The sequence below is a fragment of the Dermacentor variabilis genome, chromosome 6 (assembly GCF_050947875.1).
Source record: "Dermacentor variabilis isolate Ectoservices chromosome 6, ASM5094787v1, whole genome shotgun sequence".
NCBI lineage: Eukaryota > Metazoa > Arthropoda > Arachnida > Ixodida > Ixodidae > Dermacentor > Dermacentor variabilis.
This window is the reverse complement of record NC_134573.1, coordinates 70,615,327-70,680,245: the sequence shown is the minus strand read 5'-3', so window position 1 is coordinate 70,680,245 and position 64,919 is coordinate 70,615,327. Positions and strand designations below refer to the sequence as shown.

The 64,919-nt window shown below is 46.7% G+C and overlaps 1 protein-coding gene across 3 annotated transcripts; it reads left to right on the top strand.

The window, feature by feature from the left end:
* The first annotated feature begins 8,711 nt into the window (after positions 1-8,711).
* On the top strand, positions 8,712-60,297 carry LOC142584846 (uncharacterized). 3 transcript variants are annotated; one of them, XM_075695147.1, is made up of 10 exons: positions 8,712-8,812; positions 13,785-13,835; positions 21,202-21,231; positions 24,116-24,253; positions 27,844-28,079; positions 39,471-39,577; positions 42,077-42,164; positions 47,313-47,444; positions 56,152-56,262; positions 59,845-60,297. In XM_075695147.1, the coding sequence occupies exons 1-10, from the start codon at positions 8,725-8,727 to the stop codon at positions 59,968-59,970; spliced, it is 1,107 nt and encodes a 368-aa protein (XP_075551262.1). In that variant the 5' UTR covers positions 8,712-8,724; the 3' UTR covers positions 59,971-60,297. The 3 variants fall into 3 exon arrangements, with proteins under 3 accessions (XP_075551262.1, XP_075551264.1, XP_075551265.1); XM_075695149.1 differs by lacking the exon at positions 13,785-13,835; XM_075695150.1 differs by lacking the exons at positions 13,785-13,835; positions 21,202-21,231.
* The last annotated feature ends 4,622 nt before the right edge of the window (positions 60,298-64,919 follow it).

The window sequence follows — 64,919 nt, the reverse complement described above, 5'->3', positions numbered from 1 at the left end:
AGGTTATAAGGGTTATATATATTATCGAGAAGCTGCATATCGACAGACATTCCAAGCCACCTCGCTCGACAAGGTCTGTCTCTTTGAGAGCAGGATGCTCAAATGCGTATACAATGTGGTTGGAACCTTTGATCCCGTTCCTGAGTGGATTTCGTATCTGCACGTTTGTGGTTGTTTCCGCGATTTTAAGGCGAAAGCCATAAATCTATATTTGTCAAGGTCCCGTCGTGAAGTACAGAAAATGGGTGCGCTCGTGCCGCAGCTCTCACGTTCGTCGTCGGCTTCTTCCACATTGCTGCCACATCAATGCGGCCAACCAAGCCAAACAAGGCACAGTTAATTATTACAGAGTTAATAAATGAATTGGTACCCGCTATCAATGGTGCGAGTCATACCCTTGACAGTTGGTATTAATTAGGGCGAAGTTTATTAACGGACAGTTAATTAAAGTAGCTTTAAATAAGGCACTCAAAGGCACAATCATTTGCGTGAGAAAACAAGTAATAATAGCAATAATAAGTAACAACGCATTCGAATGAGAATTTCAAGTAATTTAATGGATGCCCCTTGAGTGCGCAGGCCATCGCCTCTACCCTTTTTGGCGTATGTTAAGGTGACTATAAATTTTCGAGCTTTCGTTGGGCTGGTCGCCATGTGCACATTTGTTTTTCATGTGTGTCTAAATGTAATGTAACTAATTTTCGCATGAAACTACTCATAACACCAAGCAATATTAAAAAAAAGCAGCCATACCAAGGTAGGGTGGTCGGAGTATCTGGCTTGCGACCGTGAGGACGTGAGTTCGAGTCCTGCTCTGGGGCACACTTCTTTTTCTTTTTTCTTGCACCTCAATAGAATTTTTTAAACAGCGTATGAATGGCTAATTTCGGTAATCCCGTTTTTGAGGTGCGTCGGAAAGAATGACCGTTAATCCCCTGAAGAGCATCGGAAAAGAGCAACTGTTAGTCCTTGACGGAGTAACCGCACGGGGAGTGACCGTTCATCGCCTCGCAGTTATTAAAAAAAAATTGCTAACAGGGCGAATGGCTGTGGCAGGCAAATTATTCCCCAAAAAGTTATTCCCCAAACAGTTCACGAAGCCGATCACGGCCCAACGCTCCCCAGTCGTCCCAAGGCATCGAGGGAGGCAAGCAACAGCCGCAGCAGCAGCGGCACCAGAAGAAGCAGAAGCCCGACAACAACAATAACAACGGCAAGGTGAGCTGGGATGCAGGCCCTCCCAAATCGCTTGTTCCGCACTCGGATAACAATAGTCGAAATAACGTCAGTACACACGAGACTCAGTTAGAAAAAGAAAATAAGGTTCTCAGACAGAAGGTAGAGGAGCAGGATAAAAATATTGAAGAGCTAATGACAGCAGTTAGGGACCTCCAATCGGGAGCCCCTCACAGGGCATCACATCCACAAGAACAGGCATCAGAAGCACCCGAATACTTTGTCGAGTTCATGGCAGAGATGAGACAGAAATTCAACATAATAGAGCAACGAATAGAGATGCAAAACACAGACATACGCAACATGCGTAAACAAGAAAGAACACAAGGGGTCAAAGACAAATTTGACCAGCGACGTCCAACATTAGGCCTGTAATCAGATAACTAATCATGGCCAGACCCAATAAAGGGAAAAGGGGAAAGGCAAGAACGAAAAACTTGAAATCAGGCAGTGGAATTGCAGAGGCTACCGAAGAAATCAAGGACAATTACGACAGTACATCAACAAGCAGCTAATTCCGCCCGATGTCATTGCACTGCAAGAGACCTGGGGCTTCACGCCAAAATTACAGGGGCATACATGCCAAGCAAACGAGGTCACTGGTCGAACAGCCATTCTGATCAGCAACACCCTTGCCGCCATAGCACACGACAAGATTGCTAACACAGACATAGATCATGAGATTACCGAAATTAAACCGAAAAAGAAGAACGGGGGAAGTACTTTTATTGTAAACGTATACAGTCCTCCAAAGCAGAAGAAGGGCAAATTCACGCACCTCTTCCACGGTGTGAGCAGGTTGGCTAAAAACAACACGCTCGTTATCGTTGGAGACTTCAATGACAAGGATCCTAGCTGGGGATACAAGACCACCGATAAAAAGGGTACGACAGTCAAGGAGGCGGCTGACAACATAAACTGCCAACTCCTAACGGACCCAGAGGTCCCCACCAGGATGGGAAACAGCGTCCAGGAGGACACCAGCCCTGACCTCACCTTCGTAAGAAGAGCGAGACAGGCGGTCTGGGAAAATATGCTGGAAAGCCTGGGTAGTGATCATTACATCATCAAGACGCAAATCGGAATGGCTCACGTAAAGCGTCGGATAGATGCAGCAAAATAACGGATTGGGATGCCTTTCGAGAAGCCTGTGATGGATATCCGCTGGGCGCGATGCTGTCAATCGAGGAATGGGGGAATATGCTGAAGGAAAGGCAAAGCGAGTACACCAAGGAGATTGACCGCACAGAGCAAATACCGGAGGTTGACACTAGACTGCTTCGGCTATGGGAGGCAAGACAGAGCCTGACCAAAAGGTGGAGGAGACAGAAGTTTCATAGGAAACTAAAGCTGAAGATTGTGGAAATGACGCAAAAGACAGAAGAGTATGCGGAACAATTGACGAGAGCAAATTGGCAGCAATGTAGCAATTCCTTAAGCGGAACCCTGAGTACTGCCCGAACGTGGAGCATACTCAAAGCACTCCTGGACCCGACTAAAGACAAGTCGGAGAACAACCAGGCCATACATAGGCTGGTTCACCAGTTTCAGGGCTCAGAGTATGAGCTCATAGAAAGAGTAAGGCACAAGTGCTTCAGGGACGGTGACCTAGCAGCCTACACGGAGTGCTACAAGGGGAAAGAAAATTCTGATCTGGACAGGCCTATAACCAAAGAGGAAGTATACGCAGCAATAAGAAATACCACTAGGAATACGGCTGCAGGCGCAGACAAGATAAAGAACGCGCTGATTCGCAACCTCAATGATAAGCTGGTAGTCGAACTTACTGACTATCTCAACAAGCACTGGGCGGAGGAGACAGTACCCGAGGAGTGGAAGCATTCGGAGGTAGTGATGATTCCAAAACCTGGCAAAAAACTGCAAGTAGAAAATCTTAGACCAATCTCTCTCACGTCATGCTTAGGCAAGCTGTACGAGCGGGTGGTTACAATGAGGCTACAAATTTATATGTAGGACAACGAGCTGTACCCCCCCCCCCCAGCATGTTTGGATTCCGCGCTAAATTATCGACGCAAGACGTGCTCCTCCAGCTCAAGGAGGAGGTGCTCAGCAACGTCCCACGGAACAGCGAACACGTCATCATGGCACTGGACATTAAAGGAGCCTTCGACAATATCAGCCACGAAGCCATCCTCACAGGAATGGATAGCCTGAACTGTGGCGAAAGAATTCATGGCTACGTCAAGGCCTTCCTCTCTAACCGGACAGCAACAATCGGCCTGGGAGCAGTCAGATCAGAGAAGTTTCGCACCCCAAACAAGGGAACTCCTCAAGGGTCGGTCATCTCCCCCATCCTCTTCAACGTCGCAATGATCGGGCTAGCAAGACAACTCGAACAACTTGAAGGCATAGGGCACGCCATGTACGCTGACGACATCACGGTATGCGTGAACCGGGGATCGCTCAGCGAAAAAGAAGAGTGCCTGCAAAAAGCGGCCACCTGCGCAGAAACCTACGTTAGGGCTAAGGGCCTCGCCTGCTCGACGGAGAAGTCCGAGCTCCCAAGGGTGTGGCGAGGCAAACAAAATCGAACGGTCCCTACAGGCGATGAGCTCAGCCTCAACGTATACCTCGCGGGACAACGCATTCCGGAGAAGACCACCATTCGGATCCTGGGGATGTGGCTTCAGTCCAACCAACGGTGCGATCATACTCTGACACTGCTGAAGACTGCCACCATGCAGGTAGCCCGTATGATCAACAGAGTATCTAGCAAGAGACACGGTATGAAGGAGAGCGACACACTCAGGCTAGTCAGGAGCCTCGTGGTTAGCAGAGTGGTGTATAGCCTTCCCTACCAGAAATGCATCAAGCAAGAAGAAGAACAAGCGGACGCCATACTGCGAAAGGCGTACAAAACTGCGCTTCACCTGCCGCAGTGCACATCGACCGAGAAACTGCTGGCCCTGGGACTGCACAATACCTTCAGTGAACTAAGAGAAGCACTACTATGCTCTCAGGCACGTAGGTTGATGGAGACCCCCACGGGAAAGGTGCTCCTGCGAAGATACGGCGGCGGCAACATGATCCAAGAGATCGAACGTACCGAGGCCATTCCGGACAAGTATCGCAGTACACTGCGAGTCGCACCGATACCCAAGAATATGGACCGGAACCTGCACAAGGCGCGTAGAGAAGCAAGAGCGGAGTACGTGCAAAGAACCTTGGCGAACAAGCACAACACAAGGTATACGGACGCGGCAACATTCGTCAAAGACGGAAGACAGAACAGCAGAGCAGTGGCGACGGTGGTTAATTCGGACCTCAAGGAGATCATCAGCACATCACTACAGGACTGCACTGTAGTCGAGGCCGAAGAGGCAGCTGTGGCTCTGGCAGCACTGGAGGGCTATCGATCTGGCAGGTCCCTAACAATAATAACAGACTCTCAAGCAGCATGCCGTGATTATACAAACGGCAGAATTGGGCGCAGAGCACGCCACAAACTCTGCTCATGCGACCCGGGAAACAAAGTTCAGCATACCATAATCTGGGTACCAGGGCACACTGGCATAACAGAGAACCAAGAGGCGGATAGGATAGCTCGAGAGCATACCAACCGGGCGTCCGACACATCCGGCCTTGAGGAACCCGAGTCAGTACCCATGGGCTACTCATATATCCTAAATTATTATAAAGGGGTCAGACTGAAGTACCCACCCCCAGATAAGGATCTAAGCAGAGAGGATGCTGTTGCATGGTGACAACTGCAGACGGGTACTTTCCCGAATCTAAACCTTCTCAATAAAACTTTCCCTACACAGTATAAGGCTATGTGCCCATGGTGCGGAGAGAAACCAGATCTATACCACATATCATGGGCCTGTCAAAATATTGAGTCCCCAACTATCTATAAAATTAAAAACCCGAGTGCGGAACAGTGGGAGAGTATGCTTTCCAGCGGAAGCTTGAACGGCCAGAAGCGCCTAGTAGAGCGAGCTCGCGGGTTGGCCATACTCAATGGAGCCTTGGACTAGGGCACCAACCCTGTGATTGCAGACAGAAGAATCCATCAGAAGATGGAAGAGGCCGTCTGAAGACGCGAAGATCTATTTTCTAGAGCCCAATAAAAGTTTTCCGATCCGATCCGAACCTCGATACCCTATTTCGTCCTTCTTCAAGAGTGCGCGCACAAAGGAAGAAGAACAAGAAGTTACCAGCAACAGCCCGCGCATGCACGCGCGCACGAGTCAAGAAGAGCGAACGCGTTCCGCGGCAGACGTCTCCTCGAGAAGTCCGACGGCTACCGCAAGAGTCACCCGACGCACAACGCGAGGGGCGGCATCAGTAACTCCGAGAAGCACCCGCTACCGACCGACCTGACGCAGCTCCTGGCTCTGCCCGACAAACCGTGAGTCTCGAGCTTTTGCCCAGTCCACAATTTGCCGACAGCCCGACGTCGTAGCGCTGACATTTCCTTTATCCATGGTTTCTGGAGTGAACGCGCAGTTGTAGGCGTTTCGGAAGTGTGGTTTCCGAAGTGTGACGGATCCTTTAGAAAACGATACTTCAGAAACCTCCCACCCCCCCCACCCGGCCTTCTTATTTTTATATTCGCGGCTTTTGCTAAGCCTTTCTGTTCGCTTGTCAACTGGAACCATCTGCTTCATTCGTTTGACGTGCCTGAAATAGCGTAGACATGTTCCATTGCGTATTATCGCGTTGTTTACTGTGTAAAGATGAAAGCGGAATAATAAAATATTAAAAATACCACAACAACCTTTTACAACACCTTCGTAGAAAATTTACTTGCCGGTGATGTGATTTCGGCGCACAAGCGTCTACTTCAATCGTGTACGCTGAAAATTATAACATAAGACCTCGCAGACGCGAGACACGTACCCCCAGGCGTGTAGGATTAGCCCCATGTGGTTGGGCCTTTAAGAAAAAGGGTCAGTGAAATTTCGTCCTTCAGCTATGCGTAACTTCTCCAGTTGCTGCGATTATCCTGACTATAACTTTGCCCACCACTGGCGCGTTTTTCTTAGTTCCCATTCTATCTATGACCTCATGCATCACCTTCCCGTTCACTCATATTCCTTCACCTTTTTTTTTTCTTCCAGTCTCGAGATGATTTATACTTCGTGACCAGTCAATGTGTTCCATGCCTATATCTCCCTCCCAGCCGCATTCGGTTGAAAGTGTAGAGGAACTCATGCAATTCGCTAGCGTAATGCCAAGTTAGTGTTTGAAATGTGTTAAAGGTTTGGATAACTGGTCTCCAAAGGGTGCAATGACTAATCACACATGCTTGAACCGTTCGGTTTTTCCGTCTCGGTAGATTCGAATTACCTGGAAATCGCTGTATCCCGGAAACATTATTCATAGCGTGTGGCTCCCGTATTTTTGTTGTTCGTTAGTTCTTGCTTTTTTTTCGCACTTTGAATGAGCAGTGAGGTAGTGTCATACCTCTTCTTGCTATTCTTTATCATTTCACAGCTTCAGAGACCAGAGCCGAGCACCAGGCCGCCAAGATGGAGCAACAACGCTCGATGATGTTGTCGCGCGCGATGTCGCAGCGCTCCGTCGTCATCCGGCCGGCGTAAGTCGCTTGAAGCCCTTCCAATTGCGCGTCGGTTCGCAGAGCCAGAAAGCTTGCTGTACACAGCGACAATCTGAAGCCGCTGCGAACAAAATATCGCGCGAGAAAGCTCGAGCCAGCTGCACATGGAGGAAGGTGGAACAAAGCGCGACGCTTCTGCTGGTACATTGTGAAATGATCTACGACTTCAACAGTGAATGAGGTTGTAAATCTGTATAAACCTCACACCCATACGCCCAAAAAGGGTTTAAGAGCGTGAGTTAGACAGGTTCAAACCCTTGTTCCCTTTTGAGGTTGTAAGTAATTTTGCATGCAGCGTTATAGTGGCGCTCTCACGCAGTTCCACGTTTCGGAATCGCATGTCTGACAGTGGGACATGCGCTTAGGAAGGCGAAACACATTCACACGCCAGACGAAGGTAGATTGAGAAGGGTAATTTTGTGTCGCGCTGCCCGTGTAGACATTGCCGCATTACAACAAGGGGGAGGGAAAAGGCAACACGGTTCTGGCGGGGCAGAAACGCGCCCTCTGGGAGCAGGTTTCGACACTGCGGAGCGATGGATGGCGCACCACGGGCAAACGGTGACCAGTAGTACAGCACTTTGGCGCGTCGGAAAAAATGGGACGCCAATGTGACATTCCCGTAGACGCGGCTTTAGAAATAAAGCGAGCATTTCGTAATGTGGCAGCCTTTATTCTGCAATGCTGATGCGTCGAAAAATATTGTAACTTGCCAAAAGTGTCGCCCTGTACAATGTCTCATCTTAGACGAGTGTTGCGCATAAGGCATACTGCAGGCCTCGGCAAGGTAAAATATATATATATATATATATATATATTCTTTATCGCCTTTCGCGAGGTTGAAAACAACCGAAAGGTCACGAAAATGCGCGCGAGACTCAAGCCGAAACACGGTAGCCAAAGCGGTGAGTCACGGAGCTGATCACGTGGGTTTTGTGTGCCAACTGACAGCAGTGGACAAGAAAGTGTCGCGTGTGACCAACAGTCCGTCACTTCTCCCGAATCAGCGGAGAAATCGGATATGCATTTTTTTACTCTAAAATATTCACGTAATTTGTCACCGCCCAGCTTTGCGTAGACATTTTATACGTTGTGTGCTCGTTGGCGCAGCGGCGAAGGACGGCTCGAAATTTTGTTCCAAGTTTGTCACAGCAACAGTTGGGATTGATTTACTCGCACATTGGTGTCGATCCTCGCCTTCCGCTGATAAAACCGACCAGCGGTCTGCGTTTAGCTGCGAATTGCGTCACGATTCAGTTACTCCAGGAGGGAGGAGCGCGGACTCATGAACGAACGTCTCTGCCTCTCCAGGCGTTGGTTCAGAGCGGAGCGCCTTAATAACCGCCATAATTCAGGAAGTCATCCCGCTCCTGGTAGTCCAGTGGCAAAGGCGTTGCGGTGCAGAGCTCCACGGGTTCCAACCCGACTGCAGCGGTCGCATTCCGGAGAGAGCGGAACGCCAAAAAAAAAAAAAAGAAAAAAAGCTCGTGCACCTAGTATGAAATACACGCGAAAGAACCACAGGTTGTCAAAATTAATTCCGAACCCCTCAGTATGGCGCGCCTCATAATGAGGTCGTAGATTTAATACGTAAATCCCCAGGTTTCTTTTTATTTCAGCAAGTCGTATGAATATCGCACTATCGCGGGCGATGTGAGAACATCGCAAAGGAGCCGTGTTGTGCTTGACGATGCGGTCGATCTTTATCCGGATGCGAGGCGCGTGCACAGCTTTGTTATAGCGCGACGTGGCAGAACAGAAAGTGGGGCCAACACTGCGCATGCGCATCGTGTCGTCGTCATATTTGACATTCGTGTGCGCGCACTATTTGGGAGTTGCGGCGCCACACGCGCGCACAAACGTATAACTCCGTGTGCAACCGCAGGACCCAGGAGACTGGCGGAATGATGCAGTACCTGCTGACTATCGTCTTCCTCATCTGCACCTTGTGGGTCGTCGTCGGCGTCCTCTACTTCATCTACGGCAAGCGGGGTGAGTCACTGCAGCATATGCGCTGTTAGCCCTTGCTTTCTTCGTCGCGGTGAAAGTGGTTGACGCGGCTTCGTCCTGCGAGACTTCTTTTAGCGCATATGAAGCAATGTAGGCTTTGCTTGGAGAACGCGAACGCGTGTCTCAGCGCTTTTAGCTGAAACTCCAGAGCCATCTGTGTCTATTTTCTGGCGGTTTGTCTTTGTCTTTAATGCGCTGTGATTTACTTAGCTTTAAGCGAGCGGATTACCAAGTAAACCGCCATAAGAAAAAGAAGTAGAAAACTTACCGATTGGACGAGGGCAAACACCCGAGAAGTATATAGTTACTGCCACATCCTTACGCGAAATTACGTACGGTACCAATGCGGTATTAGATACGGTATAGATTACATAGTGCCATTACGGTATAACATACGGCACATTACGTGCCGTACCATTACCGTGTTACCCGCAAGCGCTAGAAAAACAACAAATGAACGAAAAACCTTAGCACGCAAACGTATACATGGTTTTGAAAGGCAGATTCTCACTCTATTCAATAAGAAGGCTGGGCTGGCTGCGCAGGGAATAGTTGAACAGCAAGTCCACGCACTCTGGGGGAGAGAGTTTTGTCGTACAGGTACACGTGACAAGCACATACTTTGAACAAAAAGTTGTTAAATACCCTTTCTGATTTCAAGTTTATGGTACGCTGTGGTATGTTACAGTGTATTCTAAGTACACTGCAAATAGTATTTGCCTCTGTTTCTGCACACGTAAGAAGGTTTGTAACAGAAACTTGAAGGCACCCGTATTGTATGAAAGCTTCATTTATTTGATACTTCCAGATCGCTTTCTCTGCGGATATATTCATAATGAAAATTGACGCTGAGGGTGCTAATTTTGCAGTCACATACGGGAGTCTCGATACTAACCGCCCCCCCCCCCTCCTTTCTGTGTTCTAAAGCGTACCTCCACTCAAGAAAGGTGACGGCAGGGCAGCCCGTCGACAGAAACGTGCCCGCGCTTTATTGGAAGAATGGAGATTATTATTAAGAATACTCTTAATTATTTATTAAGAACAAGTGTAGCGTCTACTTCAGTCGAGGCGTGGTGCTTTAGTAACCCAAGTGCAGTGCAGGAAGAACTTACTAGTGGAGTACGGTTTGACAATATGGAGGTAAGACTCCCAGGAGACTTCGGTGATTTCTCACCGCACACCTGGCGGAGCTGATGAAAGCAGAACTCCTCCTCTCTGCCGGCGAAAGCAAGAACTCCCCTGTTCCACGCACTCAGCTGCACCATTGTCCCCGCCTGTGCGCTGCTGAGCCACAAGGTCGCGGGTTCGGTCTCGACTGCGGCGATCGCGTTTCGATGGGGGCGGAAAGCGAAAATTCTCGTGCACGGTGCATTCGGTGCATGTTCGAGAAGCCCAGGTGGTCGAAATAAATCCGGGGCCCTCCCACTACCGATAATTGCGGTTATGGCACGTAAAAGCTCGCCACTTATTAAATTTTTGTCGGCGCTTCTGAACACGAGATTAGCTTAGTCAATGTCGAATATGACTCAGTTACGTCAGATTCCTTGAGGCAGCATATCTGGCGACCTCGTTCCAAGAAGCAACTCCATCTAAATGCTGCGGAGAAAAAGCCAAAAGGGGTCGCCATAGGGTACCGAGAGCTGTACTGTTTGCCAATTATTGTCACTATACAATTTAATGAATTGCTCTACGTTGTTGCTCTTTCAGTTTACTCGATGTTAGGCTCAACTGCAATAGTGTCGCGAATGTGGCGCATATGATTGTTTCTTACGATGTGTCAGATAAGACAACACTTGAATATACCTAACGGTATATTTTCCGTAGGACGCCAGTGATTGTCAATTATTTAAATCTTTTTCTCAATTATAAATCAAATTAAGATATGCACACAGTTTCGCAGAATTCGCGTCTTACTCCAGTTATTGCTTACCTCAATAATAAAAATTTCTGCAGAACCCATCTCAGTATGACTGCCGACACTAATGTCATTAGCATTCTAACAAGCTAGCGACACACCGTGTCGTTGAAGAAACCTTCATTTACAATCTGTAGTTTTCATTCTGAAACTTTCATTGCTTAGGTTTAGAGCGGGCGCCTTAACTAAAGCATCACTACGCGCGGCCTTGCAACTGCAGCCGGTTTTGTCCCGTCGGTGCTGTGGAAGTGGGGTCCAGCATATGCGACTTCGAATGAACTATGGCGCAAAATTGCATATAGCGTATTTCTTTGAAGCGTAAAACTTGAATTTTCACTGTTAGAAGAGCGCGCGTTCTCGCGCTAACGAGTAAATGGTGGCCGCGCGACGCGACTCATGTGCCAAGCGTCTGTAGAAGCGCTGGCTCATCACGATTGAACTATTTAAAAGTGTTACGTGGTATTTCTCGACGTACATGTATGCTCTAAATGAGAGTAAAGACGAGGGGTGAAGTATATGATGTAATGGGTAGAGCATCGGGGATCTTCTGCGCATGAGGGAGCCGCATTTCGAAACCCAGGGTTCGTGCGGTTCCTTGAAACCCTTGAAAACCCTTGAATTTGAAAAGATCGTTTTCAAGGCCTTGAAAGTCCTGGAATTTTCGCAATTCCTCGAAAATCCTTGAATTTCCTAAATTTTTATTTTAATAATCTTCCAGTGATTGTATTCGAGAAAATTTGAACCCTCCTGAATTCTCGCTGCAATTTTGTTTTAAAAAAAACGGGAATTCTCAGGCATCTTGAATTGTCTGGTAAAACTCAGGGAAAACTCATGGAATTTGTGCTTCAATCAGGGAAAATTTGCTGTCATTTTACTGAAAGGGAACGTCGCCCTACTGCTGGCTCGAGTAAAAGAGAGCACTCATAACGTATTGTTTTCGACGCGGTGTCGTTAGCTGGAGGAGTTACGTGTGTACAGTCAACGACCAATTTGCGGCTCCACCATGCACCCCATAGTCAATGTATAAGAACGTCTGTAATTTCAGACGCAAGAACCCTTTGCTGTCCAATTTTCCGGATTTCTTGCCGCTACCGCAGGTCCCAAATCATCATCATCATCAGCCTGTTTACGCCCACTGCAGGGCAAAGGCCTCTCCCATACTTCTCCAACAACCCCGGTCTGGTAATAATTGTGGCCATGTCGTCCCTGCAAATTTCTTAATCTCAAATCTCATCCGCCCACCTAACTTTCTGCCGCCCCCTGCTACTCTTCCCTTCTCTTGGAATCCCGTCCGTAACCCTTAATGACCATCGGTTATCTTCCCTCCTCATTACATGTCCTGCCCATGCGCATTTCTTTTTCTTGATTTCAACTAAGATGTCATTAACTCGCGTTTGTTCCCTCACCCAATCTGCTCTTTTCTTATCCCTTAACGTTACACCCATCATTCTTCTTTCCATAGCTCGTTGCGTAGTCCTCAATTTAGGTATAACCATTTTCGCAAGCCTCCAGGTTTCTGGCCCGTGCGACAGTACTGGTAAGACACAGCTATTATACACTTTTCTCTTGAGGGATAGTGGCAACCTGCTGTTCATGATTTGAGAATGCCTGCCAAACGCAGCCCAGCCCATTCTTATTCTTCTAGTTATTTCAGTCTCATGATCCGGATCCGTGGTCACTACCTGCCCTAAGTAGATGTATTCCCTTACCACTTCCAGTGCATCACTACCTATCGTAAGCTGCTGTTCTCTTCCGAGACTGTTAAACATTACTTTAGTTTTCTGCAGATTAATTTTCAGACCCACCCTTCTGCTTTGCCTCTCCAGGTCAGTGAGCATGCATTCCAATTGGTCCCCTGAGTTACTAAGCAAGGCAATATCATCAGGGAATCGCAAGTTACTAAGGTATTCTCCATTAACTTTTGTGCCCAATTCTTCCCAATCCAGGTCTCTGAATACCTCCTGTAAACACGCTGTGAATAGCATTGGAGATCGTACCTCCCTGCCTGACGCCTTTCTTTGTTGGGATTTTGTTGCTTTCTTTATGGAGGACTAGGGTGGCTGTGGAGCCGCTATAGATACATTTCAGTATTTTTACATACGGCTCGTCTACACCCTGATTCCGTAATGCCTCCATGACTGCTGAGGTTTCGACAGAATCAAACGCTTTCTCGAATCAAGGTTCCAAATGACATCAATCAAAGCCGACACCGCCGTTTTGATTACCTCGCCGCCGCGAACCAGCGCTCTCGCACGCCGATCCGCTGGCAGCCGTAGCTACCACCGCGGCAACACTAGGCTTCGCTGCTTCTACGTTCCCTATTAATGTTCTTGTCGTTTGGTGCCGTGTTTTTCATTGAAAGAATTCACCGCTGTCAGTAATTGCACCAACTCCGCCTCTGTAATCCTCGCGTATGGCTTCGAAGCTTAGAAAGCATGGCGCGTTGCATAATGCTGGTTTCCGAAAGGCAGCTGCGCCTCAGCACAGCGATGTTACGAGGTGAAGCGTACATTAAGTGTTGCGGTGAAGCTTAACAAGCGTGACAAGGGGCAATTGTCAAGGGACACAGTACGTATTCCATAATTATACACGCGTGCACCCTCCTTGGAAAGGAGGGTGCGCGCATGTATAATTATGGCGCTGTGGGGTTCCTTGAAAATCCACACACAGGACCTTGAAAGTCCTTAAAAACCCTTTAATTTTTGTCATATACACCAGCATGAACTGAACCCTGGAAACCATCCGTCACGCATAAAAATTTCCTCTTTGTGTGTGTGTCTGTGTGCGTGTGTGTTTCACGAGTGATAGCGACGTTTTAGGGCTAGTAAGCATATACTGTAGCAGTACTCCAAAGTCGGAGAAGTAGGCTTAGTATGCTAATTAAGCTAAAAAAAATAAATAAAGCTTGCGAGTATTTTTTTTTTCTTTTCTTTTTTCGAACTGTAAGTCCACCACGAGGACAACCGCTCGAGTCCTCCTGCAGCCTTCGTCACTTGTAGGGGTGCTCTTTTTCTTTCTCCCTCTCTCTCTTCTGAACAGGAGCAGGGAAGACGACCCCTGACGACGAAAGTGGTGTCGCCGTCCCATCCTGTAAGCATGCCTACAAAAGCAGATGTACCGGCCGCAGTAGTCCAGCGGCTAGCGTTGCGCTGCTCCACTCGAGGTCGCGGTTAGGATCCCGGCCGCGGCGGCCACTTCCCAATGGGGGCGCAATGCAAGGAACGCTTGTGCGCTTCGATTTAGGTGCGTTTCCATAGCTACGGGGCGGGGGAGGGGGCGGGGAGAGTCAACATTAATCTGGAGTCCTCCATTAGGGCGTGCGTTATGATTGCATCCTGGTTTTGGCACATAAAACCTCAGAATTAGTTTTTTTTTATTTTACAAAGCAGTTGTTCCCGATTCCATCGCCAAGTACTAAGTCACGACTTGGCAGGCTTAATCAAGTATTGTAGTATTTACCATGTTCGCTTATTTCTATTTTCATTTTATGCATTCAATACTGCCAGCCGCCATTTGGTAGCCAAGGCAGGAGTGTTACAGCCCCTTGGTGGGTATCAAGATGCAGCGAAGCAAGCATGATAGCAAACATTAATACAGTAATTTATTGTTTCTGTTAGAGTGTTTGCACCTTACTCTTTTTTTTATTTATTTTTCTTTCATAAATAAGGTATTCTTTACTTTGTTTACTGTTTTATTTACTAAGTACTTGTTAGTTATTATTCTTGTTCTTCCGTTCATTACCTGTTGTCGACGTTTACTTCATCTCTCGCCTAGCTTTATGCGGTGTAGCGTGCAAGGCCTTTTTCTGGACTAACACCTCTAGCTCTTATTAAACTTTTAAACATTAAACTTTTCTCATTAAAGTATCTTGATGGGTCGAAGTGGTTACACGGTCTGCAGATTTGTTTGTGGCGATCGCTATCTGGTGTACTTCTCATGCTTTCAGGTGACATCGAGTCTAATCCCGGTCCCATGACGATGGCTGAAGCTGAGTCAGTTGCCGTTGCCTTAGAAAGATTGCAGAAATTATATGACGCGTATGCATCCGTGCTCGAAACAACTCGAAAGCCGGAAGACGGCCGAGATATTTTGTTAGGGGGGGCTCAACTGTTCCAAAGAGAGGGAGGCTGCAGCTGAGAAAGCAATTAAGCACTTAACTAAAAGAGTGGCCGCAATGGAGAGGCGCAAGACTGAGGAGGCCGAAGGTAAAACTGCGAAAGAACAGGAGGCGGTTTCACCGAGTGAGGTAAACCGTTCGCACGAAAGGGTAGCGACGCTAGAAACATCAATCGCCAATCAACGTTCTGATGAGGTCGGCACACGTGCTCTTCGTTCTGTCTCGCAGCAACTTTCATTAATAACACCCAGGTGCGATAACGCAGATAATCCCTTGCGACGACGCAATCTTCTTTGGAATGGTGGACGATCGTAACGAAGACTGGGCAGCATGTGAGCAAAAAAATCACCCAATTTCGATCAGAAAATCTCGGCATAAACACAACAAGCACACAGTTTGAGCGAGTACCCAGACTAGGGTAGTACTATGACAAGAAACGTAGACCAATTATAGCGAAATTAACGTACTCCAAGGACAAAGTCCATATTCTTTCATGTGCACGTAAACTGAAGGGTACTTCCATCCTTCTCCACGGGGGAAGATTTCTCGCTCGAAACTCGAAGAATAAGAAAATAACTTTACGCATTTGCGAAGGCGCAAAACAAGCCTTTCAGGTTGTCTTTTAAGCAGATAGCAAGGCCACAGTAAATGTGCAAATGATCCCCACGAGTCGAGTGCACGTATCAATTATTATTCACTGTCATTGTCATATGCAAACATTCGCAACCTCGTGCCAAACGCCATTTGTTCTCTTTGTTCGTAGAAGACAGTGAATCGCACATCGTCATTCTTACAGAAACATGGTTGAATCCTAACATTACAGACGATGAAATTCTTCCCGGTGCGCATTATTTATATAACATATACATGCGTGATCGTACTGATAAAAGAGGCGGTGGCGTACTTCTAGGAATCAAGAGGGCAATAACTTGTTACTCAGTTAACACCGATTCAAATGTCGAAGTTGTCTGGGCAGCCTGCTTAATATCTTCCGTTAAGTTATTGATAGGCGCTTGTTACCGTCCGCGAGATTCTGGTCATTCGTTCGTTAATGAGCTGCGCATCAGTATTACTAAGGCAACTGAGCTATGTCCTACTGATAGCATCTATCTCGTCGGGGATTTTAATTACCCCTTAATCAAGTGGGCTCATCACCATCTTGTCATATTTCAACAGGATTTGATCTGTAACTTGACACTCGATTACAACCTCACTCAAGTCATTAACCAACCTACCCCTGAGACCAACATATCAGATCTAATTAATATACTTACAACAGCATCAGAAACGATAAAAGAGATAACACACTTGGATGGATTCAGTGATCGTCATTTAGACATTCCAGTTCCGTTTATGGGCTATGGGACGAAGACAATTTACAATTACAATAAAGCTAATTTCACAGATATCAACACAGAACTTGAAACCTTCTTTTAGCATGAATTTCTACCTTCATTTAACAGTCGAGGCATTGATGAAAACTAGACACTCTATAGAGATAGGGTTTCCTCTTTGGTCAGCCAGTACGTCCCTCTAATCACAATAAATAAATATACATCTCACCCTCGGTTCACTAGGAAGCTTAAGCAACTAAGGAACAACAAAACCGGTTATACCAGACTGCCACGCGGGCGGGTACCCGTTCAGCTTGGGACACACACAATGTTTGTCTAAAATCCTATTGCTCTGCCTTATCCGCTGCGAAAGATAATGCTCTGCACATGATTTTGCCTCACTTATGAAAACTAATCCTAAAAAGTTTAGCAAGCGATCATGCCCCGATCGTTACACCTAGTTCCCTACAAAGTAAAAACACTCCCATACCAGACAATGAGTGCCCCGCAATACTGAACACCTTCTTCTCATCTGTTTTTACTTCAGAAGTTCACTTTAATCTTCCTACAGCTCCCGATCTCGATTACCACTACGTGACACCCATTGAAATAATTGAAGAAGACATCGAGTGCCTCATAAATAACCTTAAAGTATCTACTTAAGCCGGTCTTGATGGCAATAATTCCAAAATATTAAAATATACAATTTGAGTGTCTAGGAAATTTTTATTTCACATTTTTCAGCAATCCTTAACTACTGGAATACTACCCTCTGACTGGAAGACAGCTGAAGTAATACCTATGTTTGAAACAGGAAACAGAACCTCAGCTGAAAATTACCGTCCTATATCTCTTACGTGCATCTGCTGCAAAATGCTAAAACATATAATCGCACCTAATGTTTTCAGTCATCTCGAGGACAACAAATTTTTCACGCTAATCAGCATGGATTTAGAAAGAATCATTCCTGCGAAACACAGCTATTCGAACTAATGACTGACTTGGATTTTAATATGAACGATAACCTACAAACTGATTGCATATTTCTTGACTTCGCCAAAGCCTTAGACCGCGTTGCTCACTGCCGCATGATTTCAAAATTATCATCACTCCTTCTAGACTCGTTAACTTTATCATGGCTTCGTAACTTCCTTTCGCATCGCCACCAGTTCTTACTTGTTAATAATCTGTCGTCTAATCTTTCCCCAGTTACTTCCGGTGTGCCGCAGGGCAGCGTAGTTGGTTCATTATTATTTCTTATTTATATAAATGATTTACCTAATAACATTTCTTCATCTATGCTAATTTTCGAGGATGATTGCATCATCTACAACCCCCCCCCCCCCCCCTTAAATCTGCTAATCACCACCTGGAACTCCAATACTATCTTCATCTTAATAATAATAATATATGGGGTTTTACGTGCCAAAACCACTTTCTGATTATGAGGCACGCCGTAGTGGGGGACTCCGGAAATTTTGACCACCTGGGGTTCTTTAACGTGCACCTAAATCTAAGTACACGGGTGTTTTCGCATTTCGCCCCCATCGAAATGCGGCCGCCGTGGCCGGGATTCGATCCCGCGCCCTCGTGCTCAGCAGCCTAACACCATAGCCACTGAGCAACCACGGCGGGTGTATCTTCATCTTATCAAAGAGTGATGCAAAACACGGTTAATGACCCTTAACGTATCGAAATGTAAAGTCATTTCATTCAGCCGCAAACATAACAATTCTAGTTATACATACCGCATTCGAGATCACTTACTTTCTCATGTCTTCCATTACAAATGTTTCGGTGTTAACCTTTCATCAGATCTTTCACGGTCATTTCTTATCACGTCCATATGCGCCGTCGCCTAAGTCTGTAGGGTACCTACGCCGTAACCTCAGAAGTTCCCCTGCTAATATTCGCAAACTAGCCTACCTTACTTTTGTTCGCCCACAACTTGAGTTTGCTTCCTCCATTTGGTCTCCTTATCATAACAATGTAGTCACCACTTCAGAATCCATCCAAAATAGGGCCGCACGATTCATCTCAAGAAACTATACCTACCATTAAAGCGTCACTCAGATTAAAAGTGATCTTATCTCCGATCTTTAGGCACACGCCATGACGTCGCTCTACTAATAGTATTTCACAAGTGTGTACACTCCAATCAATCATGTTCCTTTCACCTCGATGTGCCATCTCGCACGTCCAAAAGATTGCACAATCATTTGAGTCTTACACGGATCTATGGTGACACTTTAGCTTTTATTTCCTCAACAGTACCACGAGCCATCAGATCATGGAATAATCTACCAGACAGCATCGCATCTCTGTCTAATCCCGATACATTACATCACCAACTTATTATTACACATTTCACTGAAACCGTCGTTTAGCATGTTTCATATTCATGTTTCAGTTCATATTTTGAAGTTAAGCATTTCGTTTTTTCCCATCACACGCTTGATGAATTGCGCACTTATTCATGCGCCATGCGCTTTTTATGTTATCGTGTGCTTTAAAGTATGTACAATATTTCTTCTCGTTATTTCCGCGTTTCTTAGCCCCCTTTACTTTAGTGCTATTATGTGAACAAATTTATTTACCATGTATTGTACTTTCTTTCTTTTTCATCTGGTTGTGTGTGCATGCACTCTTGGGATTATTCGCTCCCCCCCCCCCCTTACACAGTGTCCCACGGGTCTGTAAGGTACTTCAAATAAATAAACTCTTGGTCCCCTCACAGCATGATCGAGCTAGGCACACCTTCAGAAATGTGCGTATTTGCAAAAGACGCGGAATGATGATTCAGTTTAGAGTGCTCCAGCATACTCATCAGAACTCGCATTTTCGTTCATCAGGCGGGACAAGGTTGCCTTCTCACTGAAGGTCAAATGTGCAGTGCATAGCGATTGAAACACAGACACCCGGAGCGCTTGGTGCCGGCACTGTTCACGCTATTGGTGGGCACTGGGGGACGCCGAGCTCATCATGCATGTTTTACACGGCATCAAAGACATGAAAACTAGTGTCTATGGGATGCATTGCGACTTGATTTGGCCCCTTCAGCGATCACGCAGTGCTCACCGGTGGCGCACAAAGCGCCGGCTGCCTTTCCGTCCGAGCGTCGCGTTTCAATCGCTGAGCACTCTATACCTACCTTGCGTGTTGCGGCCGAAAAGCGTACACCGCCACTGCGTCGTTGTGACGTCAGATATTTCAAAGCACTTATATTTTCGTCCTTTCTTTTTTGGCTTAATAAATGTCACGGAAACTCGCAGCTCGGTTCACTCCGATGCTCTTTTAAAATGCGACGTAGGCCTTCTTTCTGCAGCAAAACTGATAGTTGGGCGAATTCGTACGAATTCATAGTGAAAGATTTAGTGTCCCCTTCACTGTGTCCTTGTCGATTGTGCGCGCTAAATATTTCACTACGAGGCCTTCTTTACTGATCAGCACTTAATTAGGCACGAGTATACGTTGTAAAACTTCGTGACGTCACCGCGTTCTGGTGCAGTTGGCGCGGCGTCACCACCCGTCTTTTGTTTCTACGTCTTTTCTGGATAACCGAGCGTCGCCCTAAAGTAGAGGGTGCTCGTGTTTGCTTTTGCGGAAGCATAATGCTGGAATGCAGCTTGAAGTTCCCGTATTTAGCTTGCCCTTACATTGCCCTGGCAACCTCAAATATTACGATGGAGCAATAGTAGTCTGACACTCTGACTGCTGGATAACGCAAATGCGGAATCACAGCATAAAGAATACGGATATAAGGAATTTCCTACACAACGAAGTGGCCTCATGTCACCAAATTCTTTTACGTGGCTGTGAACTAGTCAAGCTGTTCTAAGAAGCAGCTTAATTGGAAATACAATCCTCCTTTCTCTGTCTCAACTGCACAAAAATAAACTTTGATTTGACTAAGTCTTCAATGTCTCCCATATATGCCTATATATAAGTGTGTGGTGAATACATGCTGTTAACGAGTGTAAAGTATAATGTGGTTGTCATTGTGTCGGGTGAGACTTCATCATAAGGAGAGTTGGAATGTATGCTTAACCTTCCATTCAGCGGACCCACATTAGATTGGTGGCCTTGACTGCTGAATATTTTTTTATTCAGCCATCGGCTAATGTAGACCGCTTTGACACTTTCCTTCATTTAGAAAAAAAATGCAGGCAACGCAACGCAAACAACTTCAAAAAATATAAGCTCTGGAGTTTTACGTGCCACCCACGATTTGATCATGAGGCACGCCGTAGTGGGGGACACGGAATTTAATTTTGACGACCAAGGGTTATTCAACATGCGCCCGACGCACGGTGTTTTTTTGCATTTCGCCCCCATCGAAATGCGGCCACCACGGCCGAGAATTTATCCTGCGAACTCAGGCTTAGCAGCGCAACACCATAACTGCTACGCCAGCACCGCGGGTCAGGCTGTTTGCAAGCACATAGCAGGAAGGAGCTTTAAGGTACGCGTAATATTTTACACATTTTCCTGAGGGATTCGTATGGACATATAAAAAGAAATAAAGCAAACTGCAGTCAGTTCATGTAATTGTCTTGAGATACTGCGGTTCGTTAGAGCACATGTGATATATGCTCATCCAGCTGGTATCGCTCCAATAATTTTCAATTTTTAATAAACGGTTGAATTGGCTAGTGCAGCCGTGTAACTGCTTTTGGTGCTTTCCAGCACGGAGTATTTTTAACATGAACAATAGGCTGCCCAAACGTCTCGTCAGGGTAATAAAATTTACGCAACATACGCAATGTAGTCGTCCCTACTTTTTTAACATCGTTGAAAAATAATTAGTGTTTGGCTTTGTCCGTGAGATTCAAAATGTATTGAAATATGCTATTCCTTTATGTAAAGCGTTTGTTGTGAGTGATGTCGCACGGAATTGCTTTGCCTTTTAATATTGCATTTAAGCCATATTTGCATTCTGCGCGAAGTATGCCGTCAAGTCATTCGAGATCGATGCACGATGTCTTTTTTCTTATCTCGCATGTAGGCCCTGGTACAGCCGACGGCGGCAAACCGAGTGAGTGAATTGTTCTTTTTTTTTTGTCCGCTTGCATATCTGGTCTCCATTAACGCTTACTGGCGCAAATACTTGGGTGGCATAATGACATTGTTTGCCTCGTTTTACTTCCTTATACACGTCATCCAAAGTTTGGAGATAACGAATTCTCCACATAGAGCAAGCGAAACTTGCTGACCGATACTCACGTGAAGTAACTTCCCCATTTGACGAATTGGACATTAGATATGTCGAACTTGGCGGTGGTGACGATTTGCTGGCATCCCCTTCGAAACGGAGCAGTGACAAATGGTCACCTAGCCTGCGTGAGTTAATCAGGTGTGCTACACATGCTTTTTATTTTAGCATTTGCGTACACATATCCTTAATCTCATTTTTTTCTCTCTCTTCTGTTAAAACATCTACCTTGTACGTCTACCTATGCCTGGCTGTAACGGATCCAGTCGTATGAACCTTTTCCCTGTTTCACCAATACTCTAAACGCCTCCTTATCTCGACTGCTGACAGGATGATGCTTCCGTCCACTTTACGTACAAACGCTTTCACGTGGGACGCGCGCTGCCAGCGCCGTCAAGCAGATTCCATGGCCGGTGCTTCAGGACGCACTTTCCTTTCTGGATGCGCTGCGCCACTACTGCGACCTCGAAAAAATGATGCCCAACACTCACTTGCATCTCAACAAATGGTCCATTGAACGAAACAAAACTTCACAACGAACACACCATAATTCGTACAATTTTTGTAAGGGTGCTGACATTTAAGGGATGTGAATGGCAGCTGGTGTAAATATCGAGCATCGCTGACGACATTCTTAGTGACCCTACACGGAACCTTTCTAGGCACAGGGCATGATTGCTGACAACTTCACTTATTTTTGTCCCCAATAAATAGATTCCTTCCTTGCTTTTTTTATTCGTGTGCGGAGAGAACGAATCCGCCGTTAACGAACGCCTCACAAAAGTTGTTTTGGCTCAATAAACGGTCACCTCGAAAAAGCAAAACCATGCACATACCTGCATATAGGCGACGTTTTGATGCATCGAGTTACCTGAGATAATGTTTGTACCGTATAAGCGCTAACGCTTGGGCAGTGTAATTTGAATGTTTCACCTATTCATGCAATCTCAGCTGCTCAGGACCCTGGAGTTTTATTACCGCATAGCTGCAATTTCCCGGAAATGTTTCCAAATACATCGGTTTTTTTTCTGAAGTTCAGTCAGCTTTACAGCACAGAGCCGACGCCCACCGGTACTATGTCCCGCATTTGTGGCTATGGGCGTGAAGTCAGTTCCCAAACTTTATTAGATCACCGGTCGACCGGCAGCGACAGCCAAACGGCGCGCTGCTGCCAAGAGTTCCCGGATGTTGTAGGGCGTGCACTTCATCTAGAACGTGTGACAGTGTTCTGGGGCACTAGTGCTTTGCTTCCTGCTGCTCTCCGTGGATGTGGAGTACACAGCAAACAATGCTGTTCAAACGTCCGACAATGTCCCGTACTGAGCTTGTGTTATTGAAGAAAACTCCGTCCTTAGCGAGTTACAGTTTCCCGCATCGGGTATCTACGTTCCTAGCATTTGTCGTGGGCCGATCCCGAAGATAATGTAATGCAAAACATTCCGCAGTCTGACGCTCCTTCTACTTGCCTCACCCCGGCAGGTGTCAATCTAACCGACAGGTGACGGGACAGAGTGCCGTGGACAGTGACTCCACGCTATTCTCAGCCGCAATTTGCTCAGCAAAATAATCGTCTTTGATCGACCTCCGCAAGAGGCTGAGTCGGCTTCCGAATTTTGAATCGCGCGCCGCGGCCTGGCTTTCATGACCGTGACAAGGCGGTAGCTCCTAAATCAAGACACTTCGGCTTGGTTTCATTTCCTGCCTCGTCTTTATTTTGCCTTATCACAGGATTGCGTGTTCCTTCGTTTTGTTTTTCTTCTGTTTCTGCTGATGCGCACGATCCTTGGTTTTTGTATTTATCTACTTCCCCTAGCATTAGACTTTGTTCCAAGTCTGCGCTTAGTGCTGGTCTCGTTTCTTCTTTTTTTGCGTATTGTTTCCCCAGCGCGGCGCATATCGTCGATCGGAATAAGCAAACGTGAATTCGCCGACACAACTGCTATTGTTGCAATACGGACTTGTTGGCACAGCATCTTGGAATATTACTGTAGCTCACATACGAGCGATGACGCAATATTACAGAGACAGCGCCATGTCTATGTCTTTCATGTGCCTTCTTGCGTGCTCGTCTGTATGCGCTACAATATTACAACTGCTATCGCCGCGGTGTATAGCAAATCCCCACTACAATAGTCCGGTTGGCCACATATAGCTGAGAAGGAAAAACAGTAGTCCGAAATAAACAAGCAGGAGACGAGTAGCATTCTTCTGGCCAGTACTGTGTACATTGTCTCTTCCTTATTTCTCTCGCGCTGCTGTTTTTTCCTTCTCAGTTATGCGGCCAACTTGCTCAAGAAAACGTTTTACTGGCCACCTCGGCTACGGTTAACGCGAAGGGCTCGGAAACCGACTTCAGAGAAAGAGAGAGCGAAAGAAACGGTTGTTGAGAATAAACAAAAGGCTACCCCTGTGGTGCTCCCGGTGAGGTGCCTGGATAACGTTGGTTGCATACAAAACTCAGCGCCAAGATAAGGGACGACAAAAAAAAAGAAAAGAACATGCACGACGCGAAAGCTGTTCGTGCACTTATTTCTTCGTGCTTTGTCCTAGTGCTGAGTGTTTGTTTATAACCATAAGGCTCATCCAACTAGCTCAATTTGTGCTCCTAATTCACCTGATCGCATTGATTGTTCCACTTTTCCGCAACAGGTACAACGTAGGGCTCGCAGAGTTTGGCACACGCGCTGTCTGCCCCGTTGACACGCAGGTCTCTTGTACGGCAAGCTGGTCATCTGCTCGGTGCGCCAGGACAGCTCCGCGAACCTGTGGGTGCGCCTGCCCGAGGGCGTCTGCCACGTCTTCGTCGCCCTGGGTCTGACGCAGTCCGATGGCAGCGTCCAGGAAGGTACTCGCCGTTACTGACCAGTGGGGCCACCTAAATCTTTGCTTGTTTTTCTCTAATCGTAAGGTAATAGGGCATAAGCGCTCGTGCACCGTGGATTGGGTGCACGTTGAAGAACGCCAGGTGGTCAAAATTGATTCGGAGTGCTCCCCCACTACGGCGTGCCTCGTAATCATATCGTGCTTTTTGGCACGTCAAACGCCAGAATTTAATTTGCTCTATGATGTACAGCACCATGACCGGTGTCGAACCGATGTTTAAATTTAGACGTGGCCTTCGCTTCCGAGAGCAGACGCTGCAGTCGAAGGTGCTGTGACGTCAGCAAAGCTGGAGCATTGAAAGTAGCAATAAGTCACGGGGCACCCGTCGTGGGTTGCGACACAATACACGAAATACTATTTCAAGTTACGCGTCCAGACTGCTCCTTCCTCCCTCCACCCCTCAAAAAAGAAATGCCACCCTTACCGTGACAGGAGGCTTCATAAGGTAAAGAATATTTGGAAACAAAACATTGCTCGAAGCCAACTTGTAGTTCCCACTACAGCAAGCCGTGACGTCACATATTTTGACGGTATCTACTCGGGTGTAATTATTTAATCGGTATAGGTGTACCATTCTACATACTAAAAGAGCCTTACTGAACTTAGTAAGCGTCAAAGATTCTTACTGCTCCACCACGACCCAAAAACGATAAAAAGGAAACTTGAAAAGCATATAACGTCAACACTTACCTACCGGCGCTGAGATTCCGGCACGAAATTCAAAAAAGGAATGTTTGGTCTTGATTTTTTCTTCAAGTAATCAAAATTAGCGAAAATTATTTTGCAGGATTGCTTTATGGTTTTACCTGATTGAGTTTTATCTTTAGTATCCAGTTACACCAACAACAAAATAAAAGAATACTGAGTGTAATGTATCCACGGTTGTCGCAGTAATAAACGCAGCGAATGATTGCCCCGGGCACACCCACCTGCTTGTTCTTTTGCCGTAATACTTCTGTGTAGCGTGAACAGCAATGCAAGAACGAATAGCTGAAGCAACGAACCCAACCGGAAACTCGAGAGCCGGTTGTTATGCAGCGAGTACGCATACACAAGACTTCGAGCATTATACAAGCTTATGTCAGTAAGATTTATTTTCATGGTAAGCATGCCCTCCCCCCTCCAGCGCACCTTCCATAGTTCTGAGAGCTTCCAGCAAGAAAGAAATTAGCTTAATTGGCGACAATCAATGACTTCGGCAAGCCTGATGGGAGGGCATGTTCCGCGGTTGGGATTAGGCCACGTGTTCTATAGTTTCCGAACACTTGATAGTTTGCGCTCGGAATCCCGAGTTTTTGCCCTCCCACCACCGTGGTCTTTTCGTTGTTTTTGCGAAACAAACTAGAAAATAAATCCTTTCTTTCTTTAAGGCCTTTCTTCTCTCGCTCTTGTGCGCCTGTTCTCCGCACCACCCATTCGTATACCAGCTGTAGCCCGCTCGAATTGTGACAGCATTCCAGGCTTGCATGATAAAGTCAGCCCAGGAGGTCGTTTCGACGTCGACGTGATTACCAGCGTGCCACCACTAGAGTCTGCGACATATCTCTTTTCTGTCAATGATACGTATCTGTTGAAAGCTTTGGAAGCGGTACACCCTTATTTTTTTTTTAGACCGACGAAGAACTTGTCCGAAAATGCAGTGGCGAGTTAGCAGTAAATGCGTAAGAAATGCGGTAGCATTGCGTCGCACCTCTCTGAGGTCCCGGATCCAGGTCTCAAACCGCGTTCAGCGCATCGGAAAGTGCTCTTCAGGAGCTCACTCGACACTCGTCCTGCTTCTTCGAGGAGCGAAGTGCAAGTGACGGTGGTCAGGAACGCACCCCCGTCAGTTGCACTATACATATATATATCCCACTTTGACACTGCTAATGCTAACGCATTAACTCTCCGTAGACTGCGGTTCGAACGGAACACATAAAGTGAGTATTTTTTTTCTTTTTTGCGTTCGCTCTGTCATGGAGATTCCTGCGTCGGCGGCTTAGATTGACTACGAATATCTGCCCTTCGCCCAAGTGGAAGCTTTAGCTCGGTATCACTTACCTGAATGCATGGCAATGGAGAAATTGTTTTTTTTTTCTCGGGAAGTATGGCAGCGAGGGTGATCAGGTTTGTTTCATTCAAAAAAAAAAAAAAAGAAAGCAATGTCCATTCTTTCCAGTTACTCATATTTTTTTTTATTTAGGTTGCGAATTATTTGCGTATTTAAAATTTTCAAGCTTTTAGAAAACTTAACTGTCAAGCATAGAACTCTAACTCAGCAATAAGAAAGGACATCAAAATTCTGTAAGATGGTCGTATTAATATACTTAAGGAGGACAAAATTAGTGTATTCTTAGTTAATCAATTAATTAAATAATTCATTCATTCATTAAATATTATTACTTATAGCACCGAGAAGACGTATTACAGGTAGGTTATAGAGCTACGAGGTTGAAAAAATAACCACAAATATTTTATAAAGTACAAAATAGCGAGTAGAAGAAGCTATGAGCGTTGCCGCAAATATGGAAAAACGCTATGCACCGCTTTTAAATATAGCCCTAAATTGTGAGTAACGGTTATACAAAACATTTGTGAAGGTTGTAATATTTGCATGTAAGCAGTAAATTTATAAGCCAAGTTTGTCTGCTCGAGACTTTAATAAATGCCATTTACACAACTGCGATATATGTTTTCGTGGAAGGATTTGTGAACGCCGTGCTTCTATTTTTTTCTTGAAACTACCCGATTTAAGGCAATTTTTGTAAGGCATACAATCTCCTGAATAAAAATTCCGTTCTGTTTAGTACAGTCTGACTTTCTTCATTGAAATTGCTGCAGCGGTTGTCCCCTCAAGACATTTTTGCGTTTCACAATTATGTTGAGCAGTAAAATCGGAGTTCGCCCCGAGCTGAAGGTTCCTATTAACGTTCCCACATTTAAAACACCTCGTTATCGCTTAAATGCTATTCGGCATTCTAGGAGTGACAAAAAATTGCCCAGATGCCACTTACTCTGGGAATCGATGTTATGCAAATCGTTTTACGGGCAGCAGGTTATCCAGCATCGTTCGGGGCTCGTCGGTCACCAGATGGGCAAACGTGTTCGTATAAACAGTTGTGCTTGTTACGTGAGTTTCAGTGAGACGACAAAAAGTGAGACTTCTCATGTCATGCATATCACGTCAAACATGTCTTCGCACGACATGCATGTCATGATATACATTCAGTTAAAGAGCGGTCATGACAGCGTGAGAGGGCAGATCGTGACATGCATGTCATGTCACTTATGTCATGTCATGCAATGCCATTCATGTGATCACGTGGCATATCCTGATATATATCCAGGTAAGGAAACGACGATGGCATCACGATGACGAAACAAGACAGAGACAGACAGACGGCCAGACAAACAGACTGATGGATAGACAGACGGACAGACAGACGGCCAGACAGACAGACTGATGGATAGATAGACGGACAGATTGATTGATTGATTGATTGATTGATTGATTGATTGATTGATTGATTGATTGATTGATTGATTGATTGATTGATCGATTGATCGACCCAGGCCTAGCCCTGAGCGTGGAGCGGCTGCGGGCGGTGGACGGGGCCCAGGCGCTCGTGTCCGTCGACTACGCCGTGCTCACGTCCAACACCGACGGGTTCGGCCGCAGCCTGAACACCTTTATGGGCAACGTGCCGTCGCGCTTCAAGCGCCACTTCAACGGCATCGAGGTGCGCGGCATACCGGTCGCCGACTACACGGACGCCGGCAAGATGACCGCGCTCAACACCGCCATCGGCGTGAGTCTTTGCACGCGAATTCCTCCCGGTACAATTACAAGAAAGGGGCTGACAGATGGAATAGCACACTGTGGTATAAAGTTTGTAAACAGGGATGAAGTGCCGCAGACAGGCTGGCCAACGTTTCGATAGGAGGACCTATCTTCGTCAAAGGCGGCCTCGTCATCCTCGGCGTGTTAGTTTTAAAGGGTTAGTGCAGTGACGTCACGTGCGGGTGTTGTCGCTGGCGGCTGGTTTTAAAGAGAGAGATTACAAGAGTAAACAAGCGCTGTCGTCCGACGTCTGTGAGCTTCATTCTCAAGACGAGGGGACAAGAGCGTGAGAGTGGGCACGCGGGGAGAAAAGAAAAGAAATAGAAGCAGAAAAAAAGGGAAAAAAAAGAAAAAAAAGGGGGGGGGGGAACCAGGGCGGCACCAAGACAGAAAAAAAGGGGGGAGTGAAAGAAAAAGAAAGAGAAAAGTGAAATCTTCAAGAAATACGGGGGCTTGGGAGCGTGTTGAAATTCGATTCGAAATTCTCCACCAGAGTTCGAGGCAACGCAACAGGACGGGAGACAACACAGACGCTTACTCAAGGCACTCGCATTATTGCAGCGAATATGTGCGGGTATTTTCTCTTTAGACCATACAGAAAGTTTAGAAACCAAACTCACCGGCTACAATTCGTAAATTGCCATATGGGCTGTAAGCTGACTAACTACAAAGGGTATCGGGAATTTTTGAGACTCAATTGATTGCACAATCCGATCTATCGCGCAATACCCGCATCTACTATTTCGTCTGAAGGGGTACAATTGTGCTATTTGTAAGAGGGGATTTTTAAAATTCTACCGTCACTGTTGTCTGCGCGATTTCTCTCTACTGCGAGAAATAGTACAACGTTCGCCTCGGTTAACACTCACACGAGCTGCACCAGAAGGAAGGGAATAAATAACACTACTCTCCATTGTGGCTCCAGTGTGTTGTGCTCACCAGAGTTTCGCGCATGAGAGTTAATCGAAGGATACCCACAGGCCTACGCGCGCTTGATGAAGGAAGTGTGCACGGTGGACTATAACACAGAGCCACACGTGCTAGGACGCGCAGTAGAATAACACACGCAGATTCAACGCGTAACGTTGAAAATCTATAGACCGTTTTTTTGTAGGCGCCGCCATATTGTGAAGGCAGTGGCGCCGCCTAAGAGCAGCGCCATACTGGTTTGGGTGAAAGCGGTCTTTTGCATGGCAGGTATACGCTCGGTGGTAGGTTTTGGCGTTTGTTTTCGCGGTCGTGCGGTCTGTTTAGTATGACGTGCGTCTTGTACGTGGTAAATGGTTCTGTGAGACGTGCTGAAGTGGTTTAAGGCGTCATGGCCGGAATTTCTGCTGGCGTTGAGGTGGACGGAACACGCAGCGCGATGTGTGCGCGCATATTTGGGCCTACAATCAGCCTCGGAGATCAATTGTGTATTTCTGAATGTTCCAATCACTAATGTGACCTTATTGCAGTATTATCCTCTATTTCTAAGCTGCGGTTTAGGAGCCATGAAACATACGCGACGATCGTAACAGCGTGGGTACCGTTCTGCTACGATAGAAGCTGTGATGTTATACTTTGACAAGCGTTCAAACTGTTCGCTGCAGGTTACATTGCGTGACTACTTGGTTCGATGGATGAGGTTTCCGCCCCTGAATAAAATGGTTTTGGCAAGTAATAGCAGCATACCTTACAGTCTGAATTAAGCTTGTCCAGCAAAGGGATTGTCTACGAACTGGGCGAGCGTCCTAAGCAGTGGTAGGTGCTGTATTACAGATACCTTTGTTCTATATACCGCATGGTCCAAACATACGGCATCAGCGGTTATATATTTATAGACGTTGTGCGGCGTTAGCCCGTTTTCTCTCGCTTTTTCGAGAAAGAGGATGATAACCGAATTTTTTTTCGGTTGTGTACGTTCCGTTCTCTACGACGCATTCACATATATTACGGAAATATTGTCCTCAAAAATAAGCATCGCATTCTTTTTATGCGATCCCTCTCATATATTATGGCTGTATACAGGCCAAAAAGGCAATGCGAAGCGCACATCTTACATATGTATCGTGCTGGTTCACCAACCGCAGTGATCGCTGTGTTGAGCAGCGCCATCGCCCTCATGCAGGAAGGCTAGCGTAGACATATGGTAATTTCAAGCCTACTACACTTGAAATGCACGAGAACGATGCCGGTGCATCACAAATATTTGATAGCGTCTGCCGCTTAGATGTTTCGTGCTTACCTTAGGTTAGCCGGGCACGAGCATGCGCTCTTATGATTTGTTTTACTCCCTCCGCTAAGCGATCAGATAGTGAGCAGATTTACCATTTCATGCTGCTAATACAGAGACACCGGTTTTCTTTGTTGAATTAAAACCGATATAAGCAAAATAGTTCACAACACATACACACACCGCGACTGATAATGTGCGTACACCGCGGCTGATAAAGCGCGTCACATTCTTGCGCCCCCAAAAGATATTTCCGCCTACGGTAGTTACCGATGCACCGATAGGCTTCCCTGACGACCTTATATGAACGGACATGGCGTATATTTCACAAAGTACCATCTAAAACATCTCGAAATCGTTCCACAGCACGCGACAGCTATACTTTCAAGCAGCGCCGCGCCGGATCTCCCAAGCCAGAGAGGAGGAAAGGCTCTCCGCGCGCCCTACCCTCCTCGCCCGATGGAAAGGTCTATATGGCGCGAAGCGTTTTTCAGTTAGCGAGGTGTAGCATCAGTAGCGGATGGCCACGGTTACAGCCTCGTCGCATGTAGCTGCTAGCTGTCTGCTTTACTAGGATGAGTACAGTGTACAACGCTTACAGAGGCACGAACATCGATTAGAGGTATATGCGCAGAGAATCACATATCTAGCTACATTTAAGGTTTCGCGCGCGTTGTCTCCGCGGCCTATATAATGTGGCAGATTGGCCAAGAATGGGTACGTACATCCCATTTCCAAAGTTGTCTAGTAGGCCAGGCAGCCAGCACGTGTTCGGTGCAGCATGCTTTCAGTAAGCGCGTATATCCATAGATACATCCCGCGAGGAAACGACCACGCTTTCGGAATTGGCGAGGAGCCATTACTGTGTTGCTTTCGTAGCCTTCTCTTGACGGCTTTCGAAGACTATTATTTATCATCCATTGACGGTGACAGTGGCTTCCGTAGGGCTTTGCACGATGTATACGGGATGTTTTTTTTTTGTTATTGTATAGGCCTCCCGTGTGGTTGGTGCGCTTGATGTTACCGACGTTCCTCCTGAGCCCTTCCAAGTTTACTGATCTCCAAAATCAGTCTTGCCTGTTCGAGGCCGAGTAAACGGCTTGAACACCTACCCATTGACTGACTTCTCCTAACCCTTTAGGGGCTGCGGGCGGCTGCCCCCTTGACGTCAGCGGGAAGATTCCCATACAGCGCTTCCATTGGCCGAGTGCTGACATCAATCAAGAAGCATGTTTGCATTAGTGCGCTGCTTCCAGCTGGTGCAGTAAACATTTATTGACGCAGTTTACTAAATAGGCTGAAGTACGAGGAAATCTCCGAGCGTATTTCTGGAAGAAGACGACTATCGTCTGCTCACGCTCGGCCGCTGCGGCTCGTTGAGGACAACCGGGTATTCTGTGGGTGACGTGGCTCCATGCGCGTGCCCCGTAGGGTCGTCTGCGTAAGCAGGCGTTTGGTGTGTTGCGACACCACGTACCCGAGCACACGAAGGTTGGACCCTCCCGCGTATAGCCGTGCGTGGCTTAGCCGTGTCCGGGGAAAAGGGGATCCTAGGGGTTAAGCCGAAGCCGGGTGTTCGGGCCTTTAAGGCCCCCCTGGCGGAGGCAACACTCCTCTGTAGCCTCTGCTTCACGTAGACGGCACCCCCGGACTGACCCCCTCGGGGGAAATCGGTAGTTGCCTTTTCCTGTCTCTCTCTCTCTCTCTCCCTCCAGCTTTCGTCTTTCTCTCACTTTTCATCTTTCCTGTCTACTCCTAGCTTCCGCTTACTTCCAATGTTTCCAGGCAGCAAGGGTTAACCTTGTGTGAATAGCTAACCTAGGTTATCTCATATTTGGTTATAGTAATTACGTACAGTTGGCGTTTGCAGGACCTGGTTTTATAGTCCCTGTAGCGTCCCCTTGTAGGGCTCCACGGTGGGTGGCTGGCGTTATTGCCGAGAATTACATTCTTCCATGGCAAGCTCCTTCTCTCCCCTCCCTGATCGCCCTCAGAAAAGAGGGCGCACCGAAGATGTATTTCAGTTCTTTGGACATCAAAGACCCAACTTCCCACGATTTCACGTCATTCACTCGGAAAAATCAGATACACAAGTACCCACAATCTCCCCATTTATAGTTTCAAAGTTTTTAACTGAGGCTCTTGGTCCAGGTTACAAGGGATCAAGGATGGCAAGTGGAGATCTCCTCTTGGGGCTCCATGATCTGAAACAATTCGACAAGTTGCCCAGTCTAGTGTCATTTGGGGACATTCAAGTGACAGTGACTCCGCACCGCACTATGAACACTACCCGCGGCGTTGTCTCAGATGATGATTTGCTTCAGCTGACAGAGGCAGAGCCCCTGCAGGGCTTCGATGAGCAGAATGTCGTTAATGTGAAAAGAATGAAGATGAGGCGAGATGGTAAAGAAATTGCGACCAAACACCTAACACTCACCTTCAATTCAAGTGTCCTGCCCGAGTCAGTAGAGGCCGGGTACATCAGGCTCCGGGTTAGGTCGTACGTGCCAAATCCGCTCCGATGTTTCAAATGCCAGCGTTTTGGCCACAGAGTTCCAGAGCTGCCGAGGCTGCCAGATTTGTGCGAAATGCAGTGCCCATGAATACACCTCTGAAGCTTCTGAGAACGCTCTTTACTTTGTAAACTGTGTAGGGGAGCACGCCGCGTACTCGCGGTCGCGCCCATCCTGGAAAAAAGAAAGAAATTGTAAAGGTCAAAGTAAAAGAGAAAATATCTTCCAAGGAGGCACGCAGGCGGGTTTCATACCTGCCCAAGAAAACCTTTGCCGATGTGACGCGTCAGGGGCAGCGACACAAAGGCTTGTGGGTGGCTGTCCGACCCACAAGCAGTGAGTCGGCAGTTACACCCTCTGCCCCGGCGGCGGTTTCAGCTAGCGCTGCTCCGCCAGCCCAGCAGAAGGGACCATCGACCAAGAAGGTGGGTGCAGCGAAGGCTGCCTCAACGACCCCGGCCCCTTCCAGCTCTGGCAAAAGCGGGCGCAGCTCAAACCCAAAGGCAGCCCCATCGACCTCCGGGATGTTGGGCGCAGGAGTCTTGCCCTCCGAGGCGGGACTCTCTCGGTTAACTTCTCGCTCGCAAGAGCGCGTGCCCGGCGCCTCACAAGAGGCAGTGGACAGTACACCTATCCTCACGGCGCACCAAGCGCCTAAGCAGTGGCGAGGCTCCCTCGAATGCTCCAGAAAGGACAAAACCCCCATTACAGGGCCCAGAAAGAGCTCTGTAATCTAATCTCTAATCTCTGTAATTACTACTTCTGTTTCTGTACACACAGCACCTATTTACTTGCAATATGGATACACAAATTATTCAATGGACGTCAGAGGTCTTCTTAGAAACCTTGATGATGTGCAAGAACTCATCCACGAACACAATCCAAAAGTGCTCTGTTTACAGGAAACACACGTAAAATAAAAAAACACAAACACTTTCCGACAGTATGTTACGTTTCTCAAGGAATCGCGATGAAGCTCTCGCACCATGGCCCGGTGTTGCCATTGCTTTTCATAAAAGCATTGCATGTCAACTTTTACAGCTACAAACGCCTCTTGAAGCAGTGGCGGTTCGAGCTGTTCTCCTAAACAAACTCATCACCATTTGCTCTCTTTATGTACCCCCTCATTACAAATTAAATAAACATGGATTTCAGTCCTTTATAGATCCATTGCAGAACCTTATGTTGTTCTTGGCGATTTCAGTGCGCACAGCTGCCTGTGGGGCGACTCTCGCATAGATGCGCGAGGTCGTCTTGTTGAACAGTTCATTTTCTCTTCAGGTGCGTGCCTTCGGAATAAGAAGGAACCCACATATTACTGTCTTGAAAACAGAACCTTTTCTTCTATTGATCTCAGCATAGTCTCCCCGTCTATACTGCCTGAACTTGAATGGGACGTTACCAACAATCCTTACGGGAGCGAAGACTTCCTAATACTGCTAAGAACATCTAAAGAAAACGAATACTCACCACAGGCTCCTAAGTGGAAGATTGATACAGCCGACTGGGAGAAATTCCGAACTCTTACTAGTATCTCATGGGATGACATGTCTTCTTTAGGAATTGATGCTGCTGTGCAGTATTTTACAGCCTTCATTATAGATGCCACATCTAAATGCATATCTGAAGTAAGTGGCTTGGCATGCAGACGGCGTGTCCCATGGTGGAACGACAAATGTAGGATCGCTCGTAAGATACAGAACAAAGCGTGGGGGTCGCTACGCGCTTCTCCCACTGCAAAGAATCATATCAACTTTAAGAAAGTAAAGTCCCAAGGCAGAAGAACCCGCCGACAGGCCAGAAGAGAAAGTTGGCAGAAGTTTTTATCGAGTATCAACTCGTATACAGATGAGGCCAAAGTCTGGAACAGGGTTAATAAGATAAGAGGGCGACAAACATATTCACTCCCTCTGGTAAATACACAGGGCGATACTGTGCAAGATCAGGCAGACTCACTTGGGGAGTAATTTGAGAGCGTGTCAAGTTCAAACCATTATTCGCAATCCTTTCTCAAATATAAACAAATAGAAGAATGTAAGCCATTCATAAGAAAATGTCGACAGAACGAACCGTACAACTGTCATTTTAGTATTGCCGAGTTGAGAGCTGCCTTGAGTGCATGCAAGAGCTCTGCACCGGGATCTGACAGAATCATGTATGAAATGATCAAAAACTTAAACAATGACACCCAAGTTACACTAGTCACAATTTTAAACACCATTTGGGCTGCAAGATACCTTCCAACTGCATAGAAAGAAGCTATTGTGGTTCCTGTTTTGAAGCAAGGCAAAGACCCTTCCTCAGTGGCAAGTTACCGCCCGATAGCCCTCACAAGTTGCCTTTGTAAGGTATTTGAAAAATTAATCGGTGCTTCATTCATTTCCTTGAAATGAGCAAAATAATTTATTCCTATCAGTGTGGTTTCAGAGAAGGGCGCTCCACAACTGATCATCTTGTACGTATTGAAGGAAATCTCCGTGACGCATTAGTACACAAACAGTTTTTCTTATCCGTATTGCTCGATATGGATAATGCGTATAACACAACATGGCGTTACGGAATCCTAAGAGACTTGTGAGAAATGGGCATCCATGGTAATATGCTAAACCTAATAGAAAGCTATTTGTCCAATCGTACCTTGCGGGTAAAAGTCGGCAATGTACTGTCACGTCCTTTTACGCAAGAAACTGGTCTACCCCAGGGAGGCGTGCTCAGCTGTACGCTCTTTATCGTGAAGATGAACAAGCTTCGTGCTTCATTACCACCGGCCATTTTTTATTCTGTCTACGTGGACGACATTCAAATAGCTTTCAAATCCTGTAACCTTGCAGTGTGCGAGAGACAGGTACAGCATGGCTTGAACGAAGTGGCAATGTGGGCAGAGAAAAATGGATTTATAATCAATCCTAACAAAAGTTATTGTGTTATTTTTACAAGAGAGGCCTGGTCCGGGATCCTTGCATAGAACTGTGTGGACTATAAATACGTATCAACAAAGAGGACAAATTCCTAGGTATTATTCTTGACTGCGGACTCACTGTCATTCCACACATCAAATATCGGAAAGAAAGATATCTTAAAACAATGAACATAATGAAACTTTTATCCCAGACTACATGGTGTAGCGACTGGAAGTGTCTAATGAATCTCCACAAGAGCCTAATTCGGTCACGATTGGATTATGGTGCCGTAGTGTATAACTCTGCCGCCTCGAGCGCGCTAAGGATGCTGGAACCTGTTCACCATCTAGGTATCCGCTTAACCACTAGCGCTTTCAGAACAAGCCCGATCGAATGAGTGGCCGCTCCACCTATAGAGATCAATCATCAGCTTTACATATTTCCTTAAAGTGCACTCTAATCTTGAACATCTATGTTTTAATACCGTTACCTATATGACATGTGCTACACTTTTCCGCAGTCGTCCCTCTATAAGACAGCCTTTCTCGCTGCGTGTGAAAGAGCTTAGCGTCTAAATGCATGTCCCACTCCTCGAGCATCGCTTAATGCGCCTAACCAAGCTATTGTCTGCTTGGGACTGGCAGGTGAGAGAATGTGACGTATCCTTTCTAAAAGTTTCAAAGCATGCTCTAGAGGTCGGAATCTGAATGGATTTCTTAGAACTTCAGTACAAGCAGTCGTGCACACAGTTCTACACAGACGCTTCCAAGTCACATGCCGGAGTGTCCTATGCAGCCATCGGTCCATCCTTCTCGGAATCCGATATAGAAACAAGTATCTTTACGGCAGATGGCTACGCGTTATTGTCGGCTGTAAAGCATATAAGGAAATCAAAACTCCAAAAAGCCCTTATATGTACAGACTCCCTAAGTATGGTGAAGGCCTTAATGTCAATCTGCAAACATAAAAATCCCGTATTTACTGATGTCTATTCCGACCTGTCCAAAGCTTATCTATCTAACCAGCATATCATTATATGCTGGTACCTGGCCATAGAGGAATCGAAGGTAAGGTTCTGGTAGACCAGATGGCCACGTCAATTGCATCCCCTGCTGTTAATAGTACTGCTTCGGTGCCTCTCGCAGCTCTGAAACCTTACATACGAAAGAAACTGCGAAACCACTGGCAACGCATGTGGGACGCAGAAATAAATAACAAACTGCATGTGATAAAGCCACAGTTAGGTTCTTGGCCCTCCGCAACAAAATCACGGCGAACAGATGTCCTATTCTGTTGTCTCAGAATAGGACACACATTTGGGACCCATCATTTTCTACTTACTGGAAGTGAACCTCCAACCTTCAACCTGTGGCAGATGTGGTGAGAGGCTGACCGTCCTCCACGTGCTGCTGGAGTGTCGGGAAGCCGGAACGGAGGGAAAGAAAAATTTTCCGCTTGCATACAGTTATTACATCCCTCTACATCCGGCTATGTTCCTTGGTAAGGAACCGCTTTTTAACACCGAGCCAGTCCTCAACTTCTTGAATGATGTCGTTCTGCATGTTATAAGCCTATTAACTTCGTAGAGCATCCTCGTTCCAGAGGATGCCACTGCGATAATTGTTTTGCGTAGCACATGCCTCCAGGCCCTTGTGTTTCAAGGGCTCTAAGGAGGCAGTAGTGCTCTAGCCAACCTTGTAACCTGATATATTTTACACATCTTATCATTCTTTTGAAATGCATCTCACGTCACGTCGTACACATCACGTCATACGTCATTGCCATAATCTTATTATACAGATTTTACGCACTTTAGAGCGACTATATTTAAGGCCCCTTTACAGCCACGACACACCAACTTCATAGAACTCATAATTACACTGCGAACTCATTACCACGGACATGGCGCTCTTTGGCCATACTTGGCCCTTGTGCCATGAAACATCAAACATTCATTCATTCATTCCATGCGCGTGGCTAGCCTGCCCGAGCGCCACCATCCGACTGGAACGGGAAGTCGACTTCTGGATCTGCACACTTCCGAGATGTGTCGCCATCGTGGTCGAAGCTCGTTGCGTTAGGAATCCTTTCAACGCGAGTCCGCAGTGCGGCATCCATTGCTGACCCGCTGTGCGCACTGCCTACGTTTCGTTCGACCCTGGGATGTTGTGTGATTCCCGTAGAGATAAGTACAAAAAGAAATGTGTTGCTCATGCCACTCAGTTCGAGAGAACACAGCCGCACCCAGCTATCTAGTAGATTGTAGCACAGCAAAGGGATAAGACAGCGTGAACTAAAGCGTAACTTGAGCGGTCGCATCGGAGTCTGGCGCATCGTAGGCGCCAAAATTGGAAGCAGCTAGTGGCGTCTACGTGAACATAAGAAACGTTTGAACGGCGTGCCACGGTGACGTTCATCAGGCGGAGTGCTGTGGGCACGCTCTGCTCCTCCGTAGCTTTCTCACTGCAAGGCATTCAAGAAGGAGCGGGAGCACCGCGAAGGGAATCACAAGCAATCTTCGATTGCCTACAAAACCGCTTCTGCTGAACACTTTGCAATACTTTTCGCTGCAAAACACTTCTGAAATAGCCTATTTCAACTTGAAATGCATTTTTCGACATCGATAAAAAGTGTTTGGGGGCCCCATGAAGAGCCATAGTATTGAACGTTTGCCCAGGACCAAAATTGCCTTTAATAAATCATTTTTATCTGCTGCTGTTGAACTATGCAACCGATACCAGAGGCTATGTAAATTAGAGTGATCTTGTTAAATTTAAGCACTTGCTGTCATGTTATTTCAACGTTTATTCCACCGTCGCTGTGGTGTCACTTTGTTTAATGTAACCTTGTTGTAATGTTCCCTTCGCGCACTTAAGGAATTCTGCATTCGTTTTCACGTAGGTGATTGTTGACAGATTGCCATATATAACTGCATCGGGATAACTCGATGTATAGTTTCCATAATGTAAATTTGAGTTTTTGCTTCTCGTTTTGTTCGCACATTTAGAACATGTGTACCAAATTATTTTTCTGCTACTTATATCTTTGTACAGTTGTCGGCATAGGGATTACTGATGTCCTAGATCCTTCCTTGTGTAATACACCAAAAGCAGTCATTAAGGGTCAAGTCTTAATAATTGACGATAAACTGTGATTACATTTTCAGAATACATCGCGTTGTATTTTCACTGTAGCTTCCTGCTGTGGTGTAGGGATGGCCTACCTTCGTGATCTTTTGCGAGATTATGAACGGCATGCAATTGGAAATTACTGCTAGGATTATAATTATTTATTTTAAGTGGTTTGTGCAAATACTGTTGACCTAATTTGTATGCCCTTGCAGTAGTTGTGCGTCAAAGACTTCATACAACAGGCACCGGTGTATTACAGCAAAACAGTAACTGTGCATTACAAACAACGAACAGTAATAAAGACATTACGCCTTGACACAACAATGAGCCCGTCGCTGACTTTGGAAACAAATTCTCCAAACAAATATTACAGCTCCTCCGAAATTGCAGTAGTACAACAACAAGGCAGAAAGACGTAATGATGAACACCTTGCTAACCGCGGCAATGAATCCCGCAAACTAATTATGAAAGCTCTTACGGTATCGTGTGAAAAGAATAACTGCTGCGGAAACCGACGTTGTCGTAGTCGACGTCGTCGTTTGCTGAACGCTGGCAACTGTGGAACACTGCCGAGCCGCTGCGCACTCTGTCTCCCACAGGCGGTGAAGACGTCCGTCAGCAAGGTCCAGCGGGTGATCGCAACGGTCGCCATACCTCTTGCCTGGAAGGCCCCCGGTGGGACGCTCGCCAAGTCCGCTAGTCTCACGTAAGGTCCCGTTTTCTCGCGTGAAGTTCGCAGAGACGTCGGCAGAGACGAGAAAGGGGGATAAAAAAGAACTGGCGCTTCAGTGCGAGAGGGTATGCGGTACATATTAAACGGAAACGTATTGAATGCTAAGGCAACAACTAGGCTAATAGAAGTGTAAATTCCAACCTTACCGCCATATTTTTTTTTTAAATCGCGCTAGTCCATAAGTATGCTTCGTGATGCACTCACTGGCGTTTCCGGTGAGGTAGTAGGAGGTTCTTTCGTTTTCTCTCTTCTTCTTTTCGAGATACGGCTTGTCATTCTACATGCGGAGATAAATCGGAGTGTTATATTTTAGCCACAGTATAGATAGCATGCAAAACGCGCGCCGTTTGGGGAGAACGAAGATGCTGGTGAGGAGTCAGCTAAGCATCTTAGATTGCCTCCAAATTGAACTCAATTCGCGTGTTCAAGTAAGTATGCGTTGTTAACTATCTTGCGGGCGCTTTGTGTTGTTTGTCTGTTTTTTACTTCACTAATGGTCCCTTCGTGATTTTTCGCCTTTTTCCAATGAAAATAAAGCGTCTGTCTCGCTGCTCTCCGGCATACAGCGCCTCCCCATTTTGATACAAGTGCATTGCGACAACTTTTTTTCACTTGTTTACTTTTCTTTGATTTGCTTTGCTTTGCTTGCTTGTCTTGATTTGCTTTTGCAGCGTCAGTTCTTTCACACTTTCTCGCACCTGTACTCTGTCGTGAAGGGAAATTAGCCGGAAAATATTGGTTTAATTATTCAACGAGTGTCAAATGAACGTTACAAGCACTAGAGGGAGCAGAGGAGGCAGCGGGCAGGCTCCCTGTGTACATAAAATGAAGTCTTTCAAGAAAACGCTAATATTTTATAGCCCGTAATCGGCGAAACCGTAAGAAGCCTTGGATTGCATATGGATTCCATTAGGATTGCTATGGGTCGTTTGGTGGTCCGCTGTCGTATGACGTGTTCTTGATAAAGGTTTTCACACCGAAGCTAACCTTTTTCTTTTTTTGCCTACGTAGTTAGCCTGCAACGATCGTAGTATACAGGTTATCCCACGTAACTGATGCCAAAATATCAAAATGTCCGAGTGCCACGTAGCTGGACGCAGCCAAAGTAATGTTGTTTGCCGTCGCTTCGAGCAAGTCAAACTATTCTTGTATTTCATCTGATTACAGAATTAACTATATTTATCAGAGCAAAAATGGCAGTCACAGAATTGTAGGCGATCATGAAAAATTCCTGATCCACCTTTCTGTTGCTCAATACGTGCTACATAAAAGCTTTTTCTAGGCCTGGAAGAAACCCACCAAAGCATTCAAAAAAGTGCCGCGACAAGTCGAGCGGTTTGGGTGGGAATCGAAGCGGGCCTCCGCGACGCGAGACGAGCACGTTTCTGGCTAACTAAATGTGTGCCTATACTCGCGGGCAACTTTCCGTGGAAATGAAGGGAAAGCTAAGGAGGCAAAGTGCGCACAAGTGAGAGCGCTTCTGAAAAGTCCCGTGTTTTCATCGACGTTAGTTGAAGCCGGGTAAGATGAAACACCCTCTCATTAGCAACAGTTAAATAAGATATAACACACAACTGAATGTACAAGTTTACTTATTTTGCGGCTTTTCCCTTCCGCGTCTGGGCAAACGCGAAACTGGCGCACGTGGATGCTGCGTCGACTCGGCGTCTGTGCCGAGCAACCAAAAGCAATGTCAAGCGCTGCCGGGCTACTGCCGTAGCACCCGTGCAGCAGCCACGCGACCGTAGCTTTCCCTTCATTGCCACAGAAAGTTGTGCGCGTGTATAGTGCGTGCGTCATTGCACACGCCACGTCACAGCCATCTGGCTGACTAAAGGTGCGGCCTAGCGCGCGACTCATTGGGCACGTGACGCTGCAGCCACTGGGGAGAAGGTGACTCCACGTCGTCAGTGTATAAACTGAGCGCGTTCGTGAGGTTCCGATGTCTACAAACGGTATTATACTTTCGCATTCCCGCATGTGAGCAGCCTGTGCCGAATTTTGTCGGCCTGGGCATCTTTAACGTGCACCCAATGCACGATACACGGACGGTGTTGCATTTCACCCCCATCGTAATGCGAACACCGCGACGAGGACTTGACCCGGCGTCCTCTTGTTTAGGCGGCTGGTATCGGCCGATCTTGTAGGAAGCTTAAATAGCTGCAACGCCATCTGGCCGGTGCCGGGTGCGTTTAGAAGCGTCACTTTGATAAACACGTGCGCAAGGTCACCCGTGACGCACACGCGTGCAGCTTTCCTGACATCACAATTTAGGTAAGCTGTCGTACACTTAGCATGTTAAGGGTGCTAACTTCATGCGCATAATCTTCTTTTTATTTTTTTTCTCAGGAACATTTGTGCAGTCGTTTTGGTCTTTGTTCCCATTCCGGTTGTGTTTTATAGATGAGCTTGTGTAACCTCATCCCGTCCAATCCGACTTGGCCTGCAACCGCTTCCTTCTCTGTTTTTCAGGAACGTGGATACAACGGTCGCCCAGATCCACTACATTCCGGGCTCTGGCAGTTGCAACGCCCTCCCCTCCAACAGCATCAGCCGCATGGTGTGTTCACTCGTTTCGCCGCGTCCCTTCGCTCAACTTTCTGTGTGGTTGGCGTCTTGCTTTGAGCCTCTTTAGTCTCTGTGGTGACAGGTTCCTCGAGTGCGAGTTGTTAAACTGAGGCAGAGCCTCAGTTCAGGAAAGACGAAGCCATTTTTCCCCAGAACAAACTTAATATTCATTGCAAGAAAGAAAAATAACAAGAGAACACTAAACAGCAAACAGAAAGTACATAAAGAAGTACCACTAGCCACGCTAGTCCACGCGAGCAGTTCAAACGACTCTCGATCTAGAACAAATAAAGAAAGAACTCGATCGCCGAAAGTCTCATTTACTCGGGCAGTACGTTGCCAGCATGCACTGGTACTTGCGTTGACGGCGGTAGGGGCGTAGCGGGCAGTGGCACACGAGGGACGCGGGCGCACGGTAGAGCCAGCCCCGGGCGTCAGAGTCCAAGGCTGTCAGAGTCGAAAGTCGTCCAAGTGCGACCGGCACAGCTGAGCGGCGCACGTACTGGTTACTTGGCTCGCGGTTCCCCCGTGGCGCCTCTCGCCAGCGTCGCTGCGGGCCTCTGGTCACCCCCAGGTGACCTCTGCTCTCCTCGCAGCGGCTGAGGATCAGCGCCAGGAGCTCGGGATTAGTACCAGGAGCAGGAACGCCGACAGCAGGAGGTGCAGCAGAAATAGCCGAGCCCTGTGCTCGACGGATCTCTCCAGGGACAGCCGGGGTCGTCCTGGTTCTGTTGAGGCTCTCGGGATCGCATCTGGACCCCGACCTCGACACTAGTGATCTTTGAACCCCCGTCTCCGAGCGGTCTCTTCCCCGAGCGTTCCAGCCTCTTTCTCTCTCTCTCTCTCTCTCTCTCTCTCTCTCTCTCTCTCTCTCTGCTTCGTCCTCGTACCCATGGCTTCGTGCCCACCACTGATTGGTTGATCATCTTTCTCCCTCGTCCGGCCGCTCGTGCTACCGATTGGCAACGTCGTCTTCCTTGTCGGCCACTCGATGGTGCTTGGAGCTGCCGCTCCTCCGCAGTTCGTTGTCGCTCTCCACTCACTCATGACAGTCTCCAAGGGTCGAAGATTGGGCTAGTTGGTAACGTTGCACCTGGAATATGTTCACAGCGCACGCATACTAACGCCAAAGAGACAGGCAGAGTGAAAGAGCGATCTTTCACTGCGCCCGTTCATTTACCTTAGTATGTGTGCGCTGAAAAGACGCTCTTTACTCTGGCCGTCCAGCAAATTCCTCGAAAATCGTGCGTGCTCTTCGGTAGCGAACATGGGTCCTCGAGTACAAGAGCCCGACGCTGTATCCGCACGGCCGGAATCACGGTCTGGGCAACGAGGGATCACTTCGCAGTGTCAGTCCGCACCGGCCCGCCACCGGTGCAGTCCCGGCGGCCGCACAAAAGAAGAGAGAACGTCGTGCGCGCGCGCCGCTAGATCACGCAACATGTCGAGAAGGAGCGCAGGACCCACCTGCAGTACATAGTTCCTGCATGGCGCGTTTCGGCGGTGGTTCCTTCTAGTGACGTACAAACCGGATCACGCGATAAGAAAGCAATGGCGCACTTTATCAAGTCGAATTTCCGAACACCCTCCCGCACGCGAGTACTTCGTGATGCACATGCCGTATATATCTATTGTCAGATTTGTCAACTAATATGTAGCGCACGAATCTTACCCAATGTGTTACCAATCTGAACAAATGCACACAAGGTACATAGTTTACGAGCATTGCCAATACTACGAATTTTCTTCTACCGTCGCAAGAACGTGTGTCCTTATCACTTGTGCACACAGGTCGGCAAATTCACTCATGAGTGGACTAAGACTGAGACTGACCCGTAAGTCTGAGTGAGCCCTAGCCAAAAATACATTTGTGAGAGAGTCTGAGTGAGTTCTGCTTAATTTACTACCTGTGCTTGCATACATATATAACAAATATTTACGCCTCTCGCCAATCTTACAATGTACACATATTTCACAATTACAAAACCTTAAAAGAATATTTACCAATCCTCTCAAAAAATGAATCTCCCACCACCAAATTACTTGTGCACCACTATTTAAATGCTATAATTGCATTGCTGACGATAAACATACCCGAAGGATGCGTTCTGCCTGAGTTTTCTTATAGTGCGCTTAGCTGCCATCTTTTTGTTTGTGTACGAAGTGTTAGCGTACCTCAAACTCTGCCAACGGCGTTCCTTTTCATAGCTCATTCCGCGGCGAAGTTTGAAATAAGTTATTGTTCAACTGATTGCAGTGCGATAACGTGGAGAGCTTGAACAAAGGGTGTGCACATCGCACTGATTTATAGCGTTTATATCAACCTGCGAGACGACTTTTCCTTGATGGTGAAATGAACGTAGGCAGTTTGTTTTTGTTTCTTGTTTTTCGCGCGACGCTGTTTCGGAGTTGAGCGAGTTGTAGCGCGTCGTCACTCTTCGCTCATAGTCGTGTAAAAACCAATGAAGTCAAGTCGCCAGCGCCGCCGTCTGGTTTCTTCATATATTGTCCACAGTTTGCTGTTTTTCCTGCTGAAGTCCCAAGTCATTCCCACTTTTCCAGAGATGGACGCTCCAAGGATTGTTATCTTTCTCGACTTTTGTTTTTGATGCGAAAGCGTCAAGTGGTCCATCGAGCGAAAAAGTCTCGCGTCTGTCGTCTTTAGCAAGGAAACGACACCTAAGCTTCCATTTCCATTGGCTGTGACGCCATATGGCCTCCACGGAGCTGAGCCGTCGAAACGCAACACGCGCTACTGAGGTATATTGCATGAAGGGGAGAGGTCATCGTCGTGATGCCACGTAACCCTCGCTAGCAAGCGCTCGCCTGCGATTTCTCGGGCGTGAGTTTCCATCGCCTGCGATAGAAATGCGCACGCTTTCCCGCGAAATGTTGAGTCCACAAGAAGCGCCAGGAACAGAACATCGAAAAACTTGAGACTCCATTCCAGCCTGTGAAGGTGTTTGACCAGCGGAGCTGTGTTGGGCGGCACGGTGGTACGACTGCACGTACAACACAGAGTTACACAGAAATGTTTTGGACCAGGAGACGCACACGTGCTACGAGAATAGTCGGGCTGTGTGTCGTTCCTCCGATCGTATTCTGTTCATTTGGGACATATCGTTGTCAAACCATAGTATATCGCACACCTGGCAGTTCGATCCAAAGTGACGGTCCAGAAAGTCTCTCCGAAACCTCGCTCATCGGTTAGTCGTAGAAGCTTCAACATAGCGACTTACAAACACGCAATAACAGAGACCTGTATCTCCTCATTGCACAAACTGACGGCTACAGATTACAGCTTTTCACTCTGCGTCCTTTATATGCCGCATGCCGTCTGCCACAAGTACCAGACGACATGCGCCGCTGAGAACTGTAGTACTGAGCGCAGCGCCACTTACGCTTCATGATGCGGAGAAGGGGCGACCTACATTCCAGAGGGGCCGGTCGCCACACCTACTGCTCTAGCCACCATAATCATGTTGTCGTTTTGCGAACGCGTCTCGTTAGGCGTATACGGGCGCCCGAATCGCAGATCGAGCTCAGAAATCGGATGCGCTATGCTCTCATAAATGCTGTTTGAGGTGAGTTTAGAAAAAGCCAAAGCTCATTTCAGTAGTTCTTGGCATGGAGGGAGGAAAAATATAGGTGGGAGCATTACGTCACGCAGCCAGCCTTGGCAAGCGAGCGTTCCGTGAAGCCACGGTGGTGGCCCAACACGTGACCTCTTGCGTCGAGATCACGGAGCAAGAATCGAGATTTACTGAGACGCTTGGTTCTCAGTAGCTATGCCATTTGTTTTTATTCGGTGCACGCTTGTTCAGCTGCCTTGCCGTGGCTCTGCCTGCAGAGCGGGAACACTAAAACCAACCGCGCACTTTGACGTGAGATCACGTGTTGGGCCACCAGATTTCATTCGCGTTGCGGTATGCTCTCTCCTATCTTTTGCCTTCCTTCAGGGTTCCTGGCGATCAATGCGAGTGAGAACGTAGTACCCACGAGAATTCGCGCTGAAGCGGGAGCCATGGGTGCCGCCATGTTGGAAAACGCTCAGCGTGCGTAAACATTATAGATACCTGTGCCCGCGCCACGCTTCAACGCGTACGATTTGTCCATTTGTCCTGCACCATCTCTGCATGCGTGATGCGGGTGATCGGGAGCTTTCGCGTTCAGGCACGCGTACGCCTAGTTTGGCCTTTAATAATGACAGACGCGACCTAGCTACTTTCGAACCTCCGTCTCCTTGCTACTGATCTTGGCCAATGTCTGAATGTACGTCACACACATATAGGTGTCAGATGTGGGAGCCACCGCCAGCGAACAATTTTCATTTTATCGCTTAGTGACTGAAGTGGTAAGGGGACGGTCAGCTTTTTCGCATAATTTAGGCTTCCCCATTCCTAGCGTCCCACCACCTGGGTTTCGCAGCTGTAAAGCAAGCTGCATTCATCAGTGGCACTACTTAGCGCATATAAAAGCAGCGGAAAGCACCGTAGCGCGGAAAGAAAAAGTTAAAGGTAAAAAAAAGAGCTATTGACGCCACAGTCTCACACGGGTGCTCGACGCCCATTTACACCGACGACATCTAGCCCTTGCATAACTACCGTAAGGGCACACCGGACAAAGTGAGCACCAGTTCCCGATATTGATCTAACATTCGCCTCCACAGCACAGGTGAAACTCTTGAGACCTCATCATCACAATCAGCGTAATTAGCTGCACTGGAAATCAAGGCATGCATCTACCAGAGGTGATCCAGGTTCACTTTGCCGCGTTATCCGAGCCCCGATACTGTACGCATGCAAATTTCTGGGTCATTGGTTCATCCATTCATTCCTGTCTATCCGGATAAGAAAGATCATCATTACGAGAAGCGGGAATTAGCGATGTTATGGCTCTGGGCGTTATTAGCGGATCGATATTAAGTCTAGCACGCATTTGGCACTGTGAACAGATTAGTGGCTATTTGAACAAGAGAGTGAACTTGTAGGCGTCGCAGATACACCGCTGGGACACAGGACAAAGGCAGTTGGGAAACATTGCTTAGGACCTTTGTTCCGCTGTGGTCGTAATTAGTGTTGGTGACGACGGCGGTGAATTTCGCAGTCTCGCGTGACTTTGCAGCGCTGGTTTTATGCAGGACGAGATCAAGTCTGTCATCAGCTCCTGGGACCGGCCGTGCATATCCATCATGCTGGGCGCCATCCTCTACACTGGCGCCAGCGGCAAGGGCTCGTCGGCGCAAAGTTGCACCCTCTACCGATACTGCAAGGTAGCCCCGTGCGAACGCCTAATTACTGGTACTCCTAATTGCACCTAAGACCTAATTACCAGTATTCAAACTAACTTGACTCGGAACGTATATTCATCGAAAATACTGTTTCACATATGGCACGTTAGGCGGGCCTGTCCCGGTAAGGAAGTATCGCCGAATCTCTCTGTCAAAACCCCTCTGTAATTGTCTCCGTAATACTAATTTGACTAAACATTTTTTTCTTTTGGCTGCTACATGCGACATAGCGAAGATTAGCACGCACACGCACAAAGCGTCAATGTGTGTCCTTCAGCGTGTTCTTCGGTCTTCTCATCTAGCTAGCGGCCGAAAACAAAAGTACACACCATCAAATTGGCCAAGAAGTTCTAGGAATGTAATTTCACATTTCCTATAAGAGGAAGCTTTTCTTCGCGAGCTACTCGTTAAATACCTGGAAACCGGGAAATCATCTTTATTGGCAAGAGCTTCACCGATTTTGGCGAAGTGCCTTGGAGTTATGGGTAAGCGTCAAAGTATACCAATTGCCTGGAGCAAATCTTCAGAGCGCAGCTCTTGGGCGCCCGTTCCTGTGGCGAGCGTAAGCCTCGTCCCTCGGCGTCCTCGTAACCGAGCGAACGAGCGCAGCAAAAGGATGAAGGAGCGATCGCGGACCGAGGATGAAAGACGGCGATAGCGAAGAGACCGCGAGGAGGAAAGCGGAGGAGGAGGGTGCAGCCCAACCATGAGGCGGAAAGCGGAGGAGGCGTACGGCTAAAGCGTGAGAAGAAAAGCGCAATGCTGCGAAATATGGAGTTTGCGGCGACGATGGCTACGAGATGGCGCGAGAGTACCGCGCGTCGTCTGTATGGAAACGAAGCGCTGCATGAGCGGACGTCTGTCTGCGGCCGCTGCTGTGATTCGAGCCCACGCGTCACCCACGCGCTGCCTCTCGCGATCCCCTGATTAGCGAGGCAGCCGAGCCACACTTCGCTCCGTTTGCAACGTGATTCACGAAACAGATTTTCCGCGCCAGCCAATAAATATATCGCGAAATGAAAACACGTAGACAACTGCGCTGAAATTTCGCATTAGGGAGTATCGCAATTGTCGGTGAAATTTTTATTTCGTCGCAGACCTTTCTTAGAAAAATTCTTGAAAGCATCTACATATCGAAGAACTCACGTTTATATTGCAGAATTTACAACTATAACTCAGTACTATATTATTATCAGTATTATTACCACAATTCTGTAAACAGCAACATCTATTAGGGGGTGTATATACCCGACAAAATTGATGTAATATGTACCATTCTGTAGTGCACCACTAATTTGTGAGTAAATACTTGACAAAACCCTAGCTCACATCGCAGTAATTTCACGTTAGAGGTTAATTCGGACGTCATATTTGTCCGCCTGAGATGATCTAACAGATGTAGTGAAGAGAAATTCAATGTGTCTTTTTGGTGATGCGTTGCATATTTGTAAACTTGGTGCTTCAGTCTTATTTTTTACCTTACGAACCTTTTTCTAGATAATAAATCAAAATTTTGGGGCCTACGGTCAACAGAATTCGATTTCCTACACTGAATGCAACAAATTTGTTCACCTCGTTGTAGCGGTTGTACATAAAGAGAAATAATGCATTTCATGTGTCTTAGAATTGGTATTTGTAGTGCATTTCACAAATGTTTAAAGTTGGCGCCCCAGCTAAAGCTTCCTGTTAACGGTTAGCCGCTGTGCCCATCAGCGTTAGTTGAAACTGTAAGGAGAGAACTCCTGTTCCGCACCTGTTATTGAGCACTTGCTACATCACTCTCAACACAGTTCCACCCTTTGGGGTGTATATTTGTCCCACAACAATAATCGTCATCTGCCTTGCTTGCGTTTCCTTTCTTGAAACTCGGCGCTCGCTACTTTCCTGTCGAGAATGCTGCGTCACACTGATAACGCGCATGCCGTTCGTGACTGGGAAGTACCGGGCTCGCAGCATTAAAGAAAGGAAACGCGGGCAAGATAGCTGACGATTATCGTTGTGGGACAAGATACGCCCCAAAGGGTGTAAATTTTTTTAAGAGTGTACACTCTTAAACAAAACTACACCCTGTGGGTCGTATCTTTTGCCAAACAGCAACAATAGTCATCTGCCTTGCTTTCATTTCCTTTCATGAAAACTGCGCTCGATACTTCTCTGTCGAGAGTGCTGTGTCACGCTGATAACGCGCAAGCCGTTCGTGACTTGGAAGTACCGGGCTCGCAGCGTTGAAGAAAGGAAATGCGGGCACGACAGATGACGAATATTGTTGTGGGACAAGACAAGATCTATCTATCTATCTATCTATCTATCTATCTATCTATCTATCTATCTATCTATCTATCTATCTATCTATCTATCTGTCTGTCTGTCTGTCTGTCTGTCTGTCTGTCTGTCTGTCTGTCTGTCTGTCTGTCTGTCTGTCTGTCTATCTATCTATCTATCTATCTATCTATCTATCTATCTATCTATCTATCTATCTATCTATCTATCTATCTATCTATCTATCTATCTATCTATCTATCTATCTATCTATCTATCTATCTATCTATCTATCTAATCTATCTGGAGCCCCGTACTAGCGCGTCCATCGTAACTTGCTGTGATCATGTGGTCATAACCCGTGGTTTCAATTTTGACCCACAGATGGACGGACGCACAGATAGATAGATCTGATACAGCCGTAGCTGTTATGTACTTGCCCTTACTTCGAATTTATGTCAGTATTGCCCGCTCTTCTAGCTTTATGTCAGTATGCCCGCTCTTCTAGCCGATAGAGAAAGCTTTATGCTTGACATAGACGCCAAGGCAATCGGCGGTAGTTCATTCGAAGACACATATGCTGAACTCAAATTCTACGGTTACAGCTGGACAAAACTTTCTTCGGTCGGGAGGCCACGTTTAATAAAGAATTCTTTGTAACCTCCGAAGTGGTGGTGGCGTCGCTGTATACGGCAAACGTGTATTAATTTCATTGAACGTTCGTCCGCTACAGATTGTAAATGAAGGTGTACGGTCTGTGGCTATATTTCTTGAATGCTAATCGCATTAATGTCAACAGTCATTTTGAGATTGATTTCGCCTGAATTAGATTCCACAGCGCGGAAACATACCACCTGTAAAAGCAATGCATTTCGCTGGGCATGCAGTAGTAGTGTCCGATAGTGGTGCAAGGCAAAGAGTTTCAAACGGGATGTTACCTTTTGAGTAACTTTTGAAACTGGCACGTGACTAAGGCGCAAGACATTTCAAAGAGCGACTGTCGCTCAAGAGACGCGCGCGCGCCATCGTGTTAATGGTTAAGAGCATTGGTCCGCTGTGCTGCAAGACGCGGGCTCGAGCAGAACACCGGCTACGCTTTCTTTATAGCGATACAGGCGGGCTTCGTCCAGTTTTCAGGTATCTAATAGAAAGCTCAAGGAGTGTTGAGCGTACGGGAGCATGCCACATTGTGCAAGAAATCACAAGTTTCTAGGAGATTCCTCGAGACGTCACTTTGATAAATGAGAGGGTGCAAGAACACTCGCGCTCTAAGCTGCTGACAAGTCGCAATCTGAACACGTCATCGCATGCTGAGAGAGTTAGCAGTTGAAAGTTCTGACTTATCTTTTTTTTTTTTTTTTACTGGCGCGGTGCATTCCCCTACCGCGCACTTTGTATGTATTTTCGTCTACCGTAATCTGCCGTTTGATCTCTAATCGCAATTCTTTCTGCGTCAGTAGCTTTTGCTGGTATCGCACTATACTTGTCGCGTCCTTATCTATCCTGCGCGTGGCCATCACAATTTGCCCGAATGATTTGCAGTGATTGTTACGGGCTGAGTAAGCAAGCTAACTAGATGAAATGCGCAGCCAGAGTCTAGTGTGTGGGTAAACGGAAGCTGTGAGTCTAGAAAGTTAGAAATAATTTGGGTTGATAATAACAATTGGGCAAAGGCTGACATCGTGACATAACTGGCAGCCTCTCGCAGCACTGTAAGCTACTGTGAACATCTGTAAACTATTGCTATTTGCAAACAATCGCCACAGACAGAGAACTAAAGTCAATTAAAGCAAATTGAGACCAAGAATTGTTCGAAGGGACGCACTGGTGGATCTGCGTAAAATTCCGTGCGTCTTTTCTTAAAAGTTGCCCAACAGTTTAAAAATAGTATTACTCTCAAATTTCTCGGAATAGTTTACCCAACAGCACGAATTACCGAACGACCGTTCTAGTGGGCCGTTGGTGCGAATGAACACTAAAATCAGAGTCGAGTAATAAACGGGAATTTCATAATTCATTGTGCATAGAGGGCGACCAGTACAGTTAACGTTAGCAGTAGAGTAATCGCTGTATCAAAACTAATAACGTATAATATTGTAAAATAAAAATTAAATTATGGGGTTTTACGTGCTAAAACCACTTTCTGATTATTATGAGGACTCCGGAAATTTTGGCCACCTGGGGGTTCTTTAACGTGCACCTAAATCTAAGTACACGGGTGTTTTCGCCCCCATCGAAATGCGGCCGCCGCGGCCGGGATTCGATTTCGCGACCTCGTGCTCAGCAGCCCAACACCATAGCCACTGAACAACCACGGCGGGTTATGGTAAAATAGGCAAAGACATTGAACCGCAGGAATGCCCTTATAGGATACCCACTTCATCTATTTAGTGAAATATGTTGTCCAGAAAGGAAAGTCCAGGAGGAAGAAAGGAAGAAAGAAAGGAAGAAAGAAACAAAGGAAGGAAGGAAAGGAAGAAAGGAAGTCTTGAAACTACTTCAAGCAGAGTTCTGATTTAAGGCCTCACACTTATACAAAAGTTGACGAAGATTGGAATGGTTAAACAAAATGAAGCACTAAGTTTACCAATCTGGAACGCAGAACCAAAAGTTGATATCGCTGTTCTGTAAACTACGCCTGGTTACAGCGTCAAAAGTGGACAAATTTGATGTAAACGTTCACAGTATGCGTGAATTTTTTACAGCGCTCACGAAGGTTCTGGAGAAGTGCTACTCACAAATTAGTGGTATACCTGAGAGCGGTGTGTAACGGATCAATGTTAACCGCGTCAGATGTCTCAGCACGCGCAGCTTACGTAATTCTGATGTTGTTATTTATTTATTTATTTATTTATTTATTTAAGAATCCCTTTCTGTATTCTCCCCATAAAGTGAAATGCATGCGTCTAGCCGTTTCTACCAAGCTTAGATGACAGCCATTTCTACCAAGCCATCTTCTGACACCTATTTCAAGATCGCCCCTAATATCTTCACCGGTCTTTACTATACCTTGCTTCACGTCAAAACAACATTAGTTTTTATTGTGAGGTACATAAAGATTTCCAGGAGAGCCGAGTCCGGACTGTAAAACGGGTAAGTGGATTGTTGCGATTCTTCGAGAACGGTAAAAAACTCGCACTGTTTTGACTACGAACAGTATGACATGGAACCAGGTGTACAAACGCACTGTAGACCATCTTTAAGCAGATGTCAGGGGATGGCTTAACTCATGTTCTAACTAGGCGGGGTAGAAGCGGTGGGACACATGCATTTCGCTTACTGGGGAGCACACAAAAAGGAATCAAAGAGCAGAATGATAATGTTCAGAAATAAAGATTTCAGAGCACCAGTCTCAGCATATATATATATATATATATATATATATATATATATATATATATATATATATATATATATATATATATATATATATGTGTGTGTGTGTGTGTGTGTGTGTGTGTGTGTGTGTGTGTGTGTGTGTGTGTGTGTGTGTGTGTGTGTGTGTGTGTGTGTGTGTGTGTGTGGAACTCTGAAGAAGACCAGGCCACCGGCAGAAACGTTACAATAGTATTTTTGTTGTTAAGCGCGTGAGCATTTCTTTATTTCTTTCATGTTCAAGAGGGTGCTGAGCACGAGGTCGCGGGATCGAATCTCGGCCACAGCGACCGCATTTCGATGGGGGTGAAATGCGGTAACGCCCGTGTACTTAGATTTAGGTGCACGTTAAAGAACCCCAGGGGTTCGAAATTCCCGGAGTCCTCCACTACGGCGTGCCTCATAATCAGAAAGTGGTTTTGGCACGTTAAATCCCATAATTTAAAAAAATTTTCAAGAGGGGGAACCTTGGTCCTTGGGCCAGTTGGTCCGAAATGTTTAAAGAGGAAAACCGCGACTTCAGACGCGACGTCAGACGAAGCAATGGACAGGATGAACGGTACCGGTCGACCTGTCCACTCCTTCGTCTTAACGCCGCGTCTGAAGTCGCGGTTCTTTTCCTTTCATGATACATGTATAATATAGTGAGTTTGCCGAGATCCGGTAGTTGACAGGCACTTGTAGATTGAGGACGCACGTACGAAAAGAAAAAAAAAAGACGATGTTTTATTTTCTACGTTTCGGCAGGGGTCCGGCACCTGCCTGACGGAGGGCTGAAGGCCGGGCGCCGGCCGAAACGTAGCAAATGAATCGTCGTTTTTGCGTACGTGCGTCCTCAACCTATAAGTGTATTTATTTATTTATTTATTTATTTATTTATTTATTTATTTATTTATTTACTACCCTCAGGACTTACAAGAAGCATTATAGATGGGAGGGGCTTTAGTATATCAGTACATATAAAATAAATACAAGGAGAAAGGAAGAACACAGCTATATCGCAAAAAAAAAAAAAATACAGCAACTAAAGGTAAATGAGCACAAAAGTAACACAGCAGGAAGAAACACTTAAAAAATAGAAACGGAAAACATGAAATAATAACAATGAACAACTATAGCAATAGGTGGCAACGCTGTATAGTGACGCAGTTTTGAAGTAGGTTTATAATTCGTTTGTTAGTGCTCTGCGAAAACGGCCCGTATCTGTGATAGCGACTAGTGACGCAGGCAGGCAGCTGCACTCGAGACACGTTCTCGGCAACAATGAGTATGAGTAGGTGACTGTGCGCTGCGCAGGTACACGAACTTTGAAGCGATGATCGACATGTGCGGATATATAAGATGCTGGTGTAATGTACCGGGACTTGAGCTCGTTATGATAGTCGATATTGTGAAAGAGGGAGAGACGAGATAATTTTCTTCGGGAAGAGAGAAGGGGAATGCCAAGAGCAAGTTTCATGTTAGTAACGCTAGTGGCACGATAATAATTGTTAAGGATGAATCGGACCGATTGATTTTGCACACTTTCAAGGATATTTATTGTAGTAGCATGCCCAGGGTCCCATATTGAGCATGCGTATTTCGAGGTTAGGTCGGACATAAGTGACGTAGAGTTGTTGTTTTAATTTCGGTAGAGCTAAAGCAAACTTACGGGGGGGTCTGAGATAGCCAAGCATGTGGTTAGCTTTCGACGTAATGTATTCAATGCGTCTTTTCCATGAAAGATTGCTAGTGATATGCGCACCGGGATATTTGTAAAAACCTACTGGGTCAAGGAGAGTATTAAGCACGTAGTACGTATATATATATATATATATATATATATATATATATACCAACGGAAGGGAAGCGTAGCAGGGGGCGGCAGAAAATTAGGTGGGCGGATGAGATTAAGAAGTTTCATGGCCACAATTTGTACATGACCGGGGTAGTTGGAGAAGTATGGGAGAGGCCTTTGCCCTGCAGTGGGCTTAACCATGATGATGATGATGATGACGATATATACGCGCCGAACATGGCGACAGCTCGATACACTCCATCCTTTGGTTCCCTGCCCATGTCGGGGCAATTGAGGGGTTCCTCTGAACCTCAGGGAGTCTGCCCACGAGGCTGCGCGTGGCTTTGCCGACCGCGCAGCCCTCGGATCGGGCGACTCTCTCCCTGGACACAGAGACGCTCCAATCGCGCACAATGAAATTACTAAATTCTTTTACTTAGAGAGAAGGGTTTTCCCACCGCCTCACCCCAAGCTAAGCAGGCCGCAGGCGGTCAAGCTCAGACTCTTTCAGACTAACTCCTATCCAAATCCGGTGTCCCTTAACAGCGTATATGCCGAGATTTATCCGACTTGTTCATGCGTGGCCTGTGGTGAGGCTGCTATTTTGTCTCACATTCTCCGAGAGCGCGGGTCGTTGGGCCCGAAGTTCACCAAGGAAGAGGGGGACGCGCTCCTGCGAAGTCCCGTCCTTGAGGACCAAATCGTTGCCGTCCAGCGCGCCCGCGATCGGGCCGGCAGGCTACATCTGTCAGTCCCGTCGTAGGATTAGCCGGGTTCGCGTTTTATCGCGTTTTTCTGGACCCAATAAAAGCTTTTTAACTCACTCACTCACTCTTGTGACAGCCTGAGACTTCCGTTCTGGGGGGCGGGAGTGGGGTGGGGGGACATGCAAATATCGGAAACTCAGTGTTCAGTTTGCCTGTTCATCTTGAAATTGCCCAAATTGTGTACCATGCTTAGACAGCAACCAGTGGCATGGGGTCTATCCAGTTCACGTAACCTGTGGTCCATGCTGTCTTAGCAAGAGATTAGCTTAGTGCTTTAGTGCTTAGCAAGAGATATGACTACCGGTCCAAGCTAGCAAACAACCTGGGTCACTGTGTATGTGTGAGATTGCCCAACAATCCAAAACGGGTGAAATACAGATAATGAAAACTGTCGCTTTAAAGAAATGCGGCCCCATCGGTGTTCTTCTCGCTCCCGCTTATTTATAGTCAGCTAATGCGTCATCGGCCTCGCGATCATTATCCTGACCACTCCCGAACCCTTCTGTCGCAGGCCGAGACCCAGAAGTCGCCCTCGGAGGTCATCGCGGACGCCAAGTCGCGAGGCAAAAAGAAGGGGAGCGACTACATCATATACGACACCCCGGACCAAATACAGGAGAAGGTACGCCGCGGCGCGCAAAGGGAAACTTCTCTCGTCGATGAAAAGGGCTCCGAAGTGGACGAGTTTCTGACCGTGCCATTCATTCATTCATTCATTCATTCATTCATTCATTCATTCATTCATTCATTCATCTCAATAGCACAAGTGTACGGACCAAACTGCGTCTGCGCGACGCTGCCTGTACGACACCTGCCGTTGAAATCGGTGCTAGGCCGGACATGTGCGCGTCCGTTGGTTGTTGTCCGGCGCATCGAGTTTCTTGAAGGGCACGAGGCTTTCCTGTCTCCTTTCTCACGCAACGAGCTCTTCGGCAGCCATGGTGACGCGCTTCTGTCTCGACAGCCGGGTAACTTGCAGTAATGCCTGCTGCGTGCCGTCCTGCTTGCATGAGAGCGCGCTGTTGAGCATAGTGCTTTGACGAAGAAGGGAGAAATCGCTGCGCGGCACAAGAAAATTGACAGGGCGGCGATTAACGAGAGGACACATTGCTCCTTTAGGCGGCGCAGAGAGGTAGTTGGGCAAGCGCTCGCATGGTTCGTAAACTTTTGATGCGGCCTGAATCGCAGTTGTCTCGAGTGGTGACGTGGCCGGCTGCCAACTGTGTACCTGCGTCCGCAGCTGCTACGTCGCGTTGGTTGCTAGGTTCCACTTAAGGGTGTGTGCTATCACGCACCCACCCTCGTATGCGTCCTGAGTCCCGACCATGCGTGGTCTTATTGCGGCGTCGGCCTGTGCTTTCTTTTTTCTGCTGCAATAGGCGGCGGCCAGATCGGCCGATTCACCACTCGAGCCAAGTATTAAGACTGTACAAACTAGGTTTTTCTTGGCGGTTTTCGTAGCATGTTTGCTTGTTTATATTTGTATAACTATTTGATTTTGATGGTCTATCTATATTCTTATTGATACTTCTACTTGATGTCCCTCCTGCAAGGGCCGTTTTCAGGCCTGCAGTGCTCTTGCAAATAAATAACTATAAAGTAAACGTAACCTGCGTAGTACACCTCCCGTGCATATTTATCTAGACATATATTTTTATAGTCTTAACCAAACAAATAGTCTCGTAATTAGTTGTGCTCGAGCCAGATGTGTAGCAAAAACTGCGATGCGGGCGCTCTTAACCCGTCGCTGCAAGCCTATTTCATTTCACCCTACCCACCCCCCCCCCCACCAAAAAAAAAAGAAATATATTTGTGCTGCTGGCTTATTTTCCTAGTGCAAGATGCAAAATCCTTTCTCTCGCATTGTAGGTTAAACCTCCTACACTTTAATACCCACTGCAATTATTCGGGGCGCAATCGACCACGTCTTCACGAGAGCTTTAAATACGTAAAAAGACTTTGAAATTTCGAAGATATCTATAGCTGCACATTATTTACTCGCACATATGCTTTGCCGTGAATGGCCGTAAATAATTTACGCGGCATTAAAATCGTTTTAAACACTGCATTTCTTATATTTAAGAATATTTCCCTCTCCAATTAAACATGAATGCATGAAAACCTGTTTCGATAATATTGTATACGTAGCCTCTTACGTTTCGTATTTTTAATATCATACGCTGTGTGTTTATATAGTGCTTCTTTTTATTACACTTGAAGAAACGAAATGAGCGCTACAAAGACGAGGACTGAAATAATAACATGTACGACGGACAGGCGCCTGTCCGTCGTACATGTTCTTCTTCTAGTCCGCGTCTTTGTAGCGCTCATTTCTTTTCTTCAAGTATGTTAAACCAACTCGCCCACATGAAGCGCCTGCTGCTTCAGATTTCTTTTTAATTCACCGCTCCTCTTTATGGTTTCCTTGCCCCTGAGGATGAAAAACTAATTTATGTAATTCTATAGGCGGGAAAAATTGAGCGCGCAGCCCTCTAAAATGTGAAAGAAGAATATAAGATTAATCTCATTTCCGAACGCCAAGTAATGTACATTTTCAAAGAGGTCACTGTATTGATAGCGTAGCCTCAGACTTGTACACGTTACAGGATTACAGCTCAATTTACAGCGAAGTCGTTTGTTTCAAGCAGTCACATTAAGAATTAAGCTAGCTGTAAATTTAAAACCACTTAATACCACTTGAATTTTAAACCACTTGAAAAAGCTGCTCGCGTACAAGGCTTTGTAGCACTTGCGTAATACATTTTTTTGCGAAGGCCCTGCTTCATCCACTAATTTGAGCTTTGCGTGCGCATCAGCCATAATGTTCTCCCCGTATTCATCAAATTTGATCTCGGGGGCTTTTACAGTTTTCCAGTACAGTAAACTATATTCTAAGCCGTTTGATAAAAAGGTGTTTAAAACGCTCGAAAGCTCTTCTTTAGGTTTTTTTTATTACAAAGGCCGTAAATAACCCACGATCTTTTAAAACTTTGCATTCATATAATCTATAACCTTCCCCCTATTTTTGTAAAGTGTAAACAAGGTGACTCGCTCAAATAGTTCTCTGCGGACTCCCCGGACGCCTCGCGTAACTCAAGTAAACGGGGAGAAAACAAGGGTTCTGTTTACTTCTACAGCACATATAAGCCAGAAATGTTAGTTTTGTCTTAAATGCTCTCCATATTTTACCAAACGTAAACTCAGTAGGAAGTATAGAGTTCTCTTATCACACTAGTAAACATACCAGATAACGCCTTTACATGACACTTTCCACGAACTGCTCAGTTAGTTTTTTTCTACTTTTTTCTAAAGGCTTCAACTTATTCACACAGTGAATTTGGTATGTCCATCGGGCATACCTTCCGCATTTATACTGAATTTTATCTCAGTGGCCGTTAAACTTTGAGACAGCGGGTTAAACTCTGCGTAATTCCTAAAGTGCACCTACAACGACCCGCAGCACTTGGATACCTAATTTACTGCAAACGCTGTAATAAACCCACGCACACACCACGAAATTTGCAGGTACACATCGCCTATAACTTTACTTCCAGTTTCGAATACATATATACTTTACCGAGTATATCGCCGGCGCATGGTATACCGGATTAAAATGGGCAAAAAAATAAGGTCTCAGGAAATAATTACTCAGCTGATAAATTAAGGCACACTAAAGAGAAAATAGCTTCGCGCTGTGTTAGTGAATTACCCTTTCAGACACGTGGTACTCCTGGAAAAAATGCAAGAGCAAAAGACGGATGGCGACGGCACCGCCTTGAAATTCCCCCACCAACTCACCAATTTAGCCGGTGGAGCGAGCTGCTTTTGGAATTGATAGCTAACGCCCATCAATAACAGTTGAATAGCAGCTCGTTTAGTAGGTAGTGTTACTAACTGTACCGTTGCCAACTGCGCACTTATATCAAGTTAGCCAATGAGGTGACGTAGGTACGTACTACAGAACGGCCTTTTTTCTTTTTTTCAAAAGTGAATAGCGTGTTCCGGGTTCGATCCATATCCACAGCAGCCGCATGTCGACGGTGACGGAAAGCGAAAAACGGTTGTCTGCTTTATACAAACACAGATTGGGTCAAGATGCGCCCGGAGCACTTATGATGTGCGCGACAGCACAGACCACAGTTCATGCAGCTTCGCTATGTCGAACGCCGATTTAAAAATTATCAAATTATTCGCGTTAACGCAGGCGGGAAGAGCGAAGGACCGGGGCTGCCTCTACGTAGACCACATTGAGCTTGACGACGCCGACTGCCAGTGCCAGCATAAGGAGCAGTTCCCACTGCTCAGCCGCGTCCGAAAGGGCCTCCAGTGATGACGAGGCGTGCCAGTGCCTTCCGCTGGCCAGGTCACGTGAACAGATAGACGTGACGTCACGAGACGCCTGCTGTGGCTTGAAGGCCAGCGGACCTTGCGCAGGCGAGGCGCGTTGCCTATTATAGTAATTTTGTGTGCCATTACAACGTACAGTAAAGACAATTCGAATCGAACTGCTGACGTTTTTTTTTTATCTGGGCACGGAGCACAAGATCGCAGGTTCGATACCTGCCATGTGGAAACCGTTTTACTGCTAGGTGAATTGTGCATAAGCTGTGCAATGAAAATTCGGTGCGCGTTTAATAAACAGATTTTGTCAAAATTATTTCGGAGCCCTTATCTACGGTGTCTCTCATGTTCCAGCCCCCGCTGTGTGAGGTAATTCCGCTTTGCACTTGTTCTTTAAGACGTACTGCACGTACTTGAACATGCATTCGTTCATAAACTCGCGGAGGTGCGACCAAGTTTTTTAGGTGTGTTCAACGTCGTGCGGAGACCGAACCCACAATCTCGGCATAAAGCACGGCGCCGGCTGTTGCCACGTCGACACTATTGGGCATTTGTGTTTGCAGGACATACTGCGATCCCTGTAAGTGTTAGCCAGCGCCACTCAAGGCCCACGGTTGCAAATGTGGAACATTCTTCCGATGGGTGACGTAACGTAGCACGTGAACATTTTCAGCACAGGCAGCTGACCAATAAACCTCATGTGCTACCTGAAGGCATTAAATCTGCGGAGTCGAGACCCATGCTACGCAATGAACGAGAAAGAGAGTAACTTAGTTCGATTTATGTTGACCCCTGCCGTATAAAGCCAACACATAATGAAGCCATTTCCCTTATGTTCATAAGGGAAATGATTTGTAGTTTTAGTTGCAACGTGAATTTAAGTTCGCGTACTACCTGACGCCATCTGTCTCAAGAACGTTGCACATTCGCCGCCGCGACTTTCGGTGGCGCTGGCTAACGCTCCCAGGTTTATATCCAGTACACTTAAATTAGCCAATAATGTGCGCATGAGAACTGTCGCCGTCGTCGCACAATTGGTAGTGCAACGCGCGCGTAATGCGGAGATGTGGATTCAATCACCACCGGCGGCTAGTTGTTTTTCATCCGCTTTCGTTTCCCTTTATCTCATCATTTTTGAGCTTCCATTAAAGGGTACAAATAATATCCCCTGTGCATAGTTTCCTTGACTTCATCATATGTGGGCTTGATATGGTTGTGGCTAACCAAAATCGGGTCCCCTCGGTTCCTATTTTCATGTATTGCAACATGGGGCCTAAGAAAGTGTGTACGAACGTAATAGAACTCCGTTAATTTTCAAAACACAATATGCAGTTTTAAATCGCTACAATGCGGGAACATTTTACGACTTCTTGATGAAAATATGCATAAGAAAACTACTGTTCTTCATTGATATCGGCATTAGCTAAATGCAAATGAAGATTAACAGGGTTTACCGTTGCCATAATAAGTAAATGAAACCCATTTATTTCCGTTAAGTAAACTCGGAAGATCTCGCCAATCATAAAAAAATGCTAGAGCAAACAAATTTACCTTGCGAGCGTTCTAGTGGGAGTGTTACGAATGTTAATTACCTCCGGGCGTCCACGCACCTTAGAACAGCCTCGCGCTTCATTTATATTATGTTGCGTTACGCTTACACAGACACAATTTCAATTTCAAGTTCAAAAGTTCGGATTCGCCGTCAGAGTTGATGTTGGCTGACGACATTCCTTCGCTTGAACAGAGAAGACAGAAACACAGGCTAGATTTTTTACATATATAATATAATTAATCACAAATTGGCTCTGGACCGTTCACTATATGTAAGTCATTCCTCCACAAGGTATACACGACACCATCGTCCGGATACACTGACACCTATCTATGCTAGGACAGACAGCTATAAGTTCTCCTTCTTTCCCCGGACTATTTCTGAGTGGAATTCGCTGCCCGCCCCTTCCAACATGTGACTGTTTTTTATGTAAGTTTTTATTGCCTTTTTCGTTTTTACATAGAATGTGCTCTCCTTGCTGTTGAATGAGTGATGCAAGCCCTCGACTCAATTGAACTCCCTTGCCTTTGATGTGCAATTCCCTTGCGTTTGATGTGCAATTCCCTTTCCTTTTTTTTACATTGTTCTGTTTGCACCATGGATTGATTTAGGTATTGTGTCTTGATCTTTTCACTAAGTGTTTCTGTGAGCAATATAACCTTGTAAAGTCTATATATTTTATGAATGTATACGAACGTATCTTGTATATGCCTTGTACTCAATGTCTGCCCGTCCTGCAAGGACCATAATGTGGTCTGCAGTTGCAGTATGTACTAAATATATATATATATATATATATATATATATATATATATATATATATATATATATATATAATATGGAGAAGCTCAGCGTGTCTCCACGACCGTGAAAAGGCTACGCATGTTCGCAGCTCAACAAAGTGCATATTGATCGTTCCTTTTTTTTTGTATTCGCCGTATTGTGCAACGAGAATTCATGCCAAATGCTCAGACTATGTCAACAGCGAGTTTTATTGCCAACCGACCTGGGTGCTGGGTGCTGCGCGACAATCGGGGCTGCGCGACGGCAATGCACCGTGTCAAGATCGCTCCGCCCAAGCGAGTGTCTCGCCAGAAACAAAATGGTTTCTATTCCCATTCCTTGGGTTTGGCTCCCGCTTATTTCACTTTCTTCCCAAAACTAAAGACCCAGCCGAAAGTTCGCAATTTTGACAGGATTTCTTAAATCAAGCTCGAATCGCTAAAGGGTGCTCGACTCCTTCCGGAAAAGTGACTTCCAGGACATATTCGCAAAGCAGCAGCAACGCCGGAAGCTCCGTTCTGCCGCGCAAGGGAACCATCTCAAAGGTGACAGTGGTTGAATGCACATAAGATTTACTTTCTTCGAAACAGAGCCAGTCTCAACACTCTTGGACACCTCGTATGTCACAGGAGATTTTATCATTTCATAACCCGCTGATCAGTTCCGCGCATTTGGCGCCGTCCACAACGAGGGACGCGAGCGCGAGGCGACAGAGGCGCCGGAAGGTGCTTCCATTGTGGGAGAAGTGTCCAGTGACATGACGCAAATCAGTCGAAGACGGCATGCCATCGTAGTTATATAGTGGTCGTCGTACTGTCGCAAAGCTATCGCCGTCATACACACATAATAGCATTGTCCTTGGGCTGTCATCGTATATAACGTCGTCATCATTTCAGGAGCGTCATTGCACCGTTGTCGTACAGTCGTCGTTATGCATTCGCCGTCATACGGTCGTCGTGAGGCCGTCTTTGCCGTTCCGAGTTCGTCATTCCGCCATTCCGTTCTCGTCACGCCATCGTGGTCATACAGTCGTCGTCATCCCATCGTCCTGATGACGTTGTCGTCACGCTGTCGTCGTTATACCGTCGTCCTTATTTTATAATCTTTTTTTCCATTGCGTCAGGCCGCCTTTCGCTGCGCCAGTCGATCAGACCATCAGACGATCAGACCATCATCAGAGAGGAGCGTGCTATAGTGCAAAGCAGAAAGTCTCTGCCCCTATCTTTTATTAGCCAAAATAAGGCACATACAGGTAATTACAAATATAACTTACTATGCTAGGTACCGTACACTATTTTTCCACATAGTCCCCTCACCGGTTCAGATGTCTGTCCCATCGCAGCGCTAAGTTTCAGATCCATCTATGTCAGCGACGCACGCGGCCTCCCCGAACGCTCATTGTCATTCAAATCTTCACGGCCTTTTCCGCACTCACAACACCACCACCTCACACTTCTCAAAGCAAGACACCTATCCCCATACGTGGGTTGCATTTCCCTCTGGATTTCGATGGGCGTTCGTCCCTTGCTCCATAGAAAACTAATGACACTTTGTTGCTCGTACGTCGTGGACCTGTGAAGCACAGCCGCCATCTTCAACAACTGACAGCAGCGCCGTAAGATAAGGCCAGCCCCGTTCAAAAAAATCCACCGCTGTGAATGGATATGTTGTCTTCTCATCTACAGCCTTAATTTCGCTTGAAAGAAAGAGCAATCATTAGCGGAGCAGTGGGAGGTACAGCTCGCCAGCTTTGACATGGGAGTGCAGAGGTCACTCCTCCAGCAAGTCGAGCGGGCGGTCAAGGCCAGTGGAGCCCTGGACTAATGGAGCCACCCATCGCTCTTGGACCCTTTTTCGCCCATTCCCTTTCTTAATCAAGTTTTACTACTACTTAGCTTAAAAAATAGGGGCAAATACTTTGATTCGCCCTTAGTTTAAACGAGAACGGTAGAACACGTCCTTCAATATATACGACAGGGTGCGGCCCCCCACCTCTCTCCACACGCGGGTAAGTCCTTTGCGATTCAGGTTTGGCGATACGTGTGTAAAAACAAAAACAGAAAATCACCGTCCAAGCACTACGTACAGATGGTTAACCAGCGAAGCTGAAACGTGCAGCCTACCAAGCCTACAGCTTGGTAGGCTGCCGGATCCTCGGTCCGCAGTTGCTGCTTGCGCTCGGCTGCACAAGCCTGTTCTTGTGCCTGGGCTGCAGCGTCGGCACGGCGTAGGCGAGCTCGTTCCCGGTTGTTCTCGTGGTGTTGCTGATCGAATGCTGCCTGCTCCTCGGGAGTACGTATGACGCATGGTCTACCCATTTCGGAGCCGGAGAGAAACTGCTGCGCGCGCGCTCTGCTGTGACGGGAGAGCGACGACGTCACTACTGGCGCAGCCGATCGCGCTCCTCCCTTTTTTTCGCGCATGCGCATGGGGTTGCACCGGATGAGTTTTCGGCGTACAGGCGACAGACGGACGGATGGACGGACGAATCGGCTAGCCATATACAGCTTCGCTGTAAAAATCTTTATCTCTGTCATCATAACGGCATGCTGCCTGGCGCTAGCAGTTCTGTTGCAGCCGGCTACCCGTTTCCTTGGCTTTTC

Excerpts from the sequence above, each read along its gene's own strand:
- LOC142584846 (XM_075695147.1), top strand. The coding sequence starts at position 8,725 with ATGATGCAGTACCTGCTGACTATCGTCTTCCTCATCTGCACCTTGTGG. Across the intron at positions 21,232-24,115 it reads AGCCGACGGCGGCAAACCGA|GTCTCTTGTACGGCAAGCTG; the intron begins GTGAGTGAATTG and ends GTTGACACGCAG. Across the intron at positions 42,165-47,312 it reads CCAACAGCATCAGCCGCATG|GACGAGATCAAGTCTGTCAT; the intron begins GTGTGTTCACTC and ends GGTTTTATGCAG.